Below are 71659 nucleotides of genomic sequence, written 5' to 3' on the forward strand. Positions count from 1 at the left end.
CAGTCTAGCGAGGATGTTTCACATTACAGAAAACTTGTCTGGATTGAAAAGTGACAATCTCAATTTAAAATTATTTTTCAGGATTCAGGTACAGGTAATGCTGGCAAATAATGATACAATTTTTCAGCTTTTGACCCAACACCTACTCTCCAAAAGGCTGAATCAATGTAAGCCCCATTGTAAGGATAAAAGAAAATTACTATAAATTGGTTTGGAGGTGGTACTTAACTCCAGTAAAATTAAATTTAATAAATAAGGGGAACTTGGCATTATGTTGGAGAGGATGTTGGGAAAAAGGAACGTATTCATATGTGGTGGAATTGTGAATATGTACAAAAACTGTGGGAAATGGTGTTTAAAGAAATAAATGAAATAATTGGATTGAAGTTAGAAGAGACACCAAGTGTAGCATTATTATCAATGTATGGAAAAATTAAATGTACTCAAACGGTAAAAGAATTAACAAATTTGTTAACAGCTTCAAGGTTAATGATAGCCAGAAAATGGAAGGTTCAAGGGGATTATCACATAGAAAACTGGTATAAAGAAGTATGGGATATCACTGTTAATGATAAACTAACATGTAATGTTAGAGTAAGAAGAGGAATAACAACAACAACAAAATGATTTTGAAGAGATATGGAAACTGTTTTTAGAATTTGTTTTATTAAAGAGGAGAGGAAGGATTCCAGAGGATTCAATGCAATTTTGGAAAGTAGAATAAGATCCCTGGGGATGGGGTGCACTTATTAATGTTAAAGGTAATAATAAGTATAATGTGTAGTTAAATATTGAAGACTGATGTTATTGTTATGTATGTGTATTGTTTATATATGTGTAGTTATGGGGAAAAAATCGATAATAAAAAAGAACCCCAAAATAGCTACAACCCTGTGAACTGTTCAGAGTAAGCCCCATTGAGTAAGCATTGGGCTAAATGGGTTCCAGCTCTAAGAAGTTGTCTTTATCCCAATGGCTGGCGCTTACTAGCACCCATCAGGTTATGTAGAGGCTTTTGCTCACTAAACAGCTTGAGGAATCATAGCTTGGCACAGTTTCTCTGAGATTGTTATTCTAATGTGATGCAGATCTAGGGGCAGAGCCAGTAATTTGATAACTGGTGTACTACTGATACCATTAGCTGAAATGTTTTTTAGCTCCTGTGAGCTATATAATAAAGGATAAGAAAGGCAGTATGTATCAGGTGTTGCAGTGAAGAAAGAGGAACATTGTATCATACTGCTGCAATACTGGAGTGTATTTGGAGACTTGAGTAATGCCGATAACATAGTTCGGCATCCTGTCTCCCAAGTAGGTGGAGTTCTAAGCTCATGACACAGCGCTGATTCTAACAAGGAGTGGGCTGGCCATAGCAGCAAACACTGTTACATAATACACTCCTTGTGTGCATTCTTATTTAAACTACTTATTTTTTAGTGGAAGAAACAATGCATTGAGAAATATATGTAGCTAATGTCTTTGCTACAGCATAATGCTCAATTAAAGTTTAACACTAACTTCCAGAAATGGGATTTTTTAATTTCAAACCAGATTTTGTGACTAAACAAATATTTCTGCTGTTTCTGTACTCTTGGCTCACACATCAAACGTAGGGCTCATCTACACCAAGTAGGATATTGCACTATGAAAGCGATATATAAAAGGCAGGAGCCACACTACTACTTTATAGTGGTATTGAAGTGCACTGAGAATTGTTGGGGGCCATGGCACATACCATATACCGCTTTCATACTGCTATATCCTGCTTGGTGTAGATGTGTCATGGGCCCCAACTGTTGTCAGTGCACTTCAGTACCACTATAAAGCAGTAGTGTGGCTCCTGCCTTTTATATACCACTTTCATAGTGCAATATCCTGCTTGGTGTAGATGAGCCCATTGATGAGTTGGAAGAATATAGGAACAATCCTGCTTGATCAAAGCAAAGGTCAATCTAGTACAGCAGGGATAGGCAACCCTTATGAGCTGTGGGCACATTTAACAATTTGTCCTGGGCAGTACCACAAAATGACTGCCATGAGTGCCATGGCAAAGGGCAAGTAACCTGCTCAAAAGGCTGAGAGCAAGCCAGAGGTGGGGTCTGAGCCCTAACACACTAAACAATTTCTTTGAACCCACAGTTTTCAGCACCAGCAGAAACCTATTTCATAGCAATCCCAGCTGCCTGTAAGGAAATGTGGGAGAAGGAGAGCATCCTGGTGGCTACCACGAAGGATGTACTATATTCCTATAGTACATCATCCTGTTTTTCCACAGCAAAGAATCAGATGCCTCCAGTAAGCTCATGGGTAGATCATGAAGCAACAGTTCTCTGCCACTGTACCCACCTCCCTGACCCAACAACAACTGGTATTTAGTGGGATACTGCCTCTTAACATGAAAGCTCCATTAAGCTACTATGACAGTTTGCTATTACATAAGAATATAACATAATAACTTAGGAAGAACCAAGTTGGATCAGACCAAGGGTCCATCTAGTTCAGCAGTCTGTTTATACTGTGGCCAACCAGATTCCTGTGGGAAACTAAATCAGCTTCATGGGATGACTCCAGGTTCTAGAATCATGAGGGTGGGGGAGGAAATTGCCTCCTTATCCTGTTTCTCCACGTAGTGCATCACAGAGACCTCTGTGATGTCTCCCCTTACTGCTTTTTCTAAGCAAACCGTCCCAGGCATTGGCCTCATCTACACCAAGCAGGATATTGCAGTATGAAACAGTTATAAGGCAAGAGCCACACTACTGCTTTATAGTGGTATTGAAGTGCACTGACAACTGTTGGGGCCCATTGACACAGACCATATACCACTTTCATAGTGCTATATCCTGCTTGGTGTGGCGCCTGCCTTTTATATACTGCTTTCATACTGCAATATCCTGCTTAGTGTAGATGAGGCCATTGTAACCTTTACCCTCAAGGGGAATTACTCCAACCCCTTGATCATTTTGGTTGCCTTTTTCTGCACCTTTTCCAAATGTACAGCAATTCTTTTTTAGGTGTAGAACTGTACACAGTATTCCAAATGTGGCTGCACCATAGATTTGTATATGGGCAGTATGATATCAACAGTTTTATTTACAAAGGAGGCTGCCTCATATTGCTTCGGACCAATGGTTCATTTACAATTCTTTTCCTAATTATGCTCAACATGGAATTATGTTTTTCATAGCAGCTGCACATTGGGTTAGCCTTTTCATTGAGCTGTCCACTATAACCCCAACATCCTTTTCTTGGTCAGTCAACGCTAGCTCAGATCCCATCAGCTTATAAATGAAGTTGGTATTTATTGCCTGTCAAAAGGCCCATCTTCCATGAATGTGTCTAATCCCATTTTAAAACCATCTAATACTGCAATCCTATACATGTCTACTCAGAAGTATAACCCACTGAATTCCATGGGGCTTACTCCCACGTAAATGTGTATATAGGATTGGAGCATAAAGCTTGTTATTTTTTGTTTGGCAGAAAACTTGGCTTTGAGTTAGTGCGTGTTGGAGAACACCCCCACTTTATTGTTTTAATATATAATTTTGTGTTTCAGCTTGTGTTGAATTCTTCTCACATTCAACTGAAGCCCCCCAGTCCCCACCCCCCAAAAAGAAACATTAGAAGACATGATAAAGATGTACAAAATTATGCATGGTGTGGATAGGGAGACATTTTCTCATGAAGCTGATTGGTGGAGATTCAGGACAGATAAAAGGAAGCACTTCTTCACAATTAAACTATGGAATTCACTATCACAAAACGATGGCTTTAAAAGGAGGTTGGGCGAATTCCTGGACGAGAAGGTGATCGATGGCTACTAGTCCTGATGGCTATACATTACCTCTAGTGTCAGAGGCAGTATGCCTATGTACGCCAGTTTCTGGGGAAATGGGAGGTAAGGTGCTGTTGCGCTCGTGTCCTGCTAGCGGGTGTCCGCACAGGCAGCTGGCTGGCCACTGTGTGAACAGAATGCTGGACTAGATGGACCCTTGGTCTAATCCAGCAAGGCTCTTCGTAATACATAACCAGCATGCACCTATTTACCACTTTGGGAAAAACATCAAACAATCGAAGGGCTTAGAAATGCATACAGTAGCTACTTCTTGATCGAGTTCGTTTTAAAAGCCGCAATGGCCGTCGATTGAGGAGAGGGGAGATAAGGGTCGAGATCCGTTTTGGCTACACGGTTGGCGGCAGCCCAAGAGTCGAGAAATTGGGGGAGGAGGAAACCCATAACATAAGGCAGACAAGGAGAACTGAGGACGTTTCTCTCCCTTCCGTAAACACCACGCAGTCCCCTCCCTTCTCCCGGGAAGGTAGCATTTTCACCAGAGGGAGGGTTTGAGACCCATTCCGTGGGGTCCACTGTTCTCTTTTCCCCCCGGTCTATATGACCCACCTGCTTGGAAATCCGCTGAAATGGTCGCTTTTCTCTGGAAGGCCATTCTTTTTCGCCTACGCGTGTTGCCATAGTTTTGTCGCATACGGGATGATCTTGCCCTCCCCTCTCCCCAGGGGAAATGGAAGCGTCCAGGCAGCTGCTTATAGACAACCAAGGACTGTGTATAAATACATGGGGGAGGAGGGAGTTAAAGCCCTGTTGAGAACAGCTGAGCAGTAGCAAAAGCAAAGGAAGGCGGACGGGGGAGCCCATTCGGTGCGCGGGGCTGGAAGGAAGAGGGGGGAAGAAAAGCTTCCCCTGCATGGGGAAATCTCTTAGGGTGAGTGAATTGAATTTATACAGGAGAGGGCAGGTCTTTCCATCTGTTAGCCCCCGGGAGGGGGATTCATCTACCTGTAAACCGGTTCAACCCCGCATCTCTCCCCCCCCCCCAGTTTCCAGTCCGATGGAATTTTGCCTTGTAGGGGGCTACTGCAAAGCTTATTTTATCATGGTGTGTTTTGAGGGCTCAAGGTGACTTTTCTTCTTTTTTTGCAACAATGAGAAATGTGTGTATATTACTCTCACACAGTCTTTGTTTGTTTTTGCAACCGTATAACGCGATGTACAGCTCGATCCCACGGATCTTTACTCGAAAGTAACCCTCCCCCACCCCCGTGTAATCAGCGAGGCTTGCTTCTAGGTAACTGCAGCTAGGATTGTAGCTTTCCACCGAATGGTAAACAATGTGATTTCCTCTTACTACAACGAGAGGGGTTCATTGCTTACCATTTTAATTGCCTTGTGCAACTGACACACACAAACACACTTTTCCTCCTCCTCCCCTCCCCCGATTGTTTTAGGGCTGTACATTTAAGGAGCCGGCGGTGTTTTCTAAAAGGCGTCTGTGTAGATATATTTTTACAGACGTTAACAGGCGAAGTGTGTGTGTGTGTGTTTAAAGGCTTTCCTTGGAAACGCTGCTTTTGTTTTGTTTTGGTCAGAGAGTGCCAAAGCGCTTGTGCCTCAGACTAACTGCCAAAAATACATCTGGGGGAGGGGATAACTGAAACAGATGGGAGGAAGAGGAGGAGCCAGGGAGCCTTTGCTCTAAAGAGTGAAGGTGCGGTGGGAGCGCGGGGTTGGGGAGCGGATTGGTGGTTTGCAATAGGGTCGCTAGTCCCAGTCTACTTCTAGGTCTCAGTCCTGGAGGGCTCACAGGGAAGGAAAAGGCGAGCCACTCTGCAGCCCTATCCAGTGGTGGCTGGTAGCCAGTCTGACTGGTGGGGCGGAAAGGGGGTCACTGGAGGAGGAGCCGAGGATGCCTATTTTGCTACTCAAGCGTTGCTACGCAAGCCTTTTACAAAACAGTTCAACCTGCCAATTCCCCCTCCCAGAAATTTCTTCAGAATAATAACATAGAAACCCATTTGCAGCAGAGTCTATTTTTCCAAGATTGAAAGCAAAAGAGATGAGAAGAGCAAAAAACCTATTTCACACACTGGCAAACGGAGGCAGCTGAAAATTAGGGTTACATAATCTCAGCATACTAAATTCACAAAACCGACAGAGAGCAAGATGTTGGCACAATGGTGGTTCAGCGCACCCCCAGCCCCAAGAAAGGATCTTCTCCTAGCCTAATCCCATGCCTGTTTACAATGACATATGTCCACCCGTCCACCCACACTGTTTCTGTGTAAACGGAAACTTGCATGACCTTGTTTTTAGACTTGCAGGACCTTGTTTTTAGACTTGCAGTTGCAAGCATAATAAATAAAAGCATCTACAAACATTGCCTGCATTTCAATATTGATGAGTAAATGAGAAGCTATGACTTTGGCTAGCAGAAGATCTGGGCTGAATTGAGATAAAGAGCAAAGATCCATGGACAGCATGGGTTTTCTTCCTACTTTTTTCTTTCAGAGAAAATACTGCGTCCTGATACACAGTATCTTTTCTGCTACCACCACTGCAAAGATTTAACCTAGGGTGATTTCCTTTCTGTTGAGAGCAGACCAAGACTGACAGTTTTCTGGATGAGCAGGTAGGAAGGCGAGTAAGATGTTTCATTTACATGCCATTAGCTGGCTACAAGGATGCTGTACTTTGGATCAAAGTCATAAAAGAATCTAGAATGTTGTTCATTCTTTCTGATCCTGTCCTTTCTGGGGTCCCCAAATGGTGTCGATGGGTATTGGTGTGCCCTCAGACACTTCCTTGCCCCTCCTGATTTTAAAAAGAAATGTTAGATTTTTTCCCCACTCATATTTAAAAAGAAATGTTACGTATTTTTTTTTTAGCCGTGTTGCAATGTGAAACCAGTGGAAGTTTTAGAAAAATAAAAATGGCACATGGCTGCAGCCCATCACTTTACTCGAAAGTAAGCCCCTCCTGCATTTGGTGAGGCTTGCTTCTAGGTAACTGCAGCTAGGATTGTAGCTTTCCACTGAATGGTGGTGGTAAACAATGTTATTTCCTCTTATTACAATGAGAGGGGTTCATTGCTTACAATTTTAATTACCTTGTGCGACTGAGACACACAACTGACACATTTCTCCTCTCTTTCAGGAGGAGAAATATGTGATATGTTTGGGGCTTAGATCCCAACTCTGGCTTGCGCCCAGTTTATTGGCCAAGTTGGTTGGTTGTCATCAGCTTCCCTTCTGTGAAAAGTATGATGGAGTATAACTATGGGTTCAAATCAGTGGCTCTGATTCTTGGAGCTCAGCCCCTACCCCTTCCTTGCACTTAGGTTCTTGGGGATATTTTTATTTTAGTATTGTCAGTTTGACTTCTGGCGAATGGGTGTTTTGTCACTGATTACACCCACCATGGCAGCCATTTTGTGAGCCAAGCACCCTATGACAGCCATTTTGTGAGTGCCCATGTCTCTCAGATTCCGAAGGTGCCCATCATCCTAAAATTTTGGGGGATTTCTCCTATGTACTTGTAATTAACTCATTTTCTGAGTTTGGATTGAGCTTGGATTCTTCCATTGTCAAATATGCCACCCATGCGCCGGAAGGAGTTAAAGCAGACTTGGAGGAGTCCCAAGGTTTCTAGAAGTGAAAAAAAAATGGGGGGGGGGGAATGTCATGGGTGGAGGGCACAGAATGCTGGGCCTGATCTACACTACTGCTTTAAAGCTCTTTAAAGCACTTTATAACAATTTTGACAACTGTATATGGAATGTGTCCTGGACCCCAACAGTTGTCAAAACTGTTATAAAGTGCTTTAAAGAGCTTTAAAGCAGTAGTGTAGAACCTGCCCTGTTTGTGTGTAGGAAGAATGGGATGATGTATAGTGGAAGAAGACATGGCTGCCTGCTTGGAATCCTGAACAGGAGTGCTCTGAGCTACAACATTTTGTTGCAGGTTCCACTTGTAGGACATCACACACTGACTAGGTTTCTTCAAATAGTATATATGAAGTTGTGTGTCATCTAAAGTAATTTTGCATTTGTGTTTTTAGAATGGAAATATAAAGTGGAGGAGAGGCTTTAGTGTTGGAGAAGTAAATGCTCCTCATTTTACCCATCTGTAGAGAAATAAGCTGAAAAAGGTAGAGTTCATGCTAACACCCTGCTCAGACACAGACATCAAAACGGGAAGGAGCTTGGTGCATTAGAGAAGTCCTACTCCGTGACTTCAATGGCAGAACAGTAAAAGGTCTCTTAAGCAGATTTGTGATTAGCTCAGCAAAGAGCCAAGGGGATGACAGAATGTGCTATTAATGGATCTAAACTGAAGTAGCCAATGTGATAATCCCAAACTATAATAATACTTACTCGGTCACACAGCTACTTAGAAGACAGGAGATGGGATGGTACAGGCCTACTTATTCCTGGGGAACCCATCTGGGTTAAAGGATTGGCGGTAGAACTCTGCAGAGTCTTGAGAACTGTGGGGGCAGTATCCTAAATATCATTCACTCTAATAGTGAACTCAGGTGGTGAGTGCCAACAGAAATGGAGCCAAAATGTTCAAAAACAAGAGGGAGGTTTTGGCATGCTCATGGTACCCTAACTTTTTGCAGAAGTACAAATACATCTTTAAAACTAAGGCATAAACCATTATTCCAAAATAGCTCAATGTTGACTCCGCATGCTCAGTATGGGGGGTAATGACATGTTTTGAGGGCATGGCTAGCTGGCTGGAACCCTGAGCAGGAGCACTCCTCTTAGGAGGGATTGTATGCTGTAATGCTTGTTGCACAGCCCACGTGTTCCGGTTTGTTGATGACAGCCAGCACAATCCTATGCATGTTTAAGTAAATAGGATTTATTCCCATGTAAGTGTGCATAAGATTGCAACCTCCATTTTCAACATAAGGAGATAAAATTCTAAGTAGAAAGCCTGCAGCAAGCAAGGACCCAAGCATTACATTTACAGTTTTTTTTCTTAAGAGTGAAAAAAAGGCACTACTCCTACATTTGCCGAGACCAACCAACTAGCACCTTTCTCCCTTCCTGTTTCTTCATCATCTTAATATGGGGGGTGGGTATCTCTACAGCCTATTTACCCCATCGTGGCTGTGCAGTGGTACTGCATTGTTTATATGACGCAGCCGCTAACTCAGGCTTTTACTCCCGAAATGGTACTTTTTCACGCTGTGATTTTTAAATAGTTGCTCTGAGAACTCCATGTTTCTTTGTCCAGCAGTGGTGGCCTCAGTTCGGATTAAGTCAGTAAGCCCTGCTGGGGGTGGACTCAAGTCCAGGGTAGGCGGGGCAGGCTTGATGAGCCACATGGCTGCCGACGCTGTGGTTTTTCTGGCCAGGCCGCCCGTGCACCCTTCTGCCATCTATATTTATAGTTTATGCCTTGCAGGAGCAATGCGACAAGGTTTTGAGGGAATCTGCTCAGCCATGAAAACCCACTGGGTGACTTTGGGCCAGTCACAGACTCTCAGCTCAACCTACCTCACAGGGTTGTTGTTGTGAGGCTAAAATGGAGAGGAGGATTATTATGTATGCTGCCTTGGGTTCCTTGGAGGAAAAAAGCGGGATATAAATGCAACAACAATAAATAAATAAATAAATAAGTGGCGACCTAGAGACACCCTCCCCTCGAAGGACCTGAACTTCCCCCCGGTGGGGAGCTTGTAGCAGCTTTGGATGATATAGATTTAGATGTGAAAAGAAGTATACGGCAGACTTGTCCAATGCAGGGCTGCCCTCAATGGTAGGCATGGTCAGGCATCAGCTGATGGCCCACACCCCAGCAGTGCCCCACTGACAAGACCATCTTGGTGTTGTTCTTCCTCTTCACCATTGCAAGCTGCATTGTTCCCCTGCCTCTTGCTGCAGCGGTGGTACCAGTGCTGCTGCTTGTTCCCTGGCTCTCTGCCTGTCAAGCAGGTAAGTGGTAGCAATGTTGAGAAAGAGGATGAGGGGTAGCAGCTGATCATAATGATGGTGGGACGGTAGGTTCACTGAGGGAGGGGGCACATTGAGGATGGTTTGCCCAAGGGGCAGGGTTGGCCCAAGACATTGAGCTTCCTGAGGCAAAGGACAAGATGCCCCCCTCCCATTGCATATACAAAAGCTGATGGGACTGGCAGTTCAATCTTCCTTCGATACTAGCAATGAGCTGGGCAGGGTGGGGCCAGTGGGGCCAGTTGGCATGGGCCTATGATTTTGAGGGGGCCTACCCCCTGCCATTGACAAGGCAAAGTTGCTTGATTTTTCTGTTGTTGATGATTTTGCCCAAAGAAAAGCACGTAAAGCATTTCTGAATGTGAAGACATGTCTTATATACATCTTGAATAAAAGTGCTTGCCATTACCTTTTCTTAATAAATCCTTCTAGTTCATATGTATTTAGAACTGATTTAAAAAATATTTAATGAGTAGTTTGAAATGGCTCCTACATTTCCCAGCTGGTCCGGGCCTATTACCAGATTTGCCCGGCTCTGGCAATGAGTGGCAACCTCCACCACACCTAAAGGCAACAGGCTAGCTCATGGGGCAGGGGGCAGGCTTCACGGCCCACAGCTATATTCTCCAACACTTTGCTGCCGCCTCCCAGCATCTGCCATCTGGGGCAGCTGCCTCACTCTGCCTAATGGTAGGGCCGGCCCAGCCAAGGGCCCTCCAAAATCCAGAACCAGCTTTGCCCCAACCTGGGGCCCTCCAGATGTTTGGGCCTACAAGTTTCTGGAGACAACTCTATCTTACTGAACTATATGGCCTGGATGGTATAAACAGTAGGTTAAAATGTCCTAGATGCCCATAAAAAGTCCAAACAATTGGCTAATGCAGGAGGGGGAGACCTGTAGCCCTAGGACTGTGTGTGTACCTTGATTTTAATGGTGTGGTGTCCTCTGCAAGTGTTTAGACCCCTGGCAAGAGCAATCTGTCCCTTCCTTGGCAGCCCAGAGGGCTTAGAAGCACAGAGAGAGAGAGATGTTTGGCTCTGGCCCCATGTAAGCATTGGCCTGCCACGGGTATGCAACCCTCAACAGATTGCATAGCATTGATTGTTAATGCAGTCATTAATTAAAGAGAGAGAGTAGCCAATCGTGTAGCTGTCAATCATTCTAGCCTAATAGCAATGCTGGGATGTAAATGACAAGTCTCACAAGGGCAGACTGAAACGGAGTGGGTCACACAAAGGTGGCAATGGCAATTGGAAGCCAGAATCTGCAATGCTGTATGAGGTATGATCTGGGCAATGAGTACTGTGGCGAATCAGCAAGGTCAGGAGAAGCCAGGTCGAGAGCCAAGTAATCTTTCCAAAGGAAGAGGGAGGGAATTGGGAACTGGGGAATTCCCTGAGTAGGAACTTGAGCACAAGGTCAAAAAGACCCTTGTTCAGGAAGTGGTCTATACCTGACCAGGAAGTAGTTATGGCTGAGCAAGATCAGGAGGAACTGATGGAGCTATTTAGGGGAAGATGGTGGAGCTGTGCTGTGCCTTGAAGAGTAGCGCAGCCTCAGGGTGTAATTCATGCAGGCCAGGGGAATGCTGGGAGTTGTAGGGCTTTTTTCTGTCAAAATATGCATAAGATTATGCCCTCATTTTCTCTTTGCTCTGTGTGCCCCCAACCCGGTTAAAACTAGGGGCACAAGAATCTCTTAAGTTAAAAAAAGCGGTGCCTGACATCTACTAATTTGTCTCTGATGTTGGTCGCCATTGGATTGTTGAGTTTAGTAGAAGGAAGATGTTCCAAGCAAGACCAGTAAAGGTGTCTTTCTTGAGTTCTTGATAGTTACCACAAAGTGGTAGAGTTCAACTGATTTCTGCTGTACTTTCCACTTGTTCAACAGAAATGTGAAAACACTCCCAGAGGAAGTAAGCACAAGCTATCAGCAGCTATGTTATGTCATCTGCAACACCAGTTATATTGTCGGGTAGAATTCATGGAGTCTTAGAATTGGGTGGCTCTCCATAACTCTGCCTGTATGGACCGAGTCCACACAGCCTCTTTGCTTTGAACTGCTGTCACAGGTGTTAGACAAATATCTGGTTCTTTCTTCCTAAGGGTGGATCCCATAGAAATGCACAGATCAAGTTTGGAGGATATATATATATATTTATTCAGGCTGCAGCGCTGGGTGCAAAAAGCTCTAAAGCTATTCGGACCCTGAATACAAGAAATTACAATTATTTATACCGTTAACATCACATATGCTTCTTTTCCTGCCATTATTCTAAAAATGTATACGTGGTATAGTTAGCATTACATATGCCTCTCTCCCACCATTGTTCTAAAAATGTGTACATTGTGCTGGTTCTGACTAAATGTCAACAGGCATCCGGGTTTGGTTCAAACCGATTCCTCAACTGCTGTTTCTGAAAAACAACTTACATAGCACAGGGGGTTTGGGTGAAACAGAGTTCATTCCCAAGTCACACAGCAAGATTTTTCTAAAATGGAGTTACATTTGCTAACATTTCTCCCTCCTCTAAAGCGTTTTATAGATCATAAATCACAGTTTATCATTGATTCTTTCATCTATTTGTTCATACATTACAAGCATTTGTTTTTGCATCAAGCTTTTTTTTTCATGTGGCGAATAAGAGCCATTAAACAGGGAAAGCAACAAGATAATACTAGACAAACAAACAATACGGCTAACATAATCATTATCAATCCCTTGAGCCAACTTAAATCAGGTAACCAGCTGGTAAGCCAGTTAAACCAATCATTTGGTCCGCTGATCCCTCTTGTATTTTGGCCATTCATATGTTGGAGATTCTCAAGTTCATTTTCAATAGTTTTATTTAAATCTTGAAAGGTGACTCGACACCCTTTACCAACTATCTTACAATATCCTCCTTGTTTGGCCAAAATATAATCTAATACAAAACGCTGCTGTCCAACTTCTTGACTAAGGTCTTCTATTTCAGATTGCATTGCTCTAATCATTCTTGCAGTAGCATTTATAGTTTTCTCTAAGCGACAGGTCAAGCCTAATATACTTTTGCGGTTTTCCTGTGCAATGATGCCAGGATATGCTCCTAATGTTAGGATTCCAGAGAATAATCCACCTGCTACTCTTGATGGTTCTGTTTTAGACATTTGTTTTCTTACAATCACCATGTCATTACAATTCTTTCCTATGGGTCCTACTAGCTGTCCTAAGCCCCCTGTCTCTCTCCGAGTTCTGATTCCAGCAAGTTTTACCACTTGCACTGGCATGGTCAGATACCCAACGCCCACACATTGGTAGTTTCCAGGGTGATAGTTAGTGGCCCATCCTTTATAAAAGAACCATAAATTGGGGTCTCTGGCTTGCCATCCAGAGCAAATACTTCCTCCTTTTCCTGAATATTTCGCCTGAAACATTGGGTATTCAGGATATATATCAGAAAAGGTTGTTTGATTAGGGGAGTTAATAGACATGGAAGTATTTCTCTGTCCCCACAACCAAAATTTATCAGAACAATAGGAATAATTCTTTAATCGTTCATAGAATGGCTTCTATTTTCCCCAATCTTTGGTCTTGTTATTCTAACTTCCTGAGTGTGAACAACAAAAACACATTCCTTTGGTGTACTTATTGGTTTTAAACTTTCAGTGTGGGTTTGCTCTGAATTCACTGCTACTTACTTTAGTAAAAAGAGTACCTGCTCCTTTATTCCCTAGCGTGGCTTGCAGAGCTCCTACAACCATGTCAGGATCAGTAATTAAACTAGGTATCATGATAAAGTCTCTTACAGTAAGAGGATGTTCATAAAACAAAATTGCATCTTGTCCATGTTGGTTAAACATATATTCAGCATGTGTTTTGAACCAGTTTCCTTGTCCCGTCTGGATTAGGATCAAGCATTCAAGCAGGACCAAGGCCATGCTTCTGAATCTTTTAAAAGTAGACATGGCCTATCGTGGAAATGGCACACTTTGATGGGTGCCGATCGTGGTGTACACAAATGGGAGTATCTAATTGAGACTCTTTACTTTTAAAGTGGTTACACACTTAATTTTAATTTAGGGCCAAGGCCGATAATTCTCTGGATGCCGCCTATACCACAAAGGCCAGTAGATTTTGGGCTCTACAGTCCCTAACCTCTGAAAGATGTAGGGGTTTTTCTGAGGCCCTTTTCCTTGTGTCCACACAACAGTGTTGTTCAGTTCTCCTTGGGGCAGTGGGTTTACAAAATTTTGAATGACTGGTTCAGCTGCTGTATGATAGTGCACACTTTGGAGGCCCACCCATCTACTAATTTTTCACAATTTTAACTTTGGTGCCTCCAAGAGGTATACAAGTATACTTAACACGCTTGTCTTGATCCTTGTTGGATTCTTGTCCTATGCTCTGAGCTGCTTCCGGTGAGTTCAGAGAGGGAGGGTTGCTGTCCTCAAGGTTGCCCGTGTCCCTCGAGCATGCGAGGCTCGAAGGAGGCAGGGGTGGCCTGTAGGCTTTAATTCTAGAACAATGAGTCCATTTATTTAGTCCATTTATTTAGTCCAATTAACTTAACTGCTGAATGGCTTACAAGTCCTACTGAATAAGGTCCTTCCCACCGTACGCCGTCAGAATCTGGGTTCCACTTTTTCAACAACACTTCATCTCCCGTCTGGAAGTGATGGATCGGGACATCAAGTGGCAATCGCTGGAAGGGTGCGGCGTACTTGTGGAGCTGTGTTAAAACAGACTGAAGGGCAGTTATATGACCAAATAACATCTGGTCTCCCATTTCCCACTTAACTTCTTCCCTTATCCCAGTCAGCACACGCGGTGGAAACCCAAACATCAATTCAAAAGGTGATGTCTTTAAACCCTTGCGAGGCATTCTCCTAAGCTTCGTTAAGGCTAGGGGCAAGGCATCTACCCAATTTTGAGAGGTTTCTAGCTGGATTTTCTTCAGTGTTTCTTTCAAGGGTTCTTCCTATTCATTCTTTCCACTTGTCCTGAGGCCTGTGGCCTCCAAGGAGTGTGGAGCTTCCAATCTATCCCTAGCTCTTTTAGCTACCCCCTGCACTATCTTAGAAGTAAAATGGCTTCCTTGATCTGATTTCTATGACTTCAGGTAAAGAAAAGCAAGTTACAATTTCTGACATTAACTTTTGAACTACAGATTTAACCTGGTTATTCTGACAAGGAAAGGCCTCCATCCAACCCATGACCTGATCAACAAAAACTAACAAATACTTAAACCCTTTGGCAAAAGGCATTTCGGCGAAGTCTACTTGTAGACGCTGGAATGGGTAGTGTGCCCACGGTCTTCCTCCCATCGCTGGAGGGGGTCGTCTGGGAATGTTGGTCTTCTGACAGATGGTGCAGGTTGCGGCTATTCTTTGGGCTTCTTGGTGCATCCCTTTTCTAATGGTTGTTCTTTGCAGGTGTTCCACCATGCTGCTGGCTCCAGGATGTCCCAGGTTCTGATGAAGATCTTGTAGGATTTTTCTCATGATCAATCGAGGCAGTACTGCAAGTCCTTCAGGGGTTATCCACCAACCAGTCTCATTCTTTTGAGCTTTGGTTTCTTGAGCCAGGGCGTCATCTGAGGGTTCATATACAGGTGGTAACGGTTTGGAGGGTTGAACTAGGAAAATTCCTGCTTCTCCTTGCAGGGCAGCTTGTTTAGCAGCCTGGTCTGCCTTCTGATTTCCTTTTCTCAATTTTTCTTCGGGCGCACGTCCGTGGGCTCGCACATGCATCACAGCCACTTCAAGGGGAAGCATCAGGGCTTGTAACAGGTCATTGATGAGACCTCCATGCGCGACAGGCTGTCCATTGGCAGTGATGAAACCTCTTTCTTTCCATAAGGCACCATGCGCATATAATACAGAGAAAGCATAACGAGAGTCTGTATATACATTTAAGCGTTTACCTGTTCCAAACTCGAGGGCTCGCGTTAAAGCAATCAATTCAGCGGCTTGTGCAGAGAAATGTGGAGGTAATCTCTCTTGCCATATGATTTCTTCACTGGTTACCACAGCTGCTCCTGTGTGTCTTTTCTCTTCAGTTACAAAACTAGAGCCGTCAACAAAATAAGTCACATCAGGATGCTCAAGGGGAATATCATTTAAATCAGGTCTAGACTTGGATTCTAGACTTAAAGTCTCTAAACAGTCATGCTCGGGGCCCTCCTCTGAGGTTCCTTCAGGTAACAATGTTGCAGGATTTAAAGAGGCAATGGCCTTAAAAGTCAATCGTTCAGTTAACAATAATCCAATTTCATACCTTGACTGCCGTGCAGGGTTGAGATACTTATCTCCTCCTCCTGATCCTAGGATCTGGGGCACTCCATGTGGCACAAGAACTTCCATCTCTCCTCCCATGGTCAGCTTGTCCGCTTCCTGGACGAGGAGGGCGGTGGCAGTGACAGCTCTCAAGCATGCAGGCCAACCTTTAGCTACAGGATCTAAGACTTTAGAATAATAGCCTACCGGTCTCCATGAAGGTCCCAGCTTCTGGCACAGCAATCCTGAGGCCACTCCTTTCTTTTCGTGCACGTACAGGCGATATGGCTTCCGGTAATCGGGTAAGGCTAATGCGGGTGGCACCTGTAATGCTGATTTAAGGTCTTAAAAACGCTTTATTCATCTCTCTTCCCATTTTCAGCCCAGATGTCCTGCATGTTTCAAGTGAGTGTTTCCAACTTTGGTCAGTAGAGGGCGCGTAAAGGTCTTATCCCCCACTTTAATCTTAACCACTGGGTCGGTGCTGGCTGAATCAGTTTAAAGAATGGGGGAGCCCGACCCGGATCCCCTTCATTGGGATTCATAAAGAACTGGTGTTGGTCCAGACCCTCCTCTGGGACTTTCATGTTCCAATTTTGCCTTTAAAATATGGCATTCTTGTTTTCATTGTCCTTGTTCAAAACGCACATTGACTCTTGCCAAGGGGCTGCCTTCTTGCCTGCCTTCTTGAACCTCCTCCTGATTTCTAACTTTCTTTTTGTCTTTCTCCTCTAAGGCTAGGGCAATAAATTTTGCCTGTTGCCTCACCTGGTTCTTCTCATCTATCTCATCCCTTCGATCATATACTGCTTGAGCAATTTCTAAAAGTTCTCCAATTCCTTTCCCATACACTCCATCTATCTTCTGCAATATATATATATATATATGGCTGTGTTGTATCTAAACTGATTCACTATTACCCTTTGGTTGGCATCATCCAAAGGACCCATGTCAAGGGATCCATGGATTCCTGCATTGAGCAGGGGGTTGGACTAGATGGCCTTGTAGACCCCTTCCAACTCTGTTATTCTATGATTCTATGCCAGAATACATTTTAAAAGTATTTGTCAGCCATTCCAAAAAAAAAGCGGAAGGGCTCTCGGTTTTTCTCCTGTTTGATTTCAAAAACTTTAGATAGATTCACTGGTTTACGAAACAATCTATCTTAAACCGGCTACTATACAATTGTAATAGGCGGTGCTCTCTCTGCCTGGCCAGTTCCCCTGCTGGGATCTGCCTGAGGCATGAGCTGAATCAGCGGCATCCGCTGAGCCCCCCCCCCCCGCCAACTCCTATAAATTCGAACAGACTTGCCAACTTCTCTGGGTCTTCGCTAAATGAGGGGTTCTGGTTTTTCCAATTGTGCAGATTTGACGTGAAGAAGAGAGAGTAAGCAAATATGTTCGCAAGCGGAGCGGCATTACTCATGACGGGGCAAACGCTCCCTCCTCTTGATCAGAGTCAGAGGAAGGGGGGCTTTAACTTCTTTTGTCTTAATTCTATTGACTGCAGGCGATGCCCTGCTGGGAGCGCGAACCTTATTCTTGGGGTTAGGTTTCAAAGGGGGATGATCAAAGGGATCATCTTTGCCTCCTTGAGAAGGGGGGGTGCAAAGGTTTCACTCTGGGGTAAAACATGGGACTTTAACTCCTTAAACCATTTCTGTATTAACATAATATTACACCTTTGCATTTTACATTTTTAAAAGCCAAGAGGGGGCAGGCTGTGATGTCATCAAAAGACCCCCCTGGTCTCTATCCAGTGCCAAAAATTGGCCATTCACAAACACAAAACTTAATCAATTCATCTTTAGACATTTTAACGCAACAGACATTTTTAACGCAACAAACATTTTTAACACAACAAACATTTTTAGCACAACACCACAAAGGACAGAGAAATTTCCCAACATATAACCAAGTGGGGTTAAGGAACTTTCTTCTACAGACTGGGACTTTAACTCCCATGTCTTCCCAAGTGAAATTCAGACAAGTCTGAACTTCCAATTTGAAGAAAAGAATTACACTTACCCCTGTTCCCGGGAACTCCAAAGACAATATTGCAGTCACGTCTAACTGCCAAACAATACAATGCAACTATTTCTAATTGCGAACCAATATGCAATTACGTCTAATTGCCAACTTAAGACGCCTTTCCAAAGCCTCCGGTCTGTGTCTAAATTTGTCAGACTTTCAGATCCTTGCCTAATTGGACATCGGCATCGGTCAGTCTGTGGTCTTGAGGCAAAGAGGAAGGACTGAATTCAGTCCTGTGGCCACACCCTAGTTGCCCCACTCTTTGACAGAACGGCCGACAGCGATCCAACTTAGAAAGATAATCCGAGTCACGGCACCAATTTGTTAGACAAATATCTGGTTCTTTCTTCCTAAGGGTGGATCCCATAGAAATGCACAGATCAAGTTTGGAGGATATATATATATATATATATATTTATTCAGGCTGCAGCGCTGGGTGCGAAAAGCTCTAAAGCTATTCGGACCCTGAATACAAGAAATTACAATTATTTATACCGTTAACATCACATATGCTTCTTTTCCTGCCATTATTCTAAAAATGTATACGTGGTATAGTTAGCATTACATATGCCTCTCTCCCACCATTGTTCTAAAAATGTGTACATTGTGCTGGTTCTGACTAAATGTCAACAGGCATCCGGGTTTGGTTCAAACCGATTCCTCAACTGCTGTTTCTGAAAAACAACTTACATAGCACAGGGGGTTTGGGTGAAACAGAGTTCATTCCCAAGTCACACAGCAAGATTTTTCTAAAATGGAGTTACATTTGCTAACACAGGCAATCCATATTAAATTAATTTTATAGTGTTATGTGCTTGGGGTCTGTCTAAATTACCTTCCACATGTCCCTTGCATCTCAGTGCTTCTGATTATAAAGAGATTGAAGTTCCTCCCCAACTCTGTAACTGTTGAATTGGTAACCTTCATTCTACTAGGCCAAGGGGAGGGGCTGCGTGAGACCTGTGGCGTAGCAGGAAGTCAGGCTGGCGGAGAGCGGATCTAAGATGGAGGAGAGAGCTGATTTCCCTAAACAGCTGAGGGGAAGCAGGGATCTGTTGGACTGGTAATATTGTGGACTCTCATCTTGAACATAGTGTAAATGAGCTTCCTCCTTCCCAGGAAATTGAAGTCAGAGTGCTGAAGTCCGTGAAACTTCTCACCTCTCAGAAGTGGGGTGTATCAGCATAACATTGGTGTCAGTAGTGGGATTCAAACCCCTGACAATATGTTTGTGTGTGCCGCCTTAGGGTATTTGTTTACTGAAGAGAAAGGTATATAAATCAATCAACCAATCTACCAATTTAAGCACTTGGTGTAATCCTAGTGACATGGATGCAGTGTGCTACAGGACTGGATATTACTTCAGAATATGTACCTGATAGGTAGAATATAGATTTACCTATAACTAAACTTGTTTGCAGAAAGGATGTCAACAGAGTTTAATCCAAACCAACCTTCCCCAACCTGTTGCCCTCAATGTCTTGGGCTACAAACTCCAGGTTTCCTGATCATTGGCCATGCTGGTTGGGGCTGATGGAGGTTTTAGTCGTTGTCCCCCCCCCCCCAAAAAAAATGGACATCAAGTTGGGGAAGTCTGGGTTAAACCATCACAGAAATGTTGTCCCTATCCCCCGCTACACCAAATAGACCAGTCAGCTCTTGTTTAATAGGTACGGTGTACAATTGAATCACAGTCTTGGCTCATAGACCCATTTTCTTTGTCCCTGTCTGTAGACCTGCCAAGCACCTTCTTAATGCTCTTACATGCACAAAGTGTTAAAAGCCTAACCTTCAATGAATTGCATCAGATTGTGAATGCGGAACAACTCCTGAGCAGGTAAGGACTGGCAAGAATGGGCAAGCTATCCAAAGTAGAGTACGGTTTCTAATTCAGGCTGGTGTGAAAAGAGGGGGGCGGGGAAAACCATGGTAAGCATAATATTGTTGACCTTACAACTGTGAGTGTATGAATGTTCCACTTCCTATTTTAAAAGTAATTTTATTCAAATTGCTTCTATAGTTCCCCATGTATTGAGAGAACTTGAATGGTGATGACATTTCACCGTCCATTCAAAGGGGACACGGCATAGTGATAGAGCTATGAAGATCTATTTCAAGTTCTGTTTTTCTCTCTCCGGTATATCTGATTTCCTAGTGGAACTCCATTACCTAAACTGTATCCTGTATGTGCCTATTGGGTGGAACAAATAAAACACATGGAGCTCTTGATGACTTAGCCTTCTGCCATGGGTCTATTTGTAGTGGTTCTGTCCCGCTCCCAAATAGCCTTGTGGCAAACTTGCTCAGACTGCAGCTTTGTCCTCGGCTGAATTCTGCCCGGTGCTGGGCTTGGCAGTCGGAATGGATGAATCGATCTACTTCCCTTGCATGGATTCCGCCAGAAGAAAAAAGGGGAGAGCAAAGCTCTGGTGCTATGAATCTTTATTTTCATTCTTAAATCAATTCTTCAATGTACTCAACGCATTTCGGACATTGTCCTTTGTCAGGAGCTACATATGAAATAAGTAAAACTGCCAATCAGACACACAATAATTTGAAAATAAAACATGAAACAGTTTAAGGTTGAATGTGTAAAACAAGTGTAACTGTTAATTAAGTACACATTTTTTTAAAAAAAATATGAATGTAGCTCCTGACAAAGGACAGTGTCCAAAATGCATTGAGTACATTGAAGAACTGATTTTTCCCCCTGTTTGGTGGTACTTCTTTCCCTCGCTCTTGCACCATTGGTTCCGCCAGCCATCTGTCCAGTCAAATTCCACATCAGTCTGCAATGCCTTTTTTAAAAATGGCATGAAAATAGGAACCTAATTTTCTGTGCAACTTTCCCGAATCTCCTGCCAGAGGAGATTCGTCAACTTGACAGTCTTTTAGAATTTAAAAAAGCAATAAAGACTGATCTATTCTGGCAGGCCTATCCAGTGAAATTTTAGAATGTTTTTAGGATGTTTTAAAGATGTTTTAATCATGTATGCTATGTTTTTAATCACTTTTTAATGTGTTTTATATTCACTGTTGTTCCCTGCCTCGATCCAAGTGGAGAGGCGGGTAAGAAATAAATTATTATTATTATTATTATTATTATTATTATTATTATTATTACTCTTGTATGCAACTTTAGAGCCAAGAATTGCATCGTAAAATTTGGGAAGTGCACAGTCTGAAGGATAATTGTGTTCTGTTCTGCATATTAGTCTGGAAATGGAACACTTTGAAGTGCATGCATTCATTGTGACAGTCTTCAGTCGCTGTGCCCTTAAGGAGAGTTCAAAAATACAGCATCTCTGTGTGTGTTTTATATAAATACACGGGTGCGCACACGCACACACCAGTGGTATATAGCATAATACCCAATTTTGTAGGATCAGCTGACGGTCATAGGATAGTGAGCAGTATAGCGTTTACTATGTTGGACTTTGACTAGGGAGCCCTGAGACTGCGTGAGAAAAGGAAGGGGAGGAAGGCAATAGCCCAGTTTACATGATCATGGTGGGGAAAATTAGCCACAGTGGCTTATTTCCCTTACCATGATCATGCGAACCAGGTCCAGCATATTCCCAAACAGCTTAAAACCACCAGCTCAAGATTTGCCGGGAGTTTCTTTTCCCAGCACCAGGAAGAAACACTTCGGCTGAGTTCACACGCCACGCTAACCCATGGTGGGTGGCAAGCTACACTGGGTAGGTGGTTATGCAAACAACTTACTGTGCTCCTATCAGGAAAACAAGCTACACAAAGAAGTTTAATTCAAACACACTCCCCACACATACACAAATTCATCCATCCACAGTGCAAAGTGGTGTAGTACAGGCCCAGTTTTACTACCTTATCTTGCTCTTTGTAAGAACGAAGCCTTGCCTTGCTTGGTCAAAACAGCTTTTCTTTTGTAGGCAAATTTGTGGTGCTACTGCCCTAGTATTAAATGAGTTCCTTAGTGTCTTCATGACAATGCGTGGCTATGTTAGTTTGCAGCTGCAGTGATGTACTTATGTTGTAATCGGGAGTGGGCAAAGCTGCAGATGTGCTAAGCTGTTGCTGTATAGTAACTTGCAGGATTTCAGACAAAAGCAGTTTGTGTGATCTAGGGTAGACATATCAAAATAAAGGGCACCAGTGTTGTGGCATATGGGTAAAATCCTATGTAGAGTAGACTCATTGAAATGGATGGGAATTAGGTTAGTTGTGGCTACCTTAAGTCCCATTCATTTCAATAGATCTACTCTAAGTAGGACCTATGTTACATTTCACTCCATGCCTTGGCACATGGACCTTAAAAAGTTCTGAATGAAAAGGTATCTGCCTTGTTCTATGATGTGTGTGCTGTTTTGGAACAGGGGATAAAGCAAGTTTTTCCTTGTAAACAAGGTATCTAAATGTGGCCTCTCAAGTAAGCATTAGTCCATTGGCTCATAGCCAAAACATAGCTTGAGTAATTGCACAATGACTCTCTACATTGCAATTGTTGTTTTAAGTGGGATGATGATATATGTGCTTCCTGTCCTACACGTGTGACTAGTGCATACCTGGTACTTTTTAGTCAGCTGACCCACACTGGAAATAGTTGCCCTTACTTGGCACGTGAAGTGATCTCATCCACACGCCAGTCCTGAGAAGCACAAATTGTTCTCTGTTATTGATATTATAACTACTTCTCAAATTGCTGGTTCTCCAAAGGCGAGAACTGGTGTCACCTTAGGAATGCAATCCTATGCATGTTTAGACAGGAAAAAAATGCTATAACTCCCAGCATTCCCCAGCCAGCATGTCTAGCTAGGGAACGCTGGGAGTTATAGGACCTTTTCTTGGCTAAACAGGCATAGGGTTGTGTCCCTAGTGTCTGAGGCAGCCTTTTCTACCCATGTTGGCTGGGGATGAGGGTAGTTACAGGCCACTATATCTAGGAACCACCAGCTTGGGCAAGGCTGAGCTAAAGAATATGAGGTGGGTTGTACCTGCCCCAAGTCTCGTCAGTTTGAGATCTCTAGGTAGGCTTCATAATAGGTAGGGGTTGGTATTTAATTGACCGGTCAGTTGACTGCTGATATTTGACTCATTAAACATTGTCAAATATTCCAAATGAAGCCAATAAATGCAATGGTGTAGGTGGCAGCTTGCTTTTTAAATTCCATTGCGATATCAATTGTTAGCAAGAGCAGGAATGTGAGGGCTGCTTGCCTCCAAGCCTGCAGCAGCCGGGAGCAAAGCTTCTCCTATGGACCATGTGTGAGAGCTGAAAATATCAAGCTGGCATCTGGGGCAACACAAGCCGGCACCTGCGGCAATGGAGGCTGCTTTCTCAGACTGCCCAGCTGGCGGAGCCGAGGAGCGGAGCTCCGTCCATGTGATCTGGCTCTTTGCAGTGTGAAATTTCCTTTGGAGGGTTGGACTTGAGCCTAGATTCTCCACGCAGACTTTGTTTTAAAGGGAAATGGCAGGGGCTGCTGCCACTACCACCACAGCAGTATATTTGGTGGAGGGGAGGGTGGCAGGAGCCATAAAAATGGCTGGGTGTCTGTGTGCATGCAGCTCACGGGCCATATATTGCCTACCCTGGTCTAGAAATATAGTTTTCTGTTGAAGGAACTGGTGGCTGAAATAACACAACGCTGAAATAAAACACATGAGATACTTTTGTGAGCGATACGCTTAATTATGGAGAGCTGAGGAAATTCCAAGCTTTCTTTGTTCTAGTAAAGTTAAATCTTCAGAAACACTTTGCGGCTAATCCGCCCCCACCCACCCTGGTGAAACATTTTTCAATATTTGCCCAGTGAAATGCCCAACACTGTCTCACAGCCTTAGGCTTGCCTTTCCACCATCTGCAACATAGAGGAAATATTGATCTACCTTACAGGGTTATTGCAAGGATGACTACTTAAAATGCTCCATAAATGTCAAGTATAAATCTAGTAACAGCTGGTTGTTGTTTTTTGAATTTGCAGGTGGGCTGCATCTATCTTGGCACAGTTGTGATACTGTCATTCTGTGGGTTGCTTGCCTAGGTAGGTTAATATACAGTTTTGACTAGTCTTCAGTGACAAAATTCAGTGGCATTGTGTTTGATGCAGCGAACAGTGCATTGCTCATTATCTGAAGATGATGTGGGACAAGAGGATTTATATATGCATGTGCTAAAATGCCTATATGCTATTCTCCTACATAAGTGCAGACTTCTTAAAGCAAATGGGCAGAATATTCCTTGTATGGTTTTTGTTTCCACAATTAAAAAGGCTAGTGATTCCTTCCCCGACACAATAATAATAATAATAATAATAATAATAATAATAATAATAATAATAATGAAACTTGTGGAGAGGGGGCTGAGATATCCTTAAGACACTCTCATGAGTTCCCGATGTCTATGAACTTGTGAATGGTACATACATAAAGCATTTCAACATGACCAAACATAAAATTACTTGTTCCTCACATGAATGTGGGGAACTTCTATTATCCCACCCACTCCTTGTTTGTTTTATTTGTACCCTAGCTTTCTACTAAAAAGAGGCATTCAAAGCAGTTTACAGAACCAATTAAAATGGATAGAATCATAGAATAGTAGAGTTGGAAGGGGCCTATAAGGCCATCGAGTCCAACCCCCTGCTCAATGCAGAAACCCATCTTAAAGCATCCCTGACAGATGGCTGTCCAGCTGCCTCTTGAATGCCTCTAGTGTGGAAGAGCCCACAACCTCCCTAGGTAATTGTTTTCAATGTCGTACTGTTCTAACAGTCAGGAAGTTTTTCCTGATGTCCAGCTGGAATCTGGCTTCCTGTAACTTGAGCCCATTATTCCATGTCCTGCAGTCTGGGATGATCGAGAAAAGTTCCTGGCTCTCCTCTGTGTGACAACCTTTCAAGTATTTGAAGAGTGCTATCATGTCTCCCCTCAATCTTCTTTTCTCCAGGCTAAACATGCCCAGTTCTTTCTCTTCATAGGGCTTTGTTTCCAGACCCCTGATCATCCTCGTTGCCCTCCTCTGAACACACTCCAACTTGTCTGCATCCTTCTTGAAGTGTGGTGCCAAAACTGGACACAATACTCAAGATGAGGCCTAACCAGTGCCGAATAGAGGGGAGCCGGTACATTGCACAATTTGGAAGCTACATTTCTATTAATGCAGCCCAAAATAGCATTTGCTATTTTTTTAAAAACAGTACATTAAAATTCAATACAAACATAACAATTACAGAAAAAGCCTATTAAAAACAGCACCCATCCCACCAGACACACTTACAAGTTAAAGGCCTTCTGTTACCCCATTGTAACAATAAAGTCCCACCCCCACCACCCATTTCCATCCCTCTCCAGCATGAAAAAGCTACTTTAGAGTTGTAACCCTCTTTAGTATGTGTAAAGGGCTTTGCCCACATTCTCCTTCCTTCTTCTTTCTGTTCTTTCCTTGCTGTCTGTTTCAGATTGTATGTTCCTTGGGATCAGAGAAGCCTGTCTATGTTGCCTAGGCCAGTTTGCAAGGCGCTATATATACAAATGGCATGCCATTAATATATTTTTTTTAAAGTTACAAGTTGAACAGATTTCTATAAATGTGCATAATTCAATCATGATGAAGGGTGGTTTTTTTGTGTGTGTTTTGTCACAGAACCTGGAATAATGAATACAAAATTCCAGAGTCCCTGTTAACTGATTTTTATTTATTTATTTATTTTCAAAGACCACTAACGGCTATACAACATAAGCCAGCATGTTGTTCCTTCTGAAAACCAAAGACCAGGGCTGATTAATCTTATTGCGTGATTCAGCTTCACCTGGAAACTAAAGTTGATAAAACTGCACATAGATAAGCAAGCACCGACTTTAGACTCTCAACAGATTTAGGTGTCTTTTTGGTTTTTTTGTAGGTTCTTTGTACTGTATCAACAAAAGCAACCCGAAATGCCTCTCAACGATGAGCAGAACAGTGACTGTGATTCTTCGAGATCCTCTGAAAGTGCAGCTACTTCTTCCAGCGACTCTGAATACTCGAGGCAGAGTTTTACTAGCGACTCTTCAAGCAAGCCCAGCTCTCCAGCTTGTAAGCTAAGTTAGCATGAGCTGCTAGTACAGCCTTCCCCAACCTAGTTGCCCTCCAGATATGTTGAACACTTCTGGAGGGCACCAGGTTGGGGAAGGCTACACTAGCACATAATGTGAGAGCCATGTGATTTGCTCCTCCTCTGAATTGCATGAGGTCTGTGTTTTTCAAACTGTTTGATTCTTTGGACACTCACTGGGCATTCTTCAGTGAAAATGGGGTTGGCTCCAGTTGATGGGGGTGCTTGGCAAAGTGCTCTCTTATGGGGTACGTCGGTGGGTCCTTTCCTATGTTGGTGGATCCTGACAAGCTCATGAGATGGTGGGCAACCACAAAGCACCCCAGTGCATAGGACAACACACTGATGCTGAACCTGAGTGAAAACATCACTAATGGTGGACTGGCATCCCTGAATTGGAAGTAGCCATTATGACCACTATTTTCTTGCAATGCCCTTCTGCAGGAGAGTGCTGGGTGTGTTCCTAGATACACGTTGAGCGTCATCAGACAGATGGAGGGAAAATTGTGTTTCCTTAGCATCGTTTCCCCCCTGCTTCTGCCCATGATACTTCCTCTTTCTTCACACAGGAGAAGAAAAAGAAAGTAAACAATGACCACATGGCCCATACAGTGGGTGTTTTATCGCACTTCTTTTCCTGCACACAGTAGGAAATGATGGAATATTTCGTTAAAAAAAAAGTAAATCTAATTTACTGGGGTCTATTGTGAGACAGAAAGAAGGCCAGAAGGAGCGGGGACATGCAGGAGGCCGATGGTGTTGTCAGAAGGACCCGAGAACATTGTTAGTGGGCAGTTATGAGCATGTGATAAAACACTCATCTGATGACGCTGTTTGAGCGGTTGCAGGGTGAAGAAGAGGCCAAATAAGTCTTTCCAGTGCTCCACGTGAACTCACAGTGCTTCTGAGGACATGCCTCGGAATCTTCAGCAACACACAGAGTAGTTCCCCACACACAGAGGATGTTTGGAAAACAAGTCAAAGTGGAAAAGGCCCCCTAAAGGCAAAATGTTACAGATAATTTCCTTAGACAAAAAATACAGCTTCTGATTTGTGTGTACACTCGATACCATCAAGGTATCGAGGGTACCATACGCTGGTTCCAGTGTGCAAGCCATTTCCATTAGGCAGAGTGAGATTGCTTTCTTGTCTGGCAGATGCTGGAGGGAGAGCATCAGCTAGCTTTCCCTGAGCCCACTAAGCTAACCTGCTCCCCTCAAGTCTGGTGGAGGTTGTTGTCTTCTTAACAGTGTTGAAGTAAGATTCAAGTGCCAATCCAGCAGGCTTCTGTACATGGAATATGTGTGTGGGAGGAGGGCATCCCATGAAGCTGATTGGTGAGAGATTCAGGACAGATAAAAAGAAGTAGTTCTTCAAATGGTGCATAGTTACATTAGAGAATTCACTTCTACAAGATGTGGTGATGACCCCCTAATTGGATGGCTTAAAAAGGGGATTGAAAAATTCCTGGAGGAGAAAGCTATCAATGGCTACTAGTCCTGATCGCTACGTGCTACCTCCAGTACTAGAGACAGTATGTCTATGTACACCAGTTGCTGGGGAACGTGGGCGGGAGGGTGCTGTTGCAATCATGTTCTGCTTGTGGGCCCCTAGTTGACAGTTGGTAGGCCACTGTGTGAACAGAGTGCTAGACTAGATGGACTCTTGGCCTGATCCAGCAGGGCTCTTACGTATTCATGCAGCAAAATATTCTGGACTGTTCCTGCCTGGAGCTCAATGACAGAACGCCTACTTTGTGTTTCTATATACAGGTCCTCAGGTTTGATCTTTATCATTTCCACTAACAAAGGACCCATTTAGAAACATAAAATGTTGAATTGTTTTCACAACAAACATCCATGTTCAGCCAGTGTGGCATGTAATTCTTTCCTTTTGTCCCAGCAACGAGCCCGCCCAAAGTGGTTACATTTGATGAAATGATGGCGGCAGCCAGAAACTTGTCAAACTTGACTCTGGCTCACGAAATTGCTGTAAACGGAAACTTCCACATGGAACACACAGAGCACCCTCAGAACAGGTAAGCTAGAGAGTTTTTAAAAAAACAAAACACCCCAAAACTGATAGCAAAGATTGCTGCGGCAGCAACAGCAGCTTCCAAATACATTAATTCTATCTTGACAAGTTGCAAGTTACTTTCACAGCTTTAGGGATCCCTGCAAACGTTGTATCATTAAGGACAGTTATTTTGCGACTTTTATGTACTAAATTTAAACTCTGTTTCAGTCTAGCTGACCCAAGAGGTCCTCTGTACCAATTGGAATAGGGTTATATAGCTCTAGTAGTTAATGAACTGAAAGGTTCTTTGCTTGGAGGAAAGACCCTTAAGCTGGGTTCTGTGACAGTTTGCTTCTTTTGAACGCTTTTCTCCTTGTCCCGAGGTAGCCTGACTGGAAGGGTGAAACAAATAGTACACAAAGCATTCTGGGATCGTTTGGAAGAAGACTTGAATGAAGACCCTCCTGAATATGAACATGCAATCAAGCTGTTTGAAGAAATTAAAGAGGTGAGCTTCACCCTCTGATTCCTCCTCCTCTCAAGCTAAGTTTATTGTTTTGTCGGCTTAGCTCTGGCCTTATAATTGAGTGAGAATGGTGAGGCCTCTCCTCTAAACCTATGAAGTCTGCAGCTTGTTACAGAATGAAAGGAAAGAGAAGAAAAATAGAAACTCTGTACTTCGAGGCCTGCCTTGCAGTAACTGTTAAAAAAGCTGTGGGTTTTCTTTTTGTTTATATGGAGCACAGGGCCAGGTTTGAGGGGGCCCTGGGGTTCAAAGGGAAATAAAGATGGTGGCAGCTCCAACTGCCCAGCTTGGTGCTTTTCCCATCAGCACTAGACTGTGGGAGGAAAAGTTGAGATAACTAATGCACACAGTCAACCCCAGTGGGCCTTGGCATTTGCCCTACCTTGCTGGGTGCCAACCCGGGGCCTGGTTGGCTAGCTTTGTTGATCATCATTATCAAAGTTTATATCTCACTTTTCCTCCAGCATACATTGTTCTAGTGAAAGCGGATGGCTCAGATGTCAGAGGGACAGTTTCTGTCAGAACTCTGAAAGAGAGATCCAAGGTGCATATCTCCTTTAGGGTTCTGACTGAAATCCAGAGTGGATTCACTGCCCCACTGACATCGGAGCCAGCAGTGTCCACTGCATTGTTCTCCCTGACTCCATGGGATAGAGATGGGGCTAAGTGAGAGTGATGGGTCAAAAGCCACTCAATGAGCTTCATGGCTGAGTGGGATTTGAATCTCCGTGTCCCCAGTCTTAATATCCCACTCTTAACGGGTGCATCACAAGAAGGTGACCTCTCTGGGCCCCACCTCCTAGCCTGGGGACAAGAATCATTATGTTATCTCCAATTGCTGATTGGAGATAACAAGAGGATTTCCCCCAAAATTGGATGGTATTTGCAGGACTGGTTTCTGCAAGTCCTGACCAAGTCCCTTCCTGTGCTGCCTGCACCCCAGATTGGATGGGAGTGACCTGGGAAGGATTCACTTGACTTGGCCGCTACTTGCAGGAACCACCTCCTGCAAGTACTGGCCAAGTTGCTTTCTTCACGCAGAGAGTGACTGCGGCTTGCCACAGTGGCATCATCCAGCTCGCCAGCTTGCTATGTGGGTATCCAGCCCCAGACCAAAATGGTTTGCCCACCCCTGTGCTACATGTTCTTGTGTAATGTAAATTAGGGGCCCCTTTATTGCATGCTCGTGATTGGCTACTCACGGAAAGTTTTCAGGTCAATTTCATGACAACAACAACCAGGACATCTCCCGTGGAATCATCTGGAATTCCCGGGATAAAAAGAACCACTTTTAAAGTGGTAATAGCTGGGAAACAGCAGGATCCTCTGCCAGTAGGTGGTGCTGTCTCAATAAAACTTAGTGGAACTGAAAGGAGGAGAAAGTAGCCAATTCAAATTCCCACATAATGGAGCCCATAGCAATTATGCCAAAGAACCAGGAAGCACTATAGTCTCAGGAAACAACATGATTTCCCTTCATGTAGAGACACTCTAGATTTTTTATTTATTTATTTATTTGTTACATTTTTATACCGCCCAATAGCCGAAGCTCTCTGGGCGGTTCACAAAAATTAAACCATCATAAAACAACCAACAAGTTAAAAACACAAATACAAAATACAATATAAAAAGCACAACCAGGATAAAACCACGCAGCAAAATTGATATAAGGTTAAAATATAGAGTTAAAACAGTATAATTTAAATTTAAGTTAAAATTAAGTGTTAAAATACTGAGTGAATAAAAAGGTCTGAGTGAATAAAAAGATGTAAAGCAGCATGGATTTGTTTTTACATCAAGATGTAATATTCATGATCCAAATTACTTTCATGAATAATATTTACATAGTGACCCTAGTGCAAAGGTGGACAGGGTTCTTAAGAGGGAATTTCCGCATGTGCATCATGATGTGCGGAGGTGAAATAAAGCGTATCGCCTGAAATTTCTTCTAACATACAGCCACTGGAAATATAGGACCCCTTTCTGTCTTGTCTCTTTTTACGCCTAGTCACATAACACTTGCATTACCATTGTGAGATATTGACTATAGCTGGTCAATCTCGGTTGGCTTGTGTTCTTAATGTTTCAGATCCTTCTTTCTTTCCTGAACCCTGGGGCTAACAGGATGCGAAGCCAAATCTGTGAAGTCCTCGACGCAGACCTGATAAGGCAGCAGGCCGAGCATGATGCGGTTGACATCCAGGGTCTTGCAAACTATGTCATTAGCACCATGGGGAAAATGTGTGCTCCAGTAAGGGATAATGATGTAAGCCAGCTAAAAGCCACTGGGAATATTGTCGAATTGTTGAGGTTGGTGAGCGATTTCTTTTTTAAAAAAGTACTGTTCTTTCAAAAGAATTCCCTGAATATGTTATTTTCAAAATGTATTTGTATTGATATGGAGGGAAATCAAGAGTTTCTATAATGATCACTGGGTCTGAGCAACTCCCCTTTGAGGGAAGGTTACAACACCTGGGTATGTTTAACTTGGAAAAAGGCTAAGAGGAGACGTGATAGAGGTGTACAAAATTATGCATGGTGTGGAGAATGTGGATATATTTATTTATTTTATTTTTATTTATTAAACTTATATACCGCTCCCATAGCCAGGGCTCTCTGGGCGGTTTACAGAAATAGGGATAGGGAGATATTTTTCTCCTCTCCAAATACTAGAACCCGGGGTCATCCCATGATGCTGATTGGTGGATGATAAAAGGAAGTACTTCTACACACAATGCATAAACTATGGAATTCGCTAACACAAGACGTGGTAATGGCCACTAATTTGGATGGTTTTAAAAGGGGGTTGGACAAATTCAAGGAGGATGAGCCTTTCAATGGCTACTAGTCTTCATGGCTATGTGCTACCTCCAGTATCAGAGGTGGTAAGCCTATGTAAACCAGTTGCTGTTGCACTCAACCTGCTTATGGGTTTCCCATGGTCAGCTGGTTGGCTTATGGGCTTCCCATAGGTATCTCGCTGGTCATTGTGTGAACAGAATGCTAGACTAGATGGACCCTTGGTCTGATCCAGCATGGCTCCTTTTATGCTCTTATGGGTTGCCTATTAGGTACAACTAGGGCTTCTTCACTCGAGTGAAATAAGGCACGCTTGTCACTGGCCGCTCACAGAAGTTTGTGGGTCCTTTTGATGATGGCGGCAACCTCCTGCATGTGTCATGTGCCATCCCCCGGTAATTCTGTTTTTTTAAAAACTCCTGTCGTATCCCGAGTCTGCTGAAATTTCTCGGGATTTCCTACCATATACAGGAGAAGTTGTGCTATAAGTCACCCACTAGAGGGTGCAGTCCCATTCAGAGATCTGAGCAGCGAGAAGAGGGGAAGTTTTCCATTTTAGACCTCACGGTCGCCCCTCTCTCGCCTTGTAATGCAGCACCATTACAATTGCACAAGAAAAGCAGGAAGCAAAGTCCCCTTAATTTAAAGAAGCTTCATTGCACTTCATTTTTCTTCTATTGATTGTTCTAGTTCTAACTTTTGCTGTTTTCTTATTCACATCTCCTCCTCCTCCTCCATCTATAATAATTTGGAGAGTGTTTGTAGGACTGCTGTGTAGCATCTGCTTTGCATGCAGAAGTCCTAGAGTCAATCTCTGACATCTCCAGTTTAAAATCCTCCTCAGTTAGCTGGCAATGTGAAAGCCCTTCTCTGTCAGAGTAGACAACCTAAGCTAGATGGATGAATGGTATAAGGCAGCTTCAGATGTTCCTAAATGCATTCTTAACTGAAGATATTGGCTCAGTTCAGACAATACGTTAGTCAATGCAGTGTGAAAACTCCACTCAACAGCTGAGCTTTTAGGGGGTACTCTCCACACATCATGTTCTAACTCCACTGTTGTGTGACTGTGGGCTACCATGGAGTTAAGTAAAATCCATCACGATGTTAGATTGACAGTTCCTCCACCCTCTCTCCTCCGCCAGTTCTCCCGATGGTATCCCACCAGCCATTGCTGCAAAAAACAATCCCTGCTGCTCTCCTAGAGCGGCCCTTGCTCCTTTCACCACTCTTGCCAGGGAACTCTGTAGCCAGTGGGAAAAATCAACGCAATGGAAAACTCCATGGAGCCCTCCATGCAACACAACGGTTGTGCAAGAACTGTCCTCTGCACAGCATGGATATTCCATGTAGAGTATTTTCCCAAACAACTCCACTGTTGCATGGCGTTTCCCCCCTAGACATCACATTTCTCAACAGTAAAAACTTCACCGGGGAGTTCAAAAACCACCGTTGAGAAACGTGTTGTCTGAACTGAGCCATTTTCAATGAGTGATCCAAAACCTCGCTTGTCCTTCCTCTCTGCAGTCATGTCTTGTAGCACCAATGCAGCAGTGCCTGTGGGCAATGGATGTTGTTTTAAATAGCTCCCTGCTTGAGCTTCTCCAAGCAGCAAGCTGTCCTGTGTGCAGTGGTTTGCCACGTGGATGTGCCGACTTCCTCTCTGTCATTCCAAACATTTTAGTGGAAGCTGTCACTGCAAAGAGAACATTGCTGCTGTATGTGAATAGCAGCCGATGGGGGAAGCTATTTAAAGAGGCCACCTTGTGGCCATTTTTTTTCAAATCCACCTCTGGGATGGAGTCCATTTCCTCCTTTTGGAGCAAAATAAGGCACTAGTAATTGTTATGGAAGTTTGCAAATGTTGGACATAGTGCGCCTAACATCTTTTTAACAGTTTCACAACGTGTCAACAGAGTTTCAGCCAATATGGCAGTCACTTTGCATTGGTGGAATGCATTAAAATTTTAAGAAAAGCCAAAATGAGTTTCATGAAATTGACTGTTAATTCACAAATGCTGGCTTCTATGCAAGCTGCAATTCCTCAGTAATTTACACAAAAACAAAAGTAGTGTAATATAACCTCTTTATTGTAGACTTGACAAAGTTACCAATTACATGCTATGCATTCCATAAAACTAATTTTAGACAGTGTCCGGTATTAGCTTTTGATGCTGCAAGTTCTGGCTAAGGAGCTCTTAGTAAGGGTAGAATCAATGTAGACGTGGTTAAGATGTGAAATGGCTGTAATCCTCCATACCTACATCCACACACACACTCACACAAAGACAGACCATTCCCCACCATTTCACGGAGATAGGATATTGCACTATGGGTGCGGATTTCGGGCACGCACATAATGCTAAGAATAGCATCCAGATTATTGTTTAGAAAGTCCCTTGGAGCCATTTCTCATGTTGCATCCTGCAAATTGTTCCTGGGTTCAACCACATTGCATGGGAAGAGTAAATATTTGGGGGTGATGGCCACCAATTTGGATGGCTTTAAAAGGGGGTTAGATAAATTCCTGGAAGAGAGGGCTATCAATGGCTACTAGTCCTGATGGCTAAGTGCAATCTCCAGTATAAGAGGCAGCCTATGTACACCAGCTGCTTGGGAACATGAGTGGGAGGGTGCACCATGTCCTGCTTGTGGTTCCCTGGTCAACTATGCTGGTTGGCCACTATGTGAACAGAGTGCTGGACTAGATGGACCCTCGGTCTGATCCAGCATGGCTCTTCTTATGTTCTCTCTCTCTCTCTCTCTCTCTCTCTCTCCAAAAAAAAATGCAGATATTGCCAAGGATCTAGGAAAAGCCCATCAGTACCTCCTGGCCCATTGCGACTTCCTTAATTATTGGCGTAATCCAAAACAACGTTGCACCGAGGTAGCTCTCAGATCAGTGTTCCCCAACCTGGTAACTTCCAGATGAGTTGGATCAAAACTCATGAGCCCCACACAGCATGGCTATAAATGGTGGGGGATGTTGGCAGTTGTAGTCCAACACATCTGGAGGGTGCCAACATAAAGAAAGCTGCCTTGCATCATTCCAGTGGGGGATCTAGTTGGCTTAATTGCAGACATCACTTAAAGTGGGTTGTAGCATAAGATGTTCTAATATTACATTTTTTGATCACCTAATGTAAGATTGGTTTTCTTAACACGCTGTATACAAAAACACACAGTGTGTCCACCAATCACCAGGGTAGCTTCTAATAATAGTTCTGTGGTGCCATTCTTTTTGGGAGGGGGCTGTTTGCCCTTTGCATCCCGAACTGCTGGAGAATTAAGATCCACGTGTGCGTCTTCGCATTCTGCATTGTCATACGGGACTGCTGCCAAACGGTACGTGAACATGTTTCCCTTGATGCATCTTTGTAAAGCTGTTTCTTGTCTTCCTTTCAGGCAAATATTCCACGTTCTGGATCTCATGAAAATGGATATGGTTAATTTTACTATTCAGAGCCTTAGACCTCACCTTCAACGTAACTTGGTGGATTATGAAAGAGCGAAATTCCAAGATATACTTGAAGAAACACCAAGTATGTTCTCCGTTTACGTAGGAGGATATAGCCAGTGGTTTAGCAATGCAGGCTGTTGCCTGGGGCTATGAAAAAAGCCATTGGGGCGTGTGGGGCTGTTTGCATCTTCTTCCTCCTAGCTGACTTGAATGAAAAGCCCCCACAGAGGAGGAGGAAGGCATTTATTTAGTGACCTTCTAAAACCTGTTAAGGGGAGATAGGGAGATAAACTTTAGTCACCAAAGTGCTTTGGGTCGGAAGCTTCATCCAGAGTCTCTCGTGTGCTTATTCAACCCAATAAGAGATGTTCATATGCAACGTGGCCCTGGTACCTCACCTGACCAACACAATTAATGAAAGGAGTTGCGCTCTGTACGCAGGCTCTGCAGGGGGTTCCCACATGGCCCCACCCCTTCTTCCCAACCGCCAATCATTTGATGGCTTCCTGGCTTTGGTGCAGTTTCTCCCCCCCCCCTCAAAGGTTGAATGGCCTCTTCCAAGGCTTAGTTATTGGCAGTAAGAGCTTTAAGCTACAAAATGGCCTCATCCATTTTGCCCTTGTCTCTGCCTCTTTGCTTTTGACCCCACCTACCACTGGGATGTGGTCCCGAAGAGCTTTTTTTTTTGCAACTGAATTCAGTGCTCAAGCTGAATGAGATTCTCCCACCCCTGGCTTAATGTTGGACTGACCCTGAGCTCCCTTTGCAAAAATGCCCCTGAGAGCAGCTTCAGGTATAGAGATATGAAGTCCTGGGGGAAAAAACCCAGAAAAAAATGGGGGTGGGAGGAGGGAAACTCCTCCCCCAAGTCTCTTTATTCTACTTATTATATTTATTTGTATCCCGCCTTTAGCCCAATGCCTAGGGCTCAAGGTGGCATTACAAAATTTAAAACATATACATTTAAAACCTATGAGTAGAAATATACAAAAGTTAAAAATATATTAAATGTGTTCCAATATTAAAACATTTAAATACTTAAAATACATGACAATTTTAAAAGTCCTTAGCACAGATGGAGGCCAAGATTATTTTTGTTTTGTTTTCTGAAAAATTGAACAGCTTTGGATTATGAAATATTTTATTTTAGAATTAAATAATAATAATTTTATTTCTTACCCGCCTCTCTATTTTGATCGAGGCGGAGAACAACAGTAAGTCTAAAATACATAAAATGTTGATTAAAAACATAGTATACATTGTTAAAACATCCTAAAAGAATACTAAAAGCATACTAAAATTCCACTGGATAGGCCTGCCAGAAGAGATCAGTCTTTATAGCTTCCTTAAATGCTAAAAGACTGTTAGGTTGACGAACCTCCTCTGGCAGGTCATTCTACAGTCTGGGAGCAGCAGAAGAGAAAGTCCTCTGGGTAATACCTGTCAGCCTAATTTTGGCTGGCTGAAGGAAAATTTTTCCCAGAGGACCTGAGTGTGCGGGGCGGATTGTACGGGAGAAGGCGATCCCGCAGGTAGCCTGGACCCAAACCATGTAGGGCTTTAAATTTAAGACGAAGTATTTGCATAGCTAGGTAAGCTATGGTGCTCTCCCACTGCACCCTGAAAATTTAAAATGGTGGCCACCGCAACAACAAATAGCCACGTAGGGAAATTCATCCACAGTGGCTTCTCATTGCATGCAAATCAAGGCTTTGTGATCCAGTATAGATAAGCTTTTTTAAAAAATAAATAAATAAATCAGATCTCAAGCATGTGTAAGACTTGCTTGTAATCGTTGAAGCCATAGCTCTTGCTTGTTGTAGTTTAAGGTGGAAGCAGTAGGGGCGGGGGAGAGAGAGGGAGGGACTCTGTCATTCTTCCAGAAGAGGCTCTGCCCTCCTGCACAGTTACGATACTATTGTTTCATGTTGTGTGGGCGGAAAGTGCACTGACAGGGGGCCCACATCACAAGACAACCTTCTCTGATCCTGCCGTGAGGGTCTCCTGTATCGTGTAGTGCAGGGACATGATTGATGCTGCAGCATGTAGGCAGAATTGTAACCAGTGTGCCGTGAAGTGGCCTCTGTCTAAGAATGCTAATTTTTCTGCCCCTTTCTCCCATTCTGAGTTTTTGCCTCCTTTTTGTGATAGGGCTCTGAGGTTTCCTCCCTCCACATAGATTTATTTGCTTGGCTACATAATTATTACCTGCAACAATGCTCTGATGTAAAACATGCACTATAGTTCTCTTTCTCTCTTGCCCTGGAATTATAAGGTGCCCTGGACTTGACGACAGAATGGATAAGGGAGTCAATTCAGGATGAATTATCTTCTGCTTCTTGTGAAATGTCTCCGTCTCCTGGTGCTTGTGGGAACTCCAAACCAAATCTGAGCCCTAATTGGGTGCTAACAAACAGCTACTTGAAACTATTGCAGTGGGATTATCAGAAAAAAACAATTCCTGAGGTAAAACACACATTTTGTTCCCGGCTAAGGACTTTTAAAACTTCCCTCCTCGCTCCATTAGTTCTTTTGACCATGCTAGCACACATCCGGCATCCTGGAGCATTGTAGCCTGTCTCCCGTGTGATGAACGGGACCTTGCTGAACATGGGTGGGAGTGAGTAGGTTGGTGGAGGGGAGGAAGGATGACTAGCCATTTAGCGTGCGCAAGGATTACAGAGATGCGAACTTGGCTCTGAGGGGTCTTATCAGTAGGGGAGTTTCTGACCTATTTATTAGTATTCTCTATGTACTTGGTAATTCACAAAGAACAGATCCCTACACTAAGGGGCTTCTGAAAACAGAGGAATTGAAATTGTGGAATGGGTCAACAGGAGAAAAAAATGCAACTACTTAAATTCCTGGCTGTTTGCTGGTAAAATGTGTTCGTTTATTTTGTTTGTTATAGCAACCAACAACAACAGTTTCCAGGGTGTTTCTGATAAAAACTATATAAAATAAATGCATAATAATCAACAATTAAACAGTGGAATAATAATAATTTTAAAAAAAAACCAGCAGAAGCACACAAAAAATCTCTTAGGCCTGGGATGTTTAAAAGGTCTCTGCCTGGTACTGAATAGGCATTAATGTAAACACTAGAGGAGACTCCCTGGCAAGAAATTCCATTAAAAATGAGAAACATATCTGAGAAGGGCATTTAGTCACTTCCTGCCTCGCAAGAACACCCAGAGGCAGCCTCCAAAGATGATCTTGGTACACAGGGAGGTTGATGTGGGTCTTTCAGATACCTGGGTCCCAAACCATGTAGAGTTTTAAAAGTAGGAATCCACAACAACAAGGCCTTTATCAGCTGGTGACCCTGTCAATTAATCCCCACTCCACTAGACATTATAAGCAAAGGCCAATAAGCACATGATGAACCAGAAATATTCCCCCCTCTCCCAACAGAAGCAGCACCTTCAGGGAAGATGTCCCAATTCCCCCAGAATGAATGAATGGTCCCTTTTTGTAGAGTGTATCAAACTACTCGTATTAAAGTTTCATTTTCATTATTATTACTATATTTATTTGTATCCCGCCTTTTGCCCAATACTGGGCCTCAAGGCGGCCTTTACAAAGTTTAAAACATACATTGTAAAACCTAGGAAAAGAAAAGTAAAAAATATATATAGCCAAAACATACATGATTTATTTATTTTATTTACAATATTTATATACTGCTCCCTATCTGAGGATTTTGGAGTGGTGAACAAATGGGATAAAAGAATAACAATAGGGGAAAAAACCCATCTTTAAAAATTACATTTTAAAAAGTACAGGTACAGATTGAACCACAGCTAGTCATTCCAGGAAAGCTGCTTGGAACAATAAAGTTTTCAGGAGGCACCAAAGCCAAGACCGTGTTGGTGCCTGCCTGATCTCCAACGGCAGGGAGTTCCATAAGGGGGCCACCACACTGAAGGCTGTCTTCTTGACATGATATGGTGTTTAAATCAATTTCCTTGCATTACAGCAATGCATGCCTTGAATTTGACATGGTAGCTATTAGTGGTGTGGGGTTTGGGGTGGGGGGAAGGTTTTGAATTTTGAAATTAGGTGAATTTGCACAGAGTAGCTTGCATCAGACATTTTTTGATATCCTGATTTAATTTAGCATGTTTATTTTACTTGTCTGTAGTAACCAACAAAGCTAGAATAGATAATAAATAAAAAGTACCCAATGTTAATGCCCACCCCCCAACACACCACATGTATATGACATGTAATATTTGGGAGCAGGGGAATTAAAGCACACTTAATGTGATTTAAATGTTATACTAAGGAGATTTTTTTTTGAACACTTGTAAAGATTCAAAGTCAATTGCATGTACTTCCCTTGTATTATTTAAATTTAAAGGGGGGAAGTACTGAAAATTGTGGACACACTAACAAACGTTAAACTTAAAGAACTGTGCATGATGTTGCCAACCACTCATCTATGACTTTGAAACTGCGAGAATTGCCAATTGTTGTATATGCAGTTGGCATCCATCCATTATTACTAATGAACTTATTAAATGGATGTTTTCCCACCTGCATCTCTGGTAATTATTAGTTACTATTGAAACATTTGACTCTATAATGGGCTGTGTTTTACTTCCTCCTATAGAAGCTGAAGGGAGCCATTGACGTATCAAGTAAAGTTGTCATAGCGGAGGTGGAGGTGGAGTTCACTGTTACAGATTTAAGAACGCAGAAACTAATTTGAATATTTATGGAGGAGGTGAACGTGGAAGTGTTGCGGTTTATAGCACAGTATGTTTTGAACACTGTAGGATGCCTGGTAGCTTCTGTTTCCTGGAAGCCAATTGTTATCCTAACTAAATGAGCTTCTTTGACCAAAACAAACAAAAACAACTCCTGGTAAAGATATATTTTTATATTAAATCTTATTGGAGGTTTGATGGCTTATACATGACATGTTTTTCTTTGAACATCTGTTCCAGACACTCATGACAGATGAAGGTCGCCTTCGGGAGCTATCGGAGAAACTGAATCAGCTGAAGATTGTAGCCTGCATTTCTCTCATAACCAGCAACATGTTGACTGCAGCTATTGAGGTCATTCCAGAGTTCATTGAGAAACAAAAGAGGATTTCCATTGTCCTGCTTGAAGGAATGAACAAGAAGTAAGTTGTGTGTTGTTGTTGTTTTAAAAAAGAAAAAACAACAACTACAACATGGACTTGAGCGTGCGGAAGTACTGAAATTAAATCAGTCATTAAGTGGAGGAAATGAAAAGCGGTACCTGATAGTTAACTTTCTTTCTTCTCCAGTACACTTTTTAAAATTTTGTTTTCCAGGACTTTTGATTTGAAAGAAGCACTTCATGCAGTAGGCATTCAGACATGTAGTGAAATAAACAAGTCGCTATCCGAGAGGGACTTCCCACCACTAAATAAAGACGTTCAATCAAACTTAGTGGGTCAGCTCTGCAGCATAATTGAGGAAGACAATCCGATCAGCTCCTTAATTGGTTAGTAATGCAATTCTTGGGTTTCCCAGTATCTTCATGTTAATTATATGTTTAAATGTGGTTGTAATTCCAGTTGCTATAGATTGGATGTTTAGCTTGAAAAAGGGCACCCTTTGCTCCTGTTGGGAAGGGTGAGCTGCAACAGATAATCCAAAATCAGTGATGAAGGATGGAGGGTACTAACTGCCCCATTTAGGTGATCAGATTGCTCTTTCAATGCAAGCACAGCAAACTCTGCCCTTCCCCTGGATGGCGCCCCTCTGCTTACAGCTCCATGCCGCATGTGCAGAGGCCTCTCTCCACGCAACTGGGAACCTGATCGGCAGCAAGGGTTCTGACTGTATAGACAAGCCTGCCCCAAACTGGCACTCTCCTGAAGTGTTGGACTACAACTCCCATCAATCACTATCAGCCACATGCTAGGCCATGGGAGGCTGGTGTAGCGCATGTACAGCTATACACATGCAAATTCTGTTTGAGCATTCAGTGAGCGCATGTAGGGTGAGGGTTCACTCTGCGGCCATCCCTCTGCACACATTCAGTCAGCCTCCCCTGGCCTGGCCTATTCCAGATGTGGACTACAATACCCACCACCCCCAGGCAACATGGCTGATGGTTGATGGGAATTGTAGTCCAAAACTTCAGGGGGGCGCCTGGGTTGGGGAAGGCTCGTCTATACAGAGAGAGGCAGCCACTTCAGGCAGCTAATTTGGGTTAACATGGGCAGCAAATGGGCAGCTATTGTATTTTATTTTACTCCTTATGAGAGGCTTGTGTGGGATTTTATTCCTCAGATACCAAAATAAATTGGGCAGCCTTGGAGAGTATGGACTGCACCTTTAATTTGTGATGGGGGAAGAGAGAGAGATTTGCCATTCTGCCCCAGGCAGTAAAATGTCTTGAGACAGCCCTGCGTCCAATGAAGGCCTGGATGGGGCTTTTCCTTACCTATTTATGTTGATACTGTTAGTGTCTGGTGACATTTCCTGCCACTACTCACTGGCCCTGCCTGGTCCATTTTACCAGTTCCAGAGAGCAAGGAAGGATGTGATTGCTTAGCAACTGAAGTGAGCTACTCCCTGATTGATCTAAGGAATGTGAGGTTGATCCTTTCTTGACTGGAGTTAGCTAAATGGCACCGACACTGTTTCAGAGGCAGCCTCTTGGATTCAAAGGCAGCCTGTCAGATATGTTCACAATCAAATTGCCATGTATTTTAAAGAGTATTTGTTGTGGTTGTTTTTTATACCCCATAATAACAAGACATGGGTGCTCCTGGGGCGTTAATTACATGTAGTCTGAAACATAGTGGAGTGAGTGTGATTGCTCCCCTCCAAGTCCTATGTAAATGTCATGACTAGGGCAGAAATACAGTGGGTCAATCAAAGGAGAAGTAGAGGCGAAAGCTAGTAGTACTTGGCCTGAACTATGGAGCTATCCAATCCCATTTCATCCCACCCCACCCACTACAAGGCCTGCTTGGAGAAATGTAATAACCCAAACCTCAGTGCAGGAATTGTGTGCATGTGAATGTTAAGACCAGACTTACATTTAGCTTTACTGAATATGCAGATACCTTCTGTAGCAATGCAGAACATTGCTTAAACTTAAAAACTTTTAAAGGAAATAGTAATTAGACCTGGTCTCATAGTCTACGCTCCATATGTGGATATCTGAACTGGGGAAGCCTATGTTCATAGGTCTCTGTGAATTGTAGGCCTCCCTGGGAGCTAAAACTTGGGGAAGTCCACACGTGTAGAGCTCTCCACACATAGGCATCCCTGGCTCAAATGTCCACATCTCATGTATGGATATTGAGGTCAGGCCCAGTAATGCCCCTTCACGCCCTGAACATACGAAGGGTTCTATGTCATAGCAGTATGACAATGGAACCAATGACCTTTAATGCCTGTCAGGTAGGCATTAAGGTGGATTCCTGCATTGAGCAGGGGGTTGGACTCGATAGCCTTATAGGCCCCTTCCAACTCTACTATTCTATGATTCTATGATTCATTCATATTTTGAATGTTTTGCTATCTGTACTGAATGATACAAGGAAAAATTCTAATTGCGTTATGTGTCTTTTTCCCTCAGATAAACGAATTCATTTGTACATGAGGAGCTTGCTTGCTTCTCCATGCTCTCAAAAGTCTATGCCTGCAATTCCAGGAGGCCTTGCTGTGGTTCAATCTGAGATGGAGACCATTGGGATGCAGTTTGCCAACCTTGTTAACTTTAATAAACAGGTGTATGGACCATTCTATGCAAATATTTTTCGACAATTGCTTTTCAGTGAGGCAGAAACAAACAAAGCAGAACTTGCACCTTCTAACTGAAGTATTTAGCCTTCCTTTGTTTCTTCTTTTTCTGCAGTATTTATACTGTGATTGTTGTTCTTCTGAACATGCAATAGCTCATAACAGTGACTGTTAATGAGAGAAATAAATGTATGTGTCTAAGCAGACTAGACCATAGAGATTATATTCAAATAAAAGTTCCCCCAAATCACTGCAATGTTATTAAATTATAAAAGCATATATGTATGTTTGAAAGATTTAATTCTGTTTATAATGATGGATTGTAACATTTATTGCACTTGTTTACTGTAAGTGTTTTCTCCTCTGTGAGCACTTGTGGTATATGGGGTAAATACTTGCTGATTAACTACTAATATGTCTCTTTCAGATTTTTAATATACTTATTCCAATGCCTTCAGTGCGATGATGGAATAAAAATTTGATTCAGACTGAATCTGAACTAATATATTACCCCCTAATCACCACCATCAGCCTCCTTTCTCAATGTAGCTCGCTAATAAAATGTTATAATTCTTTCCATATCTCAATTTTGCTTCTGGGTTGGAAACTGGGAGGGAGCAGACAAGAGATAGCAATTTTCAGATTTGACACCTACCTTATGAAGTTTTCCTAGTCCCAAACTATTTGAATGTTAAAACCACCAATACAGTTGTCGATGGCACCTGGAAGGCTATCAAATGCATACTTTTTATGGAAGTCAGCAGAACATTTTAATGTAGTAGACTGCTTGAGAGCCTGCAATACTATATAGAAGCTATATTTTTGCATATCTCAAATTATTGAAGGGCTACAGTACATTGGACATATAATCCTCCCTTTTATGCTAGAATCAATTATGACTTGGGGTTGGGATTCTAGGAAGTATAACATCCAGTACTGGTTCACTGTGATCCTATTAAGTGGCAAAGGTTAAACTTGTTAAATAAAACAACCTCAGCAGGTATGTCTTTAAATACTCCCTGCTGGAATTTTATATTCCTACAGTGTATTTTTGCTAAGAATTAATCTTTACCCGGTTTGGGGGTAACATGCAACCCACTTGCCATATAGTGCTTCTAATGGGTCTGTCACGAAGATTTTTTTAAGTCCTTCATATTAAAAGCATTGTGGTTGTATAGGCAAATCTGTCTTTTTAAAGAACAGAGCTATATACAACCTTTAAAAACAAACACACCACCAAGTATACTTTGCTTGGCTATCTTAAACTGAGGCTGGCTTCTTGTTAGGAAGGGAAAAACAGAATGATTTCCTTCTTCCTGCAAGTTCGCATTTCCCTGTGGGATTAAGCAAAGGGACAAAAACTCTGGGGCAGCAGATGCATGTTAAGCAATTGTTTCGTTCAATGAATCTAAAGGTGCTACCGGCAGCCAACTTTGGCTGTGTACAAACAATGTTCTGAAACCACACCACTCTTTTCGAGATGCCTTTGGAAGAGAGTGTCCGTGGTTGTTGCCTTGCCTTGCTCAAGGACATTTTGGGGAAGTCTTTTTTTGTGTGTGGGGGGGCTTCCAGTTAAAAGGAAAACTAATTTATTTTTCACTTTTCTAGATGAATTCATGTGATTATGAGAAACTTCCCATTGTGAGAGATGTTGCAATATAATGTGTATGCTACGCATGTACAACAGGGCTGGCAGAAGCAGACTTCCCCGCCACTCCTTCCTGGGGTATCCCCCCGCCCCCTGCAGCCTCCTGAAAATGCTGCACAGGTCAGGGGACCCTAGAGGAGGGGATGGGGTGGGAAGGGGGACAAAAAAAATCAGCTGGGAGCCTCTTCTGTGAGCAGAGCTTGGCTCATGGAAGGTACCTTCCCCCTTCCCTCCGCCCTGCAGCCCAGGCCATTCAGCAGGGCTCCTGGCCCTCTGACTAGGGTTTTTGAGTGGCTCTCATGGGGAGAAAGAGGGTTAGGAAGCCTGCTTCCACTAGCTCAGTTTGCACATGCCTAAAACCGGATCCAATCCTATGTATAAAACCATAAGATGGTCGGCTTATAATTTACTTGTATCAAGAAGCAAATAGCATCCCAAATACCGATAAGGGAGCTCTACATTTGAAAGGGAAAAAATGTCTAATGTAATATTTTGGACCTAGATATGGCTAGGTGATGTTATAAAATGTCCACAAGAAACTTCATTATATTCATTTTTGTTGTGGGCTATATATACATTTTCTGTTTTCCTAAGTACTGTACATATGCAAGGAGATGAAGTGGAGCAATAATACCTCCACAAGCTTCTAATCAACTTGGAGAAACTTTGGGTTGGATTGAGGCCAATTTAATTGGTGTTGGGTCCCACTGAAATTGATGGGACAAGTAGTCGTAACTTAAGTCCCATTTTGATGGAGACTAATTGCAACTAACTTCAGGTGCAGTCCTATGCATGCTTAGACAAAAAAACAAACAAACCAGTCCTACAACTCCCAGCATGCCCCATCCATGTTGGGGCTTGTAGGACTTTTTTCTAGCTAAACTTGCATATGATTGTACCCTTAGTCTGTATCTAGCCCTATATTTATTGGACAGGATTAAGAGAAAGCAATCTTTGTTTTGTGGTTTTATAAATGATTTGAAAAGGGCATTTAATATAGCACAGCATGTCTGTTCAGCAAACTTTAAGTATCTCCTAACTAATGTTCATAGCCTTTTCGATGTTCAGATTAATCAGTTGAGTTAACTTTTCCCTCCTGCATGTTTGCTAGAATTATCCAAATATGTTTGCCTTCATTTACCAACGGCCCACTTTGCTCAATGAAATATTGTATGTAACAGGTTCGTTACGTGGTTTTTGTGTTAATATTTGTATTCATTAAATTCTGTTTGCAATTTAAAAAAGTGTTGTGTGCAATTTAAAAAAGTGTTGTGGAGATTAAAGTGAGATTTTAAAAGTAGCAACATAAAGCATGAAGACATAAGGGAGAGGCGGGTAAGAAATAATTACATTATTATGATTACTACTACTACTACTACTTTTATAAGTGCAGTGGCACCTACACTGATTCTTGGATATTTTGAGTATATATACTGCAGCCAAAATCAAAAGTAAGGGTGTCTCTATATTAAGGGGGGGGGGGGGGACACATATCCTTACCAGGGTTTTTTCTTCTTCTGGAGTCTTTGTTTTTGCGACTTGCTGCTTTATACAGTGACCACGAGATTCTGAATTAAAAACTTTCCCTCTCAGCTATGCTATTCTAATAAATGAAACAGCACCATCTAGTGACAGAATCATAGCACTATACTAGCTTTACATGCTAGGGAACACCCGTGATAATCACAATACTGCATTATCTCCATTTTGTTTGTTTGTTTTTAAAGTGAGATTACTGGGTAAAAAACAAGAGACATCCTGGAGGTTGACTGTGTCATGTAAAGGGCTGCAAACTTCTGTGAGTGGCCAATCATGAACGTGTAATAACTCACTCATGTAGAGAAGCTCTAAGTGTGCTGAGGGTGAGCAGAACCATTTTAGGGGGTGGGGTAGGTGTTTAAGTGGTAGATACACCATTTCCAAAGCCCTGCCAGCTGATGGCAGCCAAGGCAGGGAGGTGTATGTGTTTGGCCTGTTTTTTTAACCAGTAGATTATATATATATATATAATCTCCACACCCACCCACATACACCTTTTCACACCCATTGCAACCAAGAGGAAGATATTTAACTACACAAGTTTCAACCTGGTGTAGTTGTGGAGCCCGGTTTGGGGACATGCCAGGGGAGCAGGGGTGCTTTGGATCCACTGGTTCCAAGGCCTGCCCCTGAAATACTTCATCTTAGGGTTCTTAAAGATGGAAGGCTCCTAGCACCGCCAATCATGGGACTTCCATTGTTAAATACAAGTGGAATTCCAGGAGTGGAGGGTTAAACTTTCCACCAGCAGTTTCCCCCCTGATAACCCAGCCCCTCTACATTTTTGGTTTTTTTAAAATAAGAGTATGACTTTCCTCCACCTGCCTTGGCTAACATGAGTTGACAGGGATTTGGAACTGGTTTATAGTTCACCACTTCACTTCTCCTCTCCTTACAACTGCTCTGCCCATTGCCAAACTATGCATGCTTACTTTGAACTCACTGACATTGCTTCCATCAGATTTACTTCCAAGTGTGCATACATTGCGAGTTAAATTTGCTTGGGAGTAAAATTAATTCATTAAACTCAGGCCAGTCCTATTCATAATTATTTGGAAGTGGATTACATTTAAAAGTTGTCTTTCAGCATGGGATCAAACAAGATACAAAAGATCCAGTCATAAGGGCTATAACAATGACTGCTGTATGAAACCTAGGAGGAGATATAAAAAATATTTTGTCATGAACATTGGTCTTGACATTTAAATCTGTGAATGGCAAATGTCATTGCCCTGTAGGTATTGGCTGTTAAGGATGGCATTTAATGAAGGTGCTCAACTGAGTAACGAATAAAATGTCTGGTCTGTTCAGATGAAGACTTACTGGTAGATGTCAACATTTGCCAAGTTTCAACCATGAAGGATGAAATCCTAATAGAGATGTAAAATTTCTGGAAGTTTTGAAGCCATGGAAAACCAGAGTTTTTTCTGGGGGGTTTCGGGAAAAAACAATGGTTTTTTTTGGGGGGGGGGAAGTGGGGAAATGCAATATTAGCACTTTTTACAGTTTGAAAGTCACTTTGTTACTTTAGGAACATAAAATGTAATTATGTACAAGTTGGTTTGGCATAAAAATATCACATTTGATATATTAAAAGTACAGTGTACTCAAGCAATTATTACAAATTGAATTTATTTCCCCCCCCCCTTTTTTTTTTGTAACAACGGAGCTACAGGCTCCTGAACTGTAAGGAGCACCTGAACTGTAAGAAACCTTTTTGGTTTTGCCAGTTTATTAGGAGCAGGGGGGGGAAACAATTAAAAACACAAACAGAAGAAACCATCATCATTAGTAACAAAGAAAATTACTTATGTCTCCGCTAGTGCTCCACAGTGTCAAGCAAACATAAAGCACCCATTCCTATAAAAATAACAGAAAAAGGGGGACCACGATTCAATGAATATGCATGAAATTTAATCAGACTCCTTTTCTGAACTATAGCTATCACTATTAGTTTCAGTCTCTGCTTCAGTGGCAGTGACCCTAGAGGCAGAAATGCACCTTGCTCTTGCATTTGAGAGTTGTAGTCTCAATTTGCAACCTAGGACTTGCTTGTACGTGGTGCACAGAAATTGTAATAATCTTATACATAAATCATTTGGAGAAGTACGTAAATATACGAACCCCTTTATCTTAAACATTTTATTCATAATGCTAAAATAAAACATTCCATAATCCGTATTTTCTTCATTTTTTAAATTTCCCCCCAATTTTGGTGGGGAGGAAAGGCTTCAGAAAAAAATGGGGGGGGGGAGCAACAGTTTTCCCGCTAATTTTGAGGGTTTTTTTCCCTGGGCCTTCACATCTCTAAATCATATCTTCCTAGAAATAAGCCCTATTGAACTCAAGGATGACTAATAACACACGAATATGTACCCAAACACACCTGACAATGGAGGAATAAACTCCACGCATCCATAACAACTTATGCAACTATGACATTTGTTAGACTTCAAGATGCCACACAAAGCATTCATTTGGTTTTACTGCAACAGCCTATTCTAAGCCTACTATTTCTCTCCCCTCCATACAGAGGCTTCGTACCTTTAGCAGTTGCATGTCAGAAATTAACACGCACAGGTTTTCCCGCCATAGAAAGTGGACATTTTTTGCAGCGGTGGGCGATTGTGCACCTGGTGAATTTCTGCCTGTCAGACAAGGAGGAAAGAGATGGCAAGATGCAGCTTACATATATGAGAATTTGATGCCATATAAATTGTATAATTAATCAGAAATGATAGTGAATATAAATATATGCAGCGTTTTACTCCAGTGAAATGATTGAGGATGATGAACAGATTGCTGTTGAGTTTTGGTAAGACATAGTAAACAATTGGGTTTCTATTGCTTTCATCCAAAGAATTTCACAAAACTTTTAAAGTATTTTAATTGACTGATTTCAATTATTTCTATTCTATTCGGCACAAGTCCTCCCACATATCTGTTGCCAGGAAATTGGAAAGAGGCCTCAAGCTAAGTAATGGATTTTTAGGTACATAGAAGACGCAATCCTATGCATGTTTAGACAGAAAAAAAGTCTTACAGCTCTCAGCATTCCCCAGGGGAATGCTAGGAGTTGTAGGACTTTTTTTCTGTCTAAACATGCATAGGATTGCGCTCTAAACTAGTAATCTGATGAAACGTGTTCACTTTCTAACAACCAAGGAGTTCTGCTTTCGAGCATAGCAGTGCATTTGGGAAAAGACGGACAAATGTGGCGGAACCTCTACGCAGCCCTCTTAGTTGCAACAGGGGACGGATTTCGCCGTTGCACGCATTGCGTTGTGTACCGTGAATACCGGCTCTCGTCCGCTTTCGGACTGGCTGGTTCTCGCTGCCATGGACGCGCTCGCGGCGGAGCTGGGAGCTTCAACTCCGGAGCAAGCGGCAGCTCCCATAAACACGGTGGAGGTGAGTAAAGGCCGCAGGAACAATAAAAGGAGAGGGAAACAGGAGTGGAAACGGAGGCACTACGTTGGTCCTTCCCTTCTGAGGAGAACCGAAGTGCCTGTACAAATGTGGCTTCTGGTACGCATGCGTATAGCTTCATGTTATTACTCCTTGGTTCGCCGCATGGCTGCGCTTGCGCAGAGCCCATTCTCTATTGATCTGGTATCCTCGTTATGATATTCTTTCCCTGTTTCAGGAAGCCAGTCGAGAGAGGTTGGCTGTCTTGGATGGTAGGGTAGAGGATGGGGATTTGCACACGGAGTGGTCTTCGCATTGCTGTTTCCCGTTTTAATCTACTATAATACTGTGGAGTCCTATATGTGTCTATTCGGAAGCAAATCCCATTGAGTTCAGTGCAGCCATGGTGATTAGAAAGAATAACAGTATCTTAAAAAAGAAGAGCCTTTTGGCGCATTACAGACTAAACAACTCTGGCATAAAGGTTCGTAGATGGAAATTGTGGTATCTCAAAGATAGGATTTTATAATATTCAGCGGTATGTGTCACAAATATATAAATAAAATCAATATTATGGAAACGCTTATGCCGTAATAAAATTGTTAGTCTTTAAAATGCCACAAGGTTCTGTAGTTTCTGCTGCAACAAACTGACACACCCACTCCATTGGAAATTAAAAAGAAAAACAGTACTGACGTACCACAAGCCCTGCCACCTCTTCTTCTGACCCTGGTCTTTGGTCTTTGCCAACCCTTGATAAAGTTGCTAAGTCCCAGGATTTTGATGAGACGAACCTGGGTAACAGCCCCAGGATCTCCAGGAGAAGAAATGCTCAGGAGAAGGGGTGAAACCCAAGGACTGAGCTATTTTTTTGTTTGGCTTGATGAGTGCTTCTGCTGTTATCGCTGCTCCCATATCCATCAGTTGCTGTGCCTGAGCTACCAGGTATAGCCAAGCTCTACTTCTGGCCTGAGAAATATTGCTTGCCACTACCAAGTGCCAATAATGCTCTCCCCACACCATTCCTGATCTTCCCAGAGTCCACATCTTCTCTACTAGGCGCCTTCACTGATTCTCAGGTCTGAAGCTCTGGGGATTTGGCAGACCCTAACCAGTGTTGGATCTTGGGGAAGCTTGAAGCAGCAGCTGCTGCCCCAGCCTGTTTTGTTGTGTCCTGTGGGCTCAGGGCATCTGTGTTGTACCATTGAGAAATGATGTACACGGTACATCAGTAGATCCATGCCTCCCCACCACCACGTGCCCTGTGTCTGTGGTCCCACTTGCATAGGAGTATGCCTAATCCAGAACAAGAGACACAAATAGTACAACTTCCAAGACAAGAATTCTTGCTATACTAAATGTATTTCTGCTGTTTCAGTTATTCTGATTAGCACACTATGGCACAGGGGAAAACTCTGTACCACTCATGGAACCACTGCAGTAACCTTCCCCAACCTGGTGCCCTTCAGATGTGTTGGACTACAACTCCAATCCATAATGATGGGAGTTGTTGTCCAACAAATCTGGAGGGCACCAGGTTGGGGAAGGCAGCACTACAGGAGGAAACTACTATGTGTTAAATACAGTACAGTTTCTGACTTCTCTGGCAAAAATGTTGTCACAATCGCTAAAGACATTGGCCCTGTTCAGAAGAAAACCTTAAACTATGACTTTAACCACAGTGAAGAAGGCAAAAGTGGTTTAAGGTGTCTTCTGAACGGGGCCAATGTGTTTTCCTCACCTAATGTGTTTGAAGATCAGTAAAGCTTAAGCAGCAGCTCCCTTGCACTACATCATTCTCTTGCACTGCATACACTTATGCACATGCGTTTCAACTATGTTTCAGAAAAGATTTATAATGCACCATGGAAGAGCTGTGGTGTGTGAATGGTGGGATATTAAAAGCCGCACTGTGACCTGAGGGCGCATGATGCAGCCATCTTGACAAAGCTAAGCAGGTCTGGGTCTATCAAGGTCTCGGTGGGAGACCATAAGGGAGCCCCATATATGCCACTTTGAATCCAGTGATTATAAGAAATATGGGATATAAAAGGAGTAAAGCTGCAATCCTATACCACCTTACCAGGGAATATGCCCTATTGAACTCAGTGGGACATACTTCTGTGTAGACAGGAATATGATTGTGCTGTAAATCTGTCTATCTTAACACTCGTGTCTCTGAAGTTGAGCCATTGTTTTTAAGAGTTCACTCAATGAACTCAAAAATTCTAGTACTAATATTAATGTCCATGTCTACATAATTTGAATTAAAGTATGTTTAGTATTACCCCTTTAGTTTCTTGAAAACATATTATACTCTACTTCAATTTTCAGGAAAAATGGAGACTACTTCCAGCATTTCTGAAGGTTAGTATATCTATACAGTTGCTACTGAGTGCATTTACTGGTTTTAATCAATTAAATTCAAATATTAAAATGAAGTATTCTCATTCTTCTGTTTACTGATGGCATGTACTGCTATTATAGTTTGTACGTGGTGCACATTTTAGTTGTTACTTCCCCATCTAGAACCACTGAGTACCAACTTCTTTCTTTCTTTCTGCTATATTGTGTTTTTCTTGTGTAATGCTGCATCATACTTGATTATGAATATCCTAAGTGTATAGTTAGAGTTTGTTTATCAGGTTTGGAAGCCCTCTTCAGACATTGTATAGCTTTATATTTTTATCTTGCTAACTAAGGAATGTTTAGTTTTCTCCCCTTACTTGTGTTTGTCTCCTTATTACAGTCTTTCTATTACTCTTTTGTTGGCCTCATTTGTGTAGTACTAGGACAAACAGTTGTTACTGCCCAGGGGTCCTTCCTCATGATCCATGTTATAATTAAAGACAACAGAAATAGTGCAGTTGCTGTCACATTTTGTATTCCTTTCTCATCTGTATCATAAAAGCAAATATATTGGGCCCTGTGAGTGGACTTTTCCCCTGTAGCCTTCTGCCTGCTTCCCAAATGTCTCCAGAGGACCTATCAGCATTCTGGACCAGACTTGGGGGCTATGGGGAGACAGGGAGGGGGAATCCATTCCACTGGCAAATAGCCAGCATTGGATGCAACCCAATAAGACTTCCACATTGTGTAATGTAAGGGCAAATTGTAGCTTGGAACATACTTTTTACCCCTCTGAGTTTTAACAAGTCTTAGGAAGTGATCTTAATTCACGATTATATCTACATAAGAGCCATGCTGGATCAGATGGAAGTCCATTTAGTCCAGCATACAGTTTCCCATAGTGGCTGATGAGATGCCCATGGGAAGTCTACAAGCAGAATATGAAGGCAATAGCCTTCTCCTGATTTCCCCCAGCAACGGGTATTTGGAGCTGTCTTGTCCCTGATCCTGGAGTTTGCATATAGATAGCTTCGGTCAATCCCAGGTCCCTGAAAACTATGATGCGTATGAGTCACCTTTATGCACTATATCTTTCGGTGTACACTTAAAACATCTTGGGTGTGCACCTGAGAAATATAATGTGTAAGGTGGCCCATATAGATGTGCCAAATACTAGGGAAGATATAATGTGTAAGGTGGCCCATATAGATATGCCAAATACTAGGGAAGAATTGGCATTTTTAATGGAGGTTCATGAAATCCATGCACATTAGTCAAGTACTACCGCATTCAGAATTTGACTTGTGGAATAGCAGTTCAGGTTTCATTGGTGTGGTTGAATTGCAAGATGAAAAACCAAAGTCATGTATTGGGTAATTAAACATTATGGAAATGCTTGAGTTAAAACATTATTTTTGAGTATTAAGGTATATCCGTTCATTGATTTGAATGTTTTGCTCGGAGCATTCATGATTGTTGTTGTTTTACCACAGATCATCTTTTTTGTGGTTATTTTAGGTGAAAGGACTTGTAAAGCAGCACATAGATTCATTTAATTATTTCATCAATGTAGAGGTAAGCTATTTTTTTAAAAAATGGCAGGTAGAATAAAACATTAATATATCATGCAAGCTGCAGCACTGTGTACTTTTGACTTCTTTTATTTCCAGATAAAGAAAATCATGAAAGCCAATGAGAAAATTACAAGCGATGCTGACCCAATGTGGTACTTAAAGTAAGCCTAAATTTGATTTTGGTGGTGGTGTATACAGTGAAACAAGATGCTTGGATGACTGATATGTGAGCCTTGAGCTTGACTATCTGGATGTAAGTTCCTGTGTAGTCCTTCAGCTTACTCCATAGAAATCTGAATGCTATGAAATCTTATGAGAAGCAGCCCAGATATACAAAATGGTATCAATGATCCAGCTGAGTAGGATTCAGTTGCAGTATGGTCCAATGTGTGCTCTTCCATGAAGTGGTAGATTTAGGGGATATGCCTCTTTAGGTTTCAATACTGCTCAGGCTATGCCTATGTCAGATACGTACACATGCTCTTTAGCCCCTAAATGGTGATCTGGGCTTGACTGTAAAGAGAGCTGTGCCCATTTTTATTTATTTATTTATTTATTTATGTATTTATGTATTTATTTATTTATTACATTTATATACTATCCCATAGCCGAAGCTCTCTGGGCGGTTTACAAAAGTTAAAAACAGTAAACATTAAAAATATACAAAATTTAAAACCATCAAAAACATAAAAACAACAGTATCCATTTGAAAACAACAGTTCTGGGGTCCATTAAAAAACAAACTTAGCTTTGTTAAATACTGTTAAATGCCTGGGAGAAGAGAAAAGTCTTGACCTGGCGCCTGAAAGATAGCAGAACACACTGTTCTGTGTGTTCTCACCGGCAGAGCAAGAAACGGGCCCAGGAATCTTTTATTCTTCTCATAGAATCAGTTGAATACTCATATAGCTGAGTGGAAGGTACACACACACACACACATACAATAATAAGAATAATAACAATAACAACCTTTATATCCCACCTTTCTTCCCCTTGCAAGGAACCCAAAGTGGCTCACGTGGTCCCCCTCCTCCTCTCCATTTTATCTTCACAATAACCTTGTGAGGTAGGTTAAGCCCGAAGTGACTGGCCTAAAGTCACCCAGTGAGCTTCCATGACTGAATGGGGACTGGAACCCAGATCTCCTGAGTCCCAGTCCAACATTCTAGCCACTACACCACACTGACTCAAATAAAAATACTCCTTTATTTGTTGCCATTAAATTTATGGTTCTTGATATATGTTCCTGCTTGGTTTTTAGTAAATGGAAATATAATGATTTTGAACTTGAATTAAGTATTTGGCTTACTGGCTCATATTCTATTTTTATTTTACTTTATTGGTTCTTACATTGCAGGTATCTTAATATCTATGTGGGTAATCCAGATGTTGAAGAAAGTTTTAATGTAACAAGACCTGTTTCTCCTCATGAGGTATCTACTTCTACTCAACACTTTTGAACCTTTGTGTGAAACAGCTAAATGGGGATTGGACCACTTATTATAATCAATCACTTATGAGTGAGGTGAAAGACAGTTTGTCATAATTTGTCCCGTGGAGCATAACATTGTTCAAAATGCATGACAGTGTGTGTGTAGGAAAACCCAGAGCTGAAATACAGTAGATATACAGTGAGTATTCTATATTTTCTTACACTATTTTATGAGTTGAAGTTGATGAACCCAATATATAGAGATTAAGGGTGCATCCTACGCATGTTTAGACAAAAAAACTCCTACATCCCCCAGCATACTCCAGCCACCATGGCTGGCTGGGGGTGGTAGTGGTGGTATGTAGGACTCCTTTCTGTCTAAACATGTGTAGGATCATGCCCTATTTGTGCTATAGACTTGAAAGCTTGAAGCCAGTGCAATCAACATGTTTGTATTTAAGATCAAGAGCAACATTTAATATACCAACCTATTTCCAAAGTTATCTCTGATTTAAGCCCAGTGTTGTGGTATTAGATATTTATAGACAAAATCATGTATGCTACATTTTTTGAAGAACTACTGTGATACTTCCCTTAGTGTTTCTCCTATGTTGATGTATTCCAGAAATAAAATATTGCATCTCAATACTACTGAGCTGGACAACATAAGTTGTGTACCAAATTTGCATTATTGGGTGGGTTAATTTGGCTTTGCATTGATGTAAATATTCAGATCTGCAGAGAGGGAAGCTACCATGTCTCGTCTTAAGGAGGACTAGTGTGTGCTATTTGTGTTACTATAAGCTTGCCTCTTTGCTTTAGCTTTCTCAAACAGAATCCTAGAGACTAATTGTTTTTGCCTCTGGGGACTGTGAAGGGGTGTTGAGGCCTTCCACCTGAGAAATATTTAACTATGTGGCTTTTTTCTTTAAGTGTCGCTTGAGAGATATGACCTATTCTGCCCCCATTACAGTGGACATTGAATACACTCGAGGTAGCCAAAGGATTATTCGCAATGCATTACCTGTGGGCAGGTAAGATACTAATGTAAAGGCAAGTGCTACTTCCTGGGTTAGTTATATTCTGTGTTAATTGCTGTGCTAAAATACATCAGGCTTATTTTGCTTTTAATCCAAGGATACAGCCCACCTGACAGTGCTGTGGTGTAACTTCCATTCATTTTCAATAGGATTTGTAGAAAAATGAAAAAGCAACAATAACAACACCCCAGCAGCATATTTTAGCTTAAAGTTCTCACTGCCAGTAACTAAGTTTTAGGAGAGGCATTTCAACCTTTTAGAATGGGGAAGAATGCACAAATGATAGGTGGTTAAAAGAAAGGAAAAGAACCAGGGGAAGTGGGGGTGGCCATCTGGGGAACCCCATTCTAAAAGCATAGGGACCCCAGGGAGACCAGTGTTGGCCCCAGGTGTGAAGTTGCCCACCCCTAGCACAGTTGGGTCTCCCAACTTTATCTCCTTTTGCTCTTGTGTTTTACAAGTCTTCTGAGTCCCTGGATGTAAGATGGTTTATACCCATAGGGAACACCTGCATGTTTTAGACAGGTAGGCGGAGGCTAGTGCTTGTGTGAACAGGTAGGTAGATGTAGGTAGATCTTTCATTTCCCTGTATCAACGGTGGTTGGAAACCATCCAGCACAGTACTATTTGGTTAGTTATGTGTTTTCCAAAAGGTCATTATTGACTTCCTGCATGCATCCTGCCATCTTCATCCTGAAATGATTTAAATTAGATTGTTATAAAGTTGCATGGTGGGTAATAGCCTTTTTTGTCTGCTATATAAAGACTGTTTTGGTTTTTGCTTTTGTTTTTTATAAAGTAAACATTTAATGAACATATATTCTAACTTAATTCTCTTTAACATTTAACCGTCTCTTTAAGACTGTTTCTTGGTGCTTTCTCTACTTTGAGTCTCTGGAATATCCATGTCACATTTACTCAACACACCTTGTTTGGTTTCTCCGTATCAAGTGACTGAGGCTTCTGAATTTAGTAACGCCGGAATTAGGTTAATTATATTGCTGATCTAGAATGATTGACACCCAAAGCTACTTATCTCTAGCAAGTCAATAAACATGCTATCTCAGGGGACGTAGCTGAAAGAATTAGGACAGCTGAGTTGCTGTGCTGAATTGAGAAGATAGCATTTCTTAAAATGCTGACATCAATTCAGAACAGGCTTTTAGGCAGAAGAAAATGAAAATAAATTTGCTCTGCACAAATAATGCGGTGTTTAAGCATTGATAGGCGGAAGTGAAGGAATCTAGTGATTTCTTAAAGCCAAGTCTGCTGTGTAAAATAATTATGGAAGTGCTTTTGGCCACAAAGAGAGCTCCATACACTTCTGCTAAGAAATCAACGCATGCTCTGTGGTGTAGTAGTTTTAATGTTGCAGTTACTGTTGCTGGGACTGCAGCCAGGTTGCCTCTTCCTTACTTGACTGCAGAAATTCCCACCTTTTCCCTAGCGAGATATCTCTCCCCACCCCGCCCCGCCCCATCCTCTCAATTCAGAGGGTGGCTGGGAGTGATCAATGTCTTTTGACTATTAGGTGAAAGCAACAGTGAATATGCAAAGCTGCAAGAAAAGGAAGTAAATTGTTTTACAAAACACCCCAAAGTACCAGGTTTTCAGCATTTATGTCAGCATTAATTGGTTGCTTAATTACATGTCTGCTTGATAGCACTTTGAAGCTCAGCTAGATACCATTCTAAGGTAAGGAACTGTATCTTGAGGCACATTGGGTGGTTTCACATGATCACGGAGCCACAGTGGCTTATTTTCCCCCTCCATGTGTGCTGGTTGCTATTACCCTGATCAGCATAATTACCCTCCCTGTGTGTGGGTTGTCGTGACATCCCGGCGAGGGTGGTTGGCTGGGGTGGTTTACAAACCACCCAGAAACCCTAGGACGAGCCAGCCCTGGTTTGGATGTCATGACAACCTGCACCCAGCAATGGTAATTATGCTAATTAGGCGGCTCCTTTTCCCTCCATGCAAACCCGGTCACTCTCTCAAATTAATAGAACTCTGGGACATCCAGTTAAATGGGCTGGTGAATTCAAGGCTAACAAAAAGTACTTCTTTATGCATTGTATATTGTGCTGGCTACTAGTATAGCTAACTTTACCCTAGCCCTAGATCATGACATTGAAATGGGGGACTTCTTTATTTAAGAACAGAAGTGGGGGGATCAAAGGAGAGAGGCTGTCTCTGCTTATGATATTCGTAGTGGCTTCTGGCTGGGCACTGTGGTAGACAGCTAGATTACATATATCTTTTTTTGGGTCTGCCATGTTAATTCTTATTTCGGGGTTCTTACAGGATGCCAATAATGTTGCGCAGCTCCAATTGCGTTCTCACTGGGAAAACGCCGGCTGAATTCGCGAGGCTTAATGAATGCCCTTTAGATCCAGGTAACAAGCTTGCTTTCTAACAGTGTTGGCTTCTTTTGGGGGTGTATTGTGATGCCTTTCAATATAATACTCCGTGGGATCTTGCAGTACATGAACCGGTATGGACTATGGCATGGGCTATGGTATGGACTATACGACGTAAAGCATGTAAGAAGGGTTTTCAAGAATGAAGCTTCTGCAATACTCAGAGCTGGTACCAAGACTCCCATCCAGAAATATGGAGTTCTGGATGGGAGCAAGACTCCCATCCAGAAATTGGTAGCAGTATGCCAATGCTTGCTATCCAGTTCCCAAATATGCCTGGTGTTTGCTAGGGCTTTGTTGTCTTGTGTTGCTTAAGGGTTCAGGATGGTCATGTTGCCACACTAGAGAATTTCTGTAGATTTCCCCCTATGTTTCTACCAAGGGAAATAGATTCAGGTGGTAAGTTCTGGAATTACTGTAATGGCTTAAAACGTTAAAGAGGAATAAGACATTTCCTCATTAAATACTGCACGCATGTGTAGTTAACAAAACAAAAATACACATTGCAGTGGGTAGATTTCCACAACTGGATAAAACTGGTATCAAAACAGATTTTTCATTCTCCATTTGATAGGTGGCTACTTCATTGTCAAAGGTGTAGAGAAGGTAATTCTTATTCAAGAACAGCTATCAAAAAACAGAATAATTGTGGAAGCTGACAGAAAAGGGACAGTTGGTGCATCTGTTACCAGGTAAAAGAATTGCTGCGGTGGAGGGGTGTGTGTGTGTGTGTGTACGCGTGTGCATGCTGGGGAGGTAGTTTGAGAAACATGAATCCATACGTCTCTGGGTTTGCAGAACTACCTGGGTGTTTCTTTCGATCCTGGCCTATCTAAAGATCCTTTTGTGTTTAAATACATACATTATGTAAATTCAGCAAATATTTGTCAATTCCATAATGTTTCTAGCTCAGGTCTTAAAAATATCAGCAGAAGTCCAGCCGAAGCTTTACGAAAGAAGCCTTGTAATTAACTTAAATTTAATGGATCACACTATTGTAAAGCAAGGCTAGTGAGTGGTGGGGTATTATTTTGCTGTATAAAATATTGAAGTTGCATATTTGGTTGGTTTTGACTGTCAAGGAAAATGGAAAGTGCTTGCAGTCTAAAGCAGGATCTGGCAATGTGTCAATTATTATTTATTATTTATTTATTTATTTATTATTAAGTACTGTACAAAACATTGCAGACAGAATACATTCTGCCTACAGGCTTTCAAACTGAAAAGGCAGAGGAATAGGGGAAGAGGTTGGCACAGTAGTCAAATCCTAGCATTTATACACACAGTCTTTAGGAATGATGAAATGCAATGTACTGCTTCTATATATTTTTAAGTGACATGAACAGTATTCCTCTGTCACTGATTAATTTTTTAAACTGTGTAGGATAAACATTAACAACGTAATCCCTTTTCTTTTTACAAATGTTTAGTTCTACTCATGAAAAGAAGAGCAGAACTAATATAACCGTGAAGCAAGGAAGATTTTATCTGAAGCATAACACTCTGTCAGAAGATATTCCTATTGCAATTATATTTAAGGTAATTTTTAAGAGTAAGACCCATAATAGTATTGCCTACGGAAGAACTTCAGATATTTGAACTAGTATTCCATGATGGGGAGGGATATTTTTTTGGTTCTTGTATGTGCATGTTTCACTTAGCTACGTGGCATTACACCATGGCATTGTAATCTTTATTCATTGATCTTAAACTGATGGGTTGTACCTAGACCTAATGTAGGTCACACCATTGGCAGAGTTGCCATTTTCTTTATTGAACTGTTTTAAAGAGGAGTTGAAAAGACACTAGGATGGAGGAGGGGAAAGTGCTGAGGAGGGGAAGGGGAGAGATGATAAAAAATAAAATAAAAAGGAGGTAGAGATGCTTGAGGAATTCAATTTTTGCACGTTCCAATAAGAACTGATCCAATCTGCACTTTCTGGATTAGTGTGTGTATTGGAACTTACCTATTCACCAGTTTTGCACTTCTAAAGCATTCTGGCACAGTTCCTAACCCCCCCCAAAAATTTCAAAATGTGTTTTAAAATGCGTATTTTGAGAGAAAAATCACATATTCGTGCAGGGGTGTGTGTGTTTGTTTGTTTGTTTAACTAGCATGCTAGATCCAGTTGGAATCTTTCCCAGAGGAGAGCAGCTGTGGGCCAAAACATTGGCTTGGTCTGATTGGTTCTAATTTCCTGTTTTTAGATTTTATATTCAGCTGAATCAATCCTAGAGCAGCACTTTAGGGATTTTGCCAGACAATAACCTATGTAGGTTTGAGAAGCCTTGCCAGAAGGGGGCAGCATTTGCTCATAACTTGAGAACAATATATTTAAAAAAACACACCAAGGGCCTTGGTGTTCGGGCTGCTACCCTATCCATCTACTGATAAGAGGCCTGTCGGGATTAAGACTTTATTGATGTGTTTCTGTAATAGATAGCTCTTGAAAAGGCAAGGTTCATGTCTTGATAAACGAGAATTCCCAAGATCATTTGTCAGGTCTTTTTCTACAGATGATTATACCTCCACGGACACTCAAGGGCTGCTTCCAGTGTTATATGATACGTGTATCACCACATTTCCACCTGTATTAGCAACTTTGAAATGTGAAGTTGATTTCTACCTTTGAGCTAGTATGATGTAGTGGCTAGAGTGTTGGACTGGGAGTCAGGAGATCCGGGGTTTAGTCCCTACTCGGCCATGGAAGCTCCCTGGGTGTCTTTGGGCCAGTCACAGAACTCTCAGCCCAGCCTACGTCACAGGGTTGTTGTTGTGAGGATAAAATGAAGAGGAGGAGGAGGATTATGTATGCCGCCTTGGGTTCATTGGAGGAAAAAAGGCAGGATATAAATGTAATAAATAAATAAATGCACTGAGATATCCCATCGTGAAAGCAATCTTATCTTATAGCAATGTTGCATGCATTTAGAGTACACCTTTAGTGGTATGAGTTAGATGCTGCCTGCCACGTCAGCAAGAGACGTGGAAAGAGGCTTACAGACCTCTCTACCAACTTCGTGCTGTATGAGTATCATGGATCGCCAATCTGCCGCATAGGAGCTATAGTGGGACAGGCAGTGGGAGTTTGGGGTGGGGCCAGGTTAGTCCATAGCAAGGCCTACACTTCTGCTTCCCTTTTCACTGCTGCGTGGCCTGGTAGACTAGAGGAAAAGCTAGGGGAGGGGGATGGTTTGCTTTGAACGTTACAGTAATGCTTGTTTGAGTGCCTGTGCTAGTCCAACACATCATGAGGGCACCAAGGTTACAACGGCTGTGCGTTGTTTTTTATAATTTATTTAGTACAGCATTGGTAGCGTCAACATTCTGGGCAAGTTGATAATGACTGGAAAGATGGGCAAAGTGAGATGCCGAAAATGCTAAGAACCTCAGAGTAATAACCTGAAACCAAAAGTGGCAAGCCAGTTTGAGAAGTTTTGTTGTGCAGCTGGGCCATAAAAGAGGGAATGGGCCTGTTCAGACAACACGTTAAGCCATGGTTCGCATGACATGCCAAGCCATAATGTTTAGCTCAAAATGCTTAACCACAGTGGCTTAGTGTGAAAAGGGTCATTCAATGAAGAGTTCGTAACATTTGCCTGTCTTCCAGTCTTGCAGCTCAGCAGATATGGTCCCGCTGCAGCATGACTTGTTTATTGGCAGTAAGTCACTTGGAGCAACTCATAATAGAAAACTATAATATGAATAAAGCTTCTTTGGGTGTTGTATGCCATCACCCTTGAAGTGACAACCTATGTCTAATTCACTGCATTTACAAAAGGAGCAGCAATTTTTTTGCCATTCCTTGTGCGTGTGTTTGTGCATGCTGTGAAATTGGTAACTGCTTCGTAAGTAAATGCATACTCAGCATATATGTGTGCAGTGTACTATTTGTGAAGGACTTTAGATTGTAGCTTTTTGGAGCAAGGATTGTAGTTGCGTTATTAGGGGATCTGTCAAGCCTAGGACCAAAGGACTGGAAACTTTCCCCATCCGCAGCAATAGCTGCCTGAGGCCTAGCACCAGGGTGTCTCTAATTTGGGGAGGGAGATGTCTGGGCGAGAGCGGAGAACTTGGCGCTTCTGTTTAGGAGGGTCCATTAACCAGTTGGCTGGAGGACCATAGGGCTGCTTCTGCTATTCTCAGCTACCTGCTGTGTGGCCAGGGAGGGTTATAGATGGGCCAGTTAGCAGCAGCAAGGACTTTGCTTTGAACATGGCCTGCAGCACCCGACTGGAATGGAGTCTGGAGCAGACACAGGGCAAGGGGAGAATGTATTCTCAGAGGACTGCCTTGCACTGTTCTATGTAATGTCCTACTTACGTGATTTCCCAAACCTCATTCTGTAGAGCAGATCATATTAGTGCCCGATGAAGAAATTTAGTAAATAAGACATTTAATGCAATTTAAAGAAAATGTGCTTATGGGTGTATTGCCCATTTACAATGAGAACCAGAGCACACAGTGTACCCAAGATGTTATTCAGCAGTGTCTTTTATTATGCATGGCTTAAAAGAGCAAAATGAATGCAAGCATAACTTTTCACCCTCCCAGCTTCTGAGAAGCGTATTATAAGTCTGCCAAAAGGAGGTTTTAGTGCAATGATGATTGCCTGTTTCTTGATATGGCAGAACTCCAGGCAAATGTGTGAAAAGGGAAGCAGTAGTACTATCTGGGATTCACAAAGGCCCACAATTCTGGGTGTTTTTGGAAAGGTTTTAATCACAGGGAGATTGGGGAGATTCCCTCCACCCTGCAATCTGTTAAGCAGTCTCATAATTTATAAAATGTGCAATCCTATGCATGTTGAGAAAGAGAAAAAGGCCCACAATTCCCATGCTGGGTCTTGTTTTCTGTTTCAGCATGCATAAGTTTTCACCCTAAGCTTCTTTTACGACATAAAGCACCTTTCCCCAACCTGACACCCTCCAGATGTGTTGTACTACAACTCCCACCGTCCCCACAACCAGCCAGGCTGACTGAGGAAGGTGGGAGTTGTAGTACACCTGCAGCACACCAGGTTGGGGAAAGGTGAAATAAAGTATAACCCAGTGCTGGGTGATTTGTGTAGAAACAAGATAAAACGGCGTTCAAGTTGGCATTCTGCGTGAAATAGTTCTTTGTCCCTTCCCCTCTCCCCACCCCCCAGTCCATGCGAGACAACTCAAGAGGCAATTTACTGGAAGCTACCAGTGTCTGCTGCTGCATGGGGCAGGGGCAGAGCCAGCTCCAAGTCTCATAGGGTCTGGGGCGAAGCCCTCTGCTGGGCCCCTCCTACATCAGTGGACTGTGGTGCTGTGGGCGGCTTGTAGTCACTATCTTAATTTCCCACAACACTGATGCTATGTCAGTGGCCTTGTGGGGGGTTGAAATGAAATCTCCAGGTCCCCTGCTCCATGTTTGAAGGACCAGGCATCAGTTCAGTGGTAGGCCCTCCTACTGCACCAGGGTCTCAGTAGCTTCCTGAGGATATCACATGCTAATGCCTGGTCTAGGAAGCGATATTGATTCTTCTTCAGCAGGACATGCCTTTCTATATGTTTACTAATTTTGTCTTTCATAACTCTTTCAACCAATTTACCTGGAACAGATGTCAGGCTAACCGGCCTGTAATTTTCCAGATTCCCCCTGGATCCCTTATTAAAAATTGGTCTTACATTGACCATCTTGCAGTCTTCTGGTACAGAGTCTGAGCATAGGGACATGCTGCATATTTTTGTGAGAAGGTCCGTGCAATTTTGTTTTTGAATTCTTTGAGAACTCTAGGATGAATACTATCTGGGCCTGGTGATTTATTTGCTTTCAGTTTGTCAGTAAGGTTCGTCTTTTGTCACCACTATTTGCCTCAGTTCCTCAGACTCCCTTCCTGAACACATCAGTTCAGGCACAGGCATCTGTCCTGTATCTTCTGCAGTGAACACCCATGCAAAGAATTCATTCAGCTTCTCTGTAATCCCCCTGTCCTCCTTTAGTACTCCCTTAACTCCATTGTCATCCAGCGTTCCAACTGCTTCCCTAGCTGGTTTCCTGTTTCTGATATATTTAAAGAATTGTTTATTGTTGGCCTTGACATTATTAGCCATGTGCTCTTCAAAATGCCTTTTTGCATCTCTTATTGTTTGCTCACATCACCTTTGTGCAAGCTTGTGCTCCCTTTTGTTTTCCTCACTTGGGCAAGACTTCCATTTTCTGAAGGAAGCCCTCTTTTCTACAGTAGCTTCCTTGACACGGTTTGTTAACCGTGCTGGTGACCTCTTGGACTTGGCGCTACCTTTCCTAACCTGTGAAATACATTCAAGTTGAGCTTCCTCCACTAATTTATTTTTATTACATTTTTATATTGCCCAATAGCAGAAGCTGTGAGGGTGGGGTTCACAACAGTTAAAACCATAAAATATGGAACAATAAAATACAATTTAAAAGTTGAAAGCTACAATATAAAAATAAGATAAACATAGAGAAGCTAGCAGCAAAAAAAATTAAGTGCTGTACCTGATAAAACAAACCCTGTTGGTTTTTAACAGACCCCAGAATAGCTGTTTTTATAAAGATATTGTTGTTTTTATGCTTTTTATGTTTTTAAACTTTGTATATTTGTTTTTAATGTTTACTGTTTTTAACTTTTGTAAACCGCCCAGAGAGCTTCAGCTATGAGGTGGTATATAAATGCAATAAATAAGTAAATATGCCTGGAAGAATGAAAACGTCTTCACCTGGTGCTGAAACGAGCACAAAGTAGGTGCTAGGACAACCTCTCTGGGAAGTTCATTCCACAACTGTGGTGTCACTGCAGAAAAGGCCCTTTTTCTAGTAACCCCACCAGGTCCCCCTTTCCTCATGCAAGAGTGCTTAATGGCAGACCCTGCTATCCTCCAGCAAACCACCTCATGAGAAAAGGGAGAAAAGGGAGCTGCTTAGAAAAGGGAGTTAATTATTGTATGCTAGGGGCTAGATCCGTGGTAAGTTCAATAAATAACTTTGTGCTTGAGGCGGTGGGGTTGGTTATGTGTGCATGAAGTGGACCATTCCTTTTCTGTAGTTCTTCAACTGCCTTCCTCCGTTGCATTTGGCAGCTACAAATGGCTGCTCATTACTTCTTATTAAGAAACTGTTTGACGTTCCTTCTGTAAATAATCTGCCAATAGTATTCTAGCAAAAGCATACTCTGCTGTCATTTGTCTTCCTTGCTGCGGCTGCTGCTTATCAAGATTTCCATTCCATCGTTTGAGGAGGTGCTGCTGCCAGTGCCAGATGGCCCTTGTTTCTGAGAGAACCCGCTTTCACTTAGGAGTAATACTGACTACAATACGAAATTAGCATAAGCAAATGTCAGTGAGTTAACACAAAGCCGACATTCTTTCTCCCCTTTTCTACCTTTTTAATTTTGATTCCCCCTTCTAGGCCATGGGCGTTGAGAGTGACCAAGAGATTGTGCAGATGATTGGTACAGAGGAACATGTGATGGCTGCATTTGGTCCCAGCTTGGAGGAGTGCCAGAAAGCTCAGATTTTCACACAGATGCAGGTGTGTGTCATTTCAAGCATCCATCAGTGATACATTTCTAAAAAGAATGGTGGCGGCTGCTGCTGCTGCTTCTTTTGCTTCTTCTCCTCTTAACAGTGGACTGCAAGTGTGAGCTGGCGTGTTTGCACATTCTCTGCCATGTGAATTTTGGAGATGTGGTAGTTTACTATGTGCAGTTTTCTACGCCAGAGGGAGGGTCAGTTCGTTTCATCAAAATAAGCCACCATGGTTGGCTTTTTATTTATTTAATTTCTATACTGCCCAGTAACCGAAGCTCTCTGGGCAGTTCACAAAAATTAAAACCATAAGTACAGCATAAAATATAATATGAAAGCTTAAAACCACAATATAAAACCACAATACAAAAGTACAATAGCCAAGGTGCTACTGCCAAAAAGGTCCTCCGCCTGGTAGCCACCCACCTCACTACCTTTGGCAGGGACTCATAGGTGGGTGCGATTTCCATAATAACCACACAGGTGGCATGGCTTGTTAGGGGGGAAAACAACTCTTCAATAATACAACAGCCCATGGGTTATTGGAGGGTTGTTTTCACTTCCAACAAGCCATGTGTCCCAGGTTCAGATGACATGACAAGCTGCTCCTGAATGGTGATTATGGAAATCCTGCCTGCACTCACCCGGTACACCCCACGATTTAAGTAAGCTACCATGACTTATTCTGATTGAACATACCAGGTCAAAAAAGAGCTTTAGGGTAGCATGCAGGTTAGTGTGAACAGGGAGGGCTTTTTTTTTTTATGAGGGAGGCATTCAAAATATCCCCTCTACCTGCAATTCTAGACTGTGTGCTAGGTACAGTCTAGAATTAAGAATGTAAGAGTCATACTGGATCAGACCAAGGTTCCATCTAATCCAGCATTCTGTTCACACGGCGGCCAACAAGCTCTTAATGGGAAACCTACAAGCAGGATATGTGTGCAACAGCAGCCTCCTGCCCATGTTCCCTAGCAATTGGTGTACATAGGCATACTGCCTCTGATACTGGAGTTAGCGTAAAGCCATCAGGACTAGTAGCCATTGACAGCCTTTTCCTCTAGGAATTTGTCTAACCTACTTTTAAAGCCATCGAAATTGATGGCCATCACCACATCTTGAGGTAGCTAATCCATAGTTCAACTACTGTATATGATGTGTGAAGAAGTATTTCCATTTCTCTGACCTGAATCTCCCAACAATTGGCTTCATGGGATGACCCCTGCTTCTAGTATTATTAGAAAGGGAGAAAATGTCTCCCTGTCCACATTCTCCACATTCCACATTGTCCACATTGTCACACAGAGGAGGGCCAGGATCTCTTCTCGATCCTCCCAGAGTGCAGGACACGGAATAACGGGCTCAAGTTAAAGGAAGCCAGATTCCAGCTGGACATCAGGAAAAACTTCCTGACTGTTAGAGCAGTGCGACAATGGAATCAGTTGCCTGGTGAGGTTGTAGCCTCTCCCACACTAGAGGCCTTCAAGAGGCAGCTGGACAACCATCAGTCAGGGATGCTTTAGGGTGGATTCCTGCATTGAGCAGGGGGTTGGACTCGATGGCCTTGTAGACCCCTTCCAACTCTGCTGTTCTCCACATAATGTGTACAACATTATGCATGATGTGGAGAATGTGTCCTCTTACTCACCTTTTTTCCTAGCTAAATAATCCCAGCTGTTGTAACCTTCCATCACAGAGGAGTTACTCCAGCCCCTGGATCATTTTAGTTTCCTTTTTCTGCACTTTTTCTAGCTTTACAATATCTTTTTTTTAGGTGTGGTGACCAGCACTGTACATAATATTCTTACTGTGGTTGCACCATAGATTTGTATTAGGGCAGTATGATATCAGCAGTTTTATCCTCAGTTCCATGTCTAATTCTGCCTAACATGGAGTTTCAGTATTAATATATATGTGGACTGCTCAGTCCATTTTCACCAGCCATCATTTAAAAGAAGCTCTTTGCTCTGTTCTCTTACTTTATGTTTAAAACACTTAGGTTCTGGCAAGCAGGACGCTTCATTAAAGCAATTGTTGATATGCAATGAAATTCACGGAGTGTCATGTCTAGCTCTGCTGCTCCTGGTTTGGAAGAAGGTGTTTCAGGTGATCAATCAGAATCAGAATCCGTAGTCGAGGAGTCGGCACCAGACACAGGCCAGCCTGTACCAGTGGGGGAGAAAGCTCTCACGGGTTCTTCACCAGTTGGTGGTGAACCCTCTTCAGAGCTTATCTCATCAAGGGCAAATAATACAGTCAGTGCAAGTCAACATTCTTCCAAAGGAGAGAGCAGCGACATGTAGTACGCCCCAGACTAAAACGGGCGGAGCAAAAAGGAGGCGAGAGAAAGTTGGCCCGGCTTGCATCGCATCAGAAGCCACCTCAGAACTAGTCTCTCTGAAGTTAACGTGTCTTGAGAAAAAGTAGTACGCCCCAGACTAAAATGGGCGGAACGAAAAGGAGGCAAGAAAAAGTTGGCCCGGCTTGCATCTCATCAGAAGCCACCTCAGAACTAGTCTCTCTGAAGTTAACGTGTCTTGAGAAAAAGTAGTACGCCCCGGACTAAAACGGGCGGAGCGAAAAGGAGGCGAGAGAAAGTTGGCCCGGCTTGCATCGCATCAGAAGCTACCTCAGAACTAGTCTCTCTGAAGTTAACGTGTCTTGAGAAAAAGTAGTACGCCCCGGACTAAAACGAGCGGAGCGAAAAGGAGGCGAGAGAAAGTTGGCCTGGCTTGCATCGCATCAGAAGCCACCTCAGAACTAGTCTCTCTGAAGTTAACGTGTCTTGAGAAAAAGCTTTCCATTCTCCTCGAATAGACAATTGTCTCGCTTAGTTTGCGTAATTTTAACCTAAGAGAAAGTTCCTAAAGATTAGACTCTCTTCAGGTGGGAAGAGATGTTTAGTGCTTAAATAAAGCTTTGTAGATTACTTAGCAGGCCTCCTTATTGTCTCGTTATTGTTATTGTAAGAAGGCAGGAGGTTTTTGAGAAACATGACACTGAGGGGAAAATTACAAAGAGAGTACTTAGTGAAACTTGCTGAGAAAGGACAGTGAAGACTTAAGTTATAAATACCTTGTGCTATACTAACTGAGAAATGGTTTTCACTTCACAGGCATTAAAGTATTTGGGAAATAAGGTCCGAAGACAGAGAATGTGGGGAGGCCCCAAGAAAACCAAGATGGAAGAAGCAAGAGAGCTGCTGGCAACAACTATTCTGGCCCATGTCCCTGTATGTCAATGCCTCTTACCCTGTGGGGCAGCCCTTCCTTGCGGGAAAAGGGTGGAGGATACCGGGAAGTGGGTGGGATTAAAGCTCCCGCGGCAACTGAGATAGGATTTCCACTTTTCAAGACCTGAGTGGCTTGAATGACCCCCTGCAGCGGACCTTCCCGGCTCCACATTGGACTTGTGTTGGTGACTGCGTCTTCACCGCTCCCATCATTCCAGCTTGGCTTAATAAGGGAGCACAAGAAGAGCTCAGCTTTATTTTAATAATAGTTCATTGTGTGGCATTTTTAAAGGGTGCAGAGATGTCCTGTTCTGTTCCTCATCTAATGCCAGGGTTGGTTAGTATCCTAATCCACAAGTCCTTGCATGCAGCGGCAGGCTACTGCTGTGGCCCCATTTGGTGCTAATATGGATTACATACAGGTTTACAGCCCCTATGTATATTTAAAATTCTCTTTCATTGCTGCCATTGCACACCCCAACTTATCTGAAGACAACAACATTGATAATCTTGTGGTTTAAATGAAGACTGCATTTTTTAAGAATTCAGAACAGTTTAGGAAGTCTACTTGGGCACAGATGTGGTGTATGTGAGTTGGTAAAACTGTCCCATTTCCCTTATCTCTCTCTCTTACCCCATCTTGCACTTAAAACAGTGCTTCAATATAGCAGGAGCTACATGGTTATGAACAAAGTATTCTTATTAACATAGATTTTCCCTAAGGTTTCTTTTGTACCAGATCAAAATTGATGTATTCAGCTATGCTAGGAAAGGTAGGGTTTGTTGTTCCCACCTCCCGAAATGAAAGAAAATAAATCAAACAAGAAGTGAGTATGTTTGTTTCCATGAGAACAAGACAAGCTATGTAAGGGTCTCATCATAACTTCCAAAGTGTACTTTATGTCATTTCCAGGGGTGGGTGGGGATTAAGGGCATGACTTCACTGATAACTAAGAGTTCCCCATTAGCAACATTCCTTCCTGCTTTCTATACTTCAGGTAAAAGAATTCAACTTTCGCTCCAAGTGCATCTATACAGCTGTGATGGTCCGCAGGGTGATTCTAGCCCAGGGAGACAACAAAGTAGATGACAGGGACTATTATGGAAACAAACGCTTGGAGTTGGCAGGACAGGTAAGTCTACTCCAGGGCTTTGACTCCACATGCTTAATGGTTGCAGGTATACACTAAAGTGTACTGCTGTAGTACACTGATATGGAATAACTGTCCCCTCTTAATTCCATCTCCCCACCCACCCACTTTAATATATAAATGTGTATGCTAATTCCCACTGAAATTAGTTGGGGCCCATATTGATCTATTAATCAAACCAACTGATTGTTTCAAGTTCTGTGGCCTGATTTAATAATAATAATAATAACCCTGGTTAACCAGGAACTGCCCTCAATTCAACCAGACACAGGCATTTCCTCTTTCGCTTTCTCTCACTTGCCCTCAATCACAGCATCTACAGGAGCTCCAAGGAGCTGCATGAGGACCATGTTCCCCTCAGTTTTTGGGTCTACCAGGCCTCTCATGTAAAGATGGGACATCCTACGTAGGATGGTTAACTTTCCCTAAATATAGGAAGACATTCTCCTTAGCAAGGATTAATGTTCTTACCTCCAAACTATTAGAGGACAGATTTAACCATCTCCAGTGAATAACAAGGTGGAGTCCATCTTGCATGTTCTGTTCCACTGTAGCTATTACCAAGAGGCCATAAGACCTAATATATTCTACTGCGCAGTTCTTTCCTGATCACTGTCTTCAGTCCTTTATGATTATTCTATTCCAGGGCATCAATAAGTCAATTACTGAGCAAGTGGCTAATTTCTGAATCTGGCTGTTTTCACTAGACCACTTATGATAGCCTGATCTTTTTTGTTTGTTTGATTAGAACCTTCACAGATTTTGTATCTTTCCATTTCTACTAATACATTTTCTTATTAATGTAGGTGTATTTAACATGGTGTACCAATGGTCTGTTGACTGTAAATAAAGATGGATTGGCACAGCATCCACAGCTGCTGTGCTTGCTGCTCATGTGGCCAGGGCAACCGGTCCCTTGCAGTAGCATTGCTGCAATAGTTGCACCTTTAATCGCTTATTTCTTTTCTTGTTTCATATCCTAATGTTCTAGAAACCCGAAACATAGTGTTTTCTTATTTAATGTTCTGAAAATTATGCCTAAAAATGGGGAGGGGGGGGACACTCTGCAAGTCTATGCACATTTAATTGAGAGATTATAGGCGCAAACCTAAGCACATCTAGACAGAAAAACATCCCCTGGCTGGGGAATGCTGGGAAATGTAGGATGTTTTTCTGCCTAGATGTGCTTAGGTTTGCGCCTTAATTGACTAAAAATTTGATAATGAATCAACTACAATTTCCTTTAATTAGATTGGCACCCCTACTTGTTAGTTGTGCAGCTAAAAATCATTACATGTAAAATGGCCTCCAAATGCTTTAGGTTGAGAAAACTCCTTCAACCTGTTACAGCAGGTTCTGTTGACTGTGAAGGGATTCTGAAATTAGCAATAATCACTGTCATGTGCTGAATAGACTACTAGTTATGACAGTTTGAATGCTTAGACTTCTGTGACTTCCTAAAAATACACCTTGTTTTCTGTCCCTTATGTATGTTTCACTATTATTAATACACGCTTGACTGTATTTTGCTGCAATTCACCAAAACATCTCACTTTAAATCTGTTGCTCGGGGCTTTCAGTTAGCTAGACTTTCTCATCTAAATGGCCTGCCTAAGCTGGCTGTGTTTCTGGTCTAAAAACCCTGTTGCTTAAAAAATTTGAATGAAAAAGACTG

At 42.4% G+C, this 71659-nt stretch overlaps 2 protein-coding genes across 6 annotated transcripts in view; both read left to right on the forward strand.

Annotated features, from left to right (window-relative positions):
- Positions 1-4589: 4589 nt before the first annotated feature.
- Positions 4590-45562, forward strand: TCP11L2 (t-complex 11 like 2). Of its 3 annotated transcripts, none has more exons than XM_063133423.1 (11): positions 4593-4727; positions 19790-19892; positions 25939-26111; positions 28033-28168; positions 28534-28654; positions 30762-30982; positions 34877-35013; positions 37207-37397; positions 39884-40065; positions 40240-40412; positions 42507-45562. In XM_063133423.1, exons 2-11 carry the CDS (start codon positions 19810-19812, stop codon positions 42746-42748), a joined length of 1659 nt encoding a protein of 552 aa, XP_062989493.1. In that variant the 5' UTR covers positions 4593-4727; positions 19790-19809; the 3' UTR covers positions 42749-45562. The 3 variants fall into 3 exon arrangements, with proteins under 3 accessions (XP_062989495.1, XP_062989493.1, XP_062989494.1); XM_063133424.1 differs by lacking the exon at positions 4593-4727 and adding an exon at positions 24019-24078 and having other exon boundaries at positions 19805-19892; XM_063133425.1 differs by lacking the exons at positions 39884-40065; positions 40240-40412; positions 42507-45562 and adding an exon at positions 39547-39877 and having other exon boundaries at positions 4590-4727.
- Positions 45563-49141: 3579 nt separating this feature from the next.
- The window catches only part of POLR3B (RNA polymerase III subunit B), a 78637-nt gene continuing 56119 nt past the window's right edge, over positions 49142-71659 (forward strand). For all 3 annotated transcript variants that reach the window (XM_063133419.1, XM_063133420.1, XM_063133421.1), the window contains exons 1-12: positions 49142-49268; positions 51600-51632; positions 53133-53189; positions 53285-53349; positions 54546-54621; positions 55554-55654; positions 57965-58056; positions 58655-58772; positions 59511-59619; positions 65483-65605; positions 68717-68833; positions 69832-69966. In XM_063133419.1, the coding sequence (XP_062989489.1) occupies positions 49197-49268; positions 51600-51632; positions 53133-53189; positions 53285-53349; positions 54546-54621; positions 55554-55654; positions 57965-58056; positions 58655-58772; positions 59511-59619; positions 65483-65605; positions 68717-68833; positions 69832-69966 (1098 nt within the window). In that variant the 5' untranslated portion in view covers positions 49142-49196. The remainder of the gene's footprint in view (positions 49269-51599; positions 51633-53132; positions 53190-53284; positions 53350-54545; positions 54622-55553; positions 55655-57964; positions 58057-58654; positions 58773-59510; positions 59620-65482; positions 65606-68716; positions 68834-69831; positions 69967-71659) is intronic.

This window comes from Elgaria multicarinata, chromosome 9, assembly GCF_023053635.1.
Source record: "Elgaria multicarinata webbii isolate HBS135686 ecotype San Diego chromosome 9, rElgMul1.1.pri, whole genome shotgun sequence".
Taxonomy (NCBI): Eukaryota; Metazoa; Chordata; class Lepidosauria; order Squamata; family Anguidae; genus Elgaria; species Elgaria multicarinata.

Excerpts from the sequence above, each read along its gene's own strand:
- TCP11L2 (XM_063133423.1), top strand. The coding sequence starts at position 19,810 with ATGCTCTTACATGCACAAAGTGTTAAAAGCCTAACCTTCAATGAATTG. Across the intron at positions 28,169-28,533 it reads ACAGAGCACCCTCAGAACAG|CCTGACTGGAAGGGTGAAAC; the intron begins GTAAGCTAGAGA and ends GTCCCGAGGTAG. Across the intron at positions 40,066-40,239 it reads CTTGAAGGAATGAACAAGAA|GACTTTTGATTTGAAAGAAG; the intron begins GTAAGTTGTGTG and ends TTTGTTTTCCAG.